The 69,102-nt window shown below is 35.9% G+C and overlaps 9 protein-coding genes and 1 long non-coding RNA gene across 13 annotated transcripts; 7 read left to right on the plus strand and 3 right to left on the minus strand.

The window, feature by feature from the left end:
• Positions 1-18,055: 18,055 nt before the first annotated feature.
• LOC105961502 (ABC transporter G family member 24-like) lies at positions 18,056-24,459 on the plus strand. Its single transcript, XM_088820095.1, has 14 exons — positions 18,056-18,552; positions 18,638-18,714; positions 19,195-19,455; positions 19,562-19,625; positions 19,704-19,850; positions 19,940-19,974; positions 20,056-20,129; positions 20,213-21,087; positions 21,206-21,502; positions 22,078-22,578; positions 22,833-22,981; positions 23,072-23,361; positions 23,793-23,926; positions 24,002-24,459. Exons 1-14 carry the CDS (start codon positions 18,299-18,301, stop codon positions 24,156-24,158), a joined length of 3,315 nt encoding a protein of 1,104 aa, XP_088676221.1. The 5' UTR covers positions 18,056-18,298; the 3' UTR covers positions 24,159-24,459.
• Positions 24,460-27,373: 2,914 nt separating this feature from the next.
• Positions 27,374-35,407, plus strand: LOC105955326 (ABC transporter G family member 24-like). Its single transcript, XM_088820096.1, has 15 exons — positions 27,374-27,774; positions 27,967-28,043; positions 29,517-29,783; positions 30,465-30,528; positions 30,620-30,766; positions 30,907-30,941; positions 31,072-31,145; positions 31,530-31,748; positions 31,823-32,385; positions 32,910-33,206; positions 33,572-34,060; positions 34,176-34,324; positions 34,441-34,730; positions 34,809-34,942; positions 35,049-35,407. Exons 1-15 carry the CDS (start codon positions 27,518-27,520, stop codon positions 35,206-35,208), a joined length of 3,222 nt encoding a protein of 1,073 aa, XP_088676222.1. The 5' UTR covers positions 27,374-27,517; the 3' UTR covers positions 35,209-35,407.
• An 8-nt stretch (positions 35,408-35,415) lies between these two features.
• LOC105973441 (P-loop containing nucleoside triphosphate hydrolases superfamily protein) lies at positions 35,416-39,412 on the minus strand. The gene is made up of 12 exons (XM_012998456.2): positions 39,060-39,412; positions 38,190-38,401; positions 38,049-38,111; positions 37,849-37,959; positions 37,510-37,584; positions 37,353-37,421; positions 37,204-37,269; positions 37,039-37,113; positions 36,843-36,941; positions 36,577-36,711; positions 36,202-36,366; positions 35,416-35,692 (listed from the first exon to the last, which is right to left on the minus strand). Exons 1-11 carry the CDS (start codon positions 39,247-39,249, stop codon positions 36,229-36,231), a joined length of 1,233 nt encoding a protein of 410 aa, XP_012853910.2. The 5' UTR covers positions 39,250-39,412; the 3' UTR covers positions 35,416-35,692; positions 36,202-36,228.
• An 83-nt stretch (positions 39,413-39,495) lies between these two features.
• LOC148770326 (uncharacterized) lies at positions 39,496-40,718 on the plus strand. The gene is made up of 2 exons (XM_088820097.1): positions 39,496-39,611; positions 39,975-40,718. Exons 1-2 carry the CDS (start codon positions 39,585-39,587, stop codon positions 40,716-40,718), a joined length of 771 nt encoding a protein of 256 aa, XP_088676223.1. The 5' UTR covers positions 39,496-39,584.
• Positions 40,719-40,788: 70 nt separating this feature from the next.
• On the plus strand, positions 40,789-43,851 carry LOC148770327 (uncharacterized). The gene is made up of 3 exons (XM_088819115.1): positions 40,789-41,309; positions 41,419-42,547; positions 43,672-43,851. The coding sequence occupies exons 1-3, from the start codon at positions 40,810-40,812 to the stop codon at positions 43,849-43,851; spliced, it is 1,809 nt and encodes a 602-aa protein (XP_088675241.1). The 5' UTR covers positions 40,789-40,809.
• On the plus strand, positions 43,711-54,343 carry LOC105973327 (uncharacterized). Of its 4 annotated transcripts, none has more exons than XM_088820100.1 (14): positions 43,711-44,993; positions 45,071-45,800; positions 46,543-47,038; positions 47,433-47,587; positions 47,674-50,937; positions 51,085-51,294; positions 51,839-52,042; positions 52,145-52,348; positions 52,445-52,603; positions 52,750-53,100; positions 53,231-53,588; positions 53,679-53,769; positions 53,868-54,084; positions 54,175-54,343. In XM_088820100.1, exons 1-13 carry the CDS (start codon positions 43,951-43,953, stop codon positions 54,067-54,069), a joined length of 7,467 nt encoding a protein of 2,488 aa, XP_088676226.1. In that variant the 5' UTR covers positions 43,711-43,950; the 3' UTR covers positions 54,070-54,084; positions 54,175-54,343. The 4 variants fall into 4 exon arrangements, with proteins under 4 accessions (XP_088676226.1, XP_088676228.1, XP_088676225.1 ...); XM_088820102.1 differs by having other exon boundaries at positions 47,436-47,587; XM_088820099.1 differs by having other exon boundaries at positions 53,868-54,190.
• A 1,082-nt stretch (positions 54,344-55,425) lies between these two features.
• Positions 55,426-56,997, plus strand: LOC105955323 (uncharacterized). The gene is made up of 3 exons (XM_088819116.1): positions 55,426-55,899; positions 56,517-56,834; positions 56,954-56,997. The coding sequence occupies exons 1-3, from the start codon at positions 55,548-55,550 to the stop codon at positions 56,995-56,997; spliced, it is 714 nt and encodes a 237-aa protein (XP_088675242.1). The 5' UTR covers positions 55,426-55,547.
• Positions 56,998-58,022: 1,025 nt separating this feature from the next.
• LOC148770328 (uncharacterized) lies at positions 58,023-58,978 on the plus strand. Its single transcript, XR_016031914.1, has 2 exons — positions 58,023-58,135; positions 58,636-58,978. It is a non-coding gene; the product is annotated as an uncharacterized LOC148770328 (long non-coding RNA).
• A 1,902-nt stretch (positions 58,979-60,880) lies between these two features.
• LOC105955555 (GCN5-related N-acetyltransferase 8) lies at positions 60,881-61,803 on the minus strand. Its single transcript, XM_012979303.2, has one exon. It carries the CDS (start codon positions 61,721-61,723, stop codon positions 61,016-61,018), a length of 708 nt encoding a protein of 235 aa, XP_012834757.2. The 5' UTR covers positions 61,724-61,803; the 3' UTR covers positions 60,881-61,015.
• A 3,381-nt stretch (positions 61,804-65,184) lies between these two features.
• On the minus strand, positions 65,185-68,695 carry LOC105955554 (transketolase, chloroplastic). The gene is made up of 7 exons (XM_012979302.2): positions 68,148-68,695; positions 67,971-68,061; positions 67,345-67,450; positions 66,985-67,267; positions 66,747-66,895; positions 66,494-66,647; positions 65,185-66,384 (listed from the first exon to the last, which is right to left on the minus strand). Exons 1-7 carry the CDS (start codon positions 68,631-68,633, stop codon positions 65,410-65,412), a joined length of 2,244 nt encoding a protein of 747 aa, XP_012834756.2. The 5' UTR covers positions 68,634-68,695; the 3' UTR covers positions 65,185-65,409.
• Positions 68,696-69,102: the final 407 nt, after the last annotated feature.

A 69,102-nucleotide genomic window follows, 5' to 3' on the forward strand; every position in this document is an offset into this window, starting at 1 on the left:
GGAAGAGTCTTAGAGCCGCCTCGAGGAAGCGACGGAGTCTCAGAGCCGCCTCGAAGAGCGGAAGAGTCTTAGAGTCGCCTCGAGGAAGCGACGGAGTCTCAGAGCCGCCCCGAGGAGCGGTAGAGTCTTAGAGCCGCCTCGAAGCAAAAGAACTACGAGAGTGGCCAACACAGAGGTCAAGGCGATCTCAACCAGTTTCCTTGAGGAAGCGACGGAGTATCAGAGCCGCCTCGAGAAAGCGACGGAGTCTCAGAGCCACCTCAAGGTAGCGGAAGAGTCTTAGAGCCGCCTCGAAGAAGCGACGGAGTCTCAGAGCCGCCTCGAAGAGCGGTAGAGTCTTAGAGCCGCCTCGAACCAAAAGAACTACGAGAGAGGCCAACGAAGAGGATCAAGGCAAGCCGCCTCGAACCAAAAGAACTACGAGAGAGGCCAACGAAGAGGATCAAGGCGATCCCAACCACTCGCTTCAAGGTAGCGGTGGAGTCCCAGAGCTGCCTCAAATGAAGAGACGCCTCGAAGCAAAATAACCACGGGAGCGGCCAACGAAGAGGATCAAGGCGATCCCAACCACTCGCTTCAAAGTAGCGGTGGAGTCTCAGAGCTGCATCGAAGCAATAGAACTACGGGAGCGTCCAACGAAGGTGATTAAGGAAATCTCAAACAACCGCTTCAAGGTAGCGCAAGAGTCATAGAACCACCTCGAAGGAAGAGAACAATTGGAGCGGCCAACCTTGCAGGATCTTCAGTGTCGGTCATCTAGATGATTGCAGAGGAATTACAAGCCTTAATGGAGAAGACGGTGGCCAAAGTAGCAGCTTGGGCAGCAACGGACGTTGTAGCTCAGTATATCAATGCTCAAAGCACAACTGAATTTGAAGAAACTATTCATATGGGAAGCGATCCTACGGATTTCGTGCATGTCCGTACCACTCCGCCAATCTTGGAGCTCCATGTCTCAGAGTAAAGAGTATCGCTCAACGGCCAAAGTTATTCCTCCGAACAGGCTCCTCGAAGAAACGCTCACCACCACCCGCCTCAGCGTAGCACATCCTCAGACCGCGCTCCTTGAAGATACGCTCACCACGACTCGCCTCAGCGTAGCAACTCCTCAGACCGCGCGCCTTGAAGATACGTTCACCACCACTCGCCTCAGCATAGCACATCCTCAGAAGGCGCGTTCACCGCCATTCGCCTCAGCGTAGCACATCCTCACACCGCGTGCCTCGAAGGGAAACTCGTCGCTAATCACAGCGTCCACTAAGGCAAAGAGCCTGAGCCCCTTAAAGGGAAAGCGACGCAAAGCCGTCGGACGAGAAACGGTTATTCCCGGTCGTATGACTATCGTCAAAGGCCTCGAGGCGGGGGACACCGCGAACATGCGCAGCCCCACCAAAACTCCCCTCGAAACCAACTCGGAAGTAGAGCTTCCCGACATCAGGAGACAAGAAGGCATCGAGCAGGCTCCGACGACTGCAACTCAAGGAGTCCTCAACGAGAAGTCTCGAGGTCGACGGCCGCTCACTTTGGGGCATTGTCCATTCGAAATACCCATTTGTTCATGCTATTATGGAAGAAGTGTTGCTTCTCGGATTCATGATCCCAATATCTCCCAATTCGACAAAATTGGGGATCCCCGAGATCACTTGAATAATTTTTACGCCAAGATTGACCTCTACGGTCTTAGTAACGCAGCTCACTGCAAGATTTTTGGGACCACCAAACTAATCAGGTATAAATTTGGTTCAACGGCTTGCCCAGATCCTCCATAAACAATCTGGACCAACTAGCGACGATTTTCCGTCACCAATACTCTATAAGCAAGAAATACGCCAAAATTGGTCGTATCTCTTCAAGGTCATACAGCGGGACGAAGAGTCGCTCGTGAATTACCTGCAACGACTTGTCAAAGCATTACATGAAGTTCCGTTCCTTAACCACGAAATGTTAACCGGCATACTGCAATACAATTTGTAGCATGTTCGTTTTCAAGAGTACATCGCAGGCCGACCCCCTATGACCCTAGAGGAGCTCCTGAATCGCACTGAGAAGTACATTCACACTGAGGAGACTGCAGAAATGAGGGTACTCCTTAAGCAAAAGCGCAATGACGGAATCCACAACTATAATAGAAAAGAAGAAAGGCGTCCCGCAAAAAATCGCACCTTTGAGAAGTTCTCACCTCTCAAGGATAAGCTTGTTTTTTTTTTTTTTTGAAAAAAAAAAAAGAGGAGAATCCAGAACAACAAAATTTGGATGATTACTGTGAGTACCACAGAGATCGGAGTCACACTACTGAGGAGTGTTTTCAGCTTATGCGAGCGCTCAGAAGACTTGTCCACTACGGGCACTTGAGAGAATTCCTAGAACAATCGCAATCCTGAAGAAATACTTTACTTAGTATTTACTATTGCCCCACGCGGGCCCCATGTAATTTATTTTCAGCAATAAGTCGGCGGCATACCGCCCCGCACAATATTTTCAAGGCATACCACCAGCATGATTCTTAATAAACTATTTTAGTCGGTGGGATACCGCCACCGTAATTTCTACATCAACCATTTATCTTCTCTACTCATTCTCGTTCGAGGCATCTACAATCGATTTAAAAAAAAAATCAATTGACTCAAAATATAGCTAAAGGGGAAGATATCAAGAATCACAAAGGGTCTGGCCAACCCGAACCTTGGTTTCTCGCTCCCCAAAACTCCAAAAAATAGAGCAACTAAAGCTCAGGAAGTCTTACCCACCTCAAAAAACTTAGGTAAACGGGCAGACTTCCTGCATAAAAAACTTGAGGGTCTGATCAACCACCAAGTGCAAAAATACGGACTTCCCACTAGGCGATATAGCCAAGGGATACCGTCTCATAAAAAAAGATGAAACATAATTCATTTTTTACAAAAATACGGACTTCCCACTAGGCGTTAAAGCCAAGGGATACCGTCTTACATAAAAAGTTAAAATAAAAACTTATTCCTTACGAGAGCCGAGCTTCCCACTAGGCGATATAGCCAAGGGATACCGTCTTACCGAAAAAAGATGAAGCATAACTCATTCTTTACGAAATGCGTGCTTCCCACTAGGCAATAAAGCCAAGGGATTTCGCCCCGCTAAAAAGATAAAGTAAAGCTCATTCTTTACGAGAGACGGACCCCCCATTAGGCTATATAGCCAAGGGATACCGTCTCGCATGATAAGTTGAAACATAACTCATTCTTTAGGAAATGCGCGATTCTCACTAGGCTACAAAGCCAAGGGATATCACAACTTCCTCCAATAATTTTGGCGACTGATCGCCGCCGTACAACAAATGGGCCTCCCTTCAAAAATTATCATCACCTAACTGCAGCGCCCGCCTCTGTAAGATCCCTGTAGCCGACTTCAAAATTTCCTACGATCTTGAAACTCAAGGAAAACAAGAAAATTATTTCGTCTTCGAGCGACTATTCCTAATTACTCCCAGCCAGACCCACGGGCCCGTGGCTCAACCTGGGAGTGGGGGGCTTAATGATGTGTCTAATTGGGTTTTAACCCAAAAAGCCCATGAGGCTCATTCAAAGGAAAATCCCAACACAAATGCACTTAATTAAGAACCTCATAAGAAGCTATGGGAAGAAATCTAAGGTTTTTGTCCCACATTGGTTTTCTACAAGAAAACCATACCAAACTCCACCTATAAATATGTGTTATCAATCACATAACAAGGTAAGCACTATTTAGGCAATTAATTAATATTATTTGCTTATATTGTAATAGTTTTCTGACTTGAGCGTCGGAGGACAATCGTCGGGCCACCCCCGGCGTGTCACCTAGTGTTTTCAACTGTTTTGTAGGTTAACGAGTGGAGCGATCCCTTCGACTACCTCGGAGACGTGGCAAGGACTCTCGGCATTCCCGATATTGGGCTTGAAGATTCCCGGACTTAGAAGACCTGTGGGCTTCAAGACCATTGGGCTGACCCATCATTTTTGGAGTAGCATCAACCTGTATATATTGATTAACTTTGGGTTTACATTATGTTATATACTCATGTAATAAACTTTACCCCATGTGTAATTATTTTACACACTATTTACATTTACATGTATGTACGACTGTGATGATTATGTACAAATTTACGTTACGTTATCCTTTGTATTTACTATTTACTCTACGTATAAATTGTACAATTAGTTTCAAATATTAAGTGTCGAATTCAAGAATCTAGAATCGGAAAAGGTATATATATACATATATGTTTATTTATTTATTGTATTTTTGTATAATTGGTAAAAGCAACACTAGAAAACGAACTTCACTATGTGAAACAGTCACTTGAAAAATAGGAAAGGCGAATAAAGGAATTCGAAACGGAGCTGCTTAACGTGATGAAGGGTGTTCCCGAAAGCGAAGAAGACTTTGAGGTGAAACGATATTTCGAAAATTTAATTTATAATTTTTATTTGAATCATTCTTGAAAAAAAAAAAAACGAGATTTCGAAAATTTAAACTTTCCTAAAGGAAAAGGTATCTTATATGCATGAGCATTTAACCAAAAGGTTTTCGTCTTGTTTATCCGACGTACACCGTCTTTAACCCGGTGACGGAAAGATCAGTCTCGACCCCGCAGCCGCCTTACAAGGATTGGTACTCCCACATCACGCTAGGTTTCATGTGCGAGGACAATACGAGTCAACTCAAAGCAAATTACATACTCGTTCGACTATCCACTATCCACTGGTCAAGGTATACATATACATACACATATGTATGTATTGTTTTTTCGGATAATTACTGGTTCCCCATTATTGGGATGATGGTGCAGGTATAGATAGGTTGATGGGCACTTGCTCTTCTAAGACGAGGCAATGGGTGGAGTCGACGGTGGTGAGCACGGGCAGCATATTGAGATTTCTCCGTGACCGTGCAGTGGTGGCAAACGGTGTTTTTCATTGATTTGCACGTACGCATGGTTTATGAAGATCGGCCTACTGTTGTGCGGCCTAGTGGTTTACGACCCGTACGACGGTCAAAACCATTTGCAGTTGATCATTCTTCCGAAGCTGATTAGAGATTCATGGTGCAGTGTTGTCTCAAGGTCATCCCCAAACGATGGTGATATCTTATGGTATGGCAAATGTAACTTGAACAAACACATGAAATTCTGGATGCTCCCAGAACAATGTGAAAACCGGGGTGGTGGTGGTTACAAGAGGGGACCACCATACCCGCCGAGGAATAGGCCTTGATGTACAAAATCAGTCTTGAACCTTAGATGGATTTGGACGCCATTCGCGATATGCGCACACGCATTCCCTTTGTTGTTTTTCCGATGGGTTTGGACGCCTTTGTTTCGCAGGATCCTCTTGTTGTCCTCGTCAGGAATCATGACAACTGGTCTCTTTACAACCTCAATACCTGATCGTAGGATTTGGTTGGCCATTATAGTGAAAAATTATTTCCCGGAGGAAATCAATATCTTTGGCATCAACCTTCTTTTAGTCCCTTCCTCGAAACCCCTTTTCTATCTTCTTATGCTCGTCTTTGAATCATAATTATTTAGTTGTTCATCAAAACATAATATCTTTTCAACTTGTTCATTGATCTTTTGTAACAATGATTGATTGATTTTAAAATGTTTTTTTTCATCGACGACGACGCCAGTAACAATTTATTATTATTATTATTATTTAATAAATATTTATACTAGGAGGGTTGGTTTTTTTTGTAATTTTCAAACTTAGATCAAACGGTGTTACGGTCAAAGGTCTGAAAATTAACGGCGAGGGCCATATTGAGACAATTTTTAAAATACAGGGGGACAAATCGATGCAATCGAGAGTAGAAGTTGATAAAGTGATATCGAGTCAAAGTACGTGGGGTAGGGAGTGGAATTTACCCTAATAATATAATTCAGTTATTAGAGTCACTGCACAAAGCATTTGAGAAAGTCTGATTCCCAATCGCAAACCCCAATTCCCAATTACCTCGCGATTGAAAACCCTGACCCGAGCCATGGATATTCCATGCCAAGTTTGTAATTCAACATTGGATGTCTACCGAAGTTTGTGCGGGCACGTCATGCTGTGCATTAACTTCGCCAGCATTACGGGAGCAATGACCTGTCATTGCGAATTGCAGGTTACCGAGCTCTTTAAGGTACAGATCCGATCACTTGTTGTTTTGTTGTTTTCCCTTTGTAAGATTAATAATTTCTATGTTTTAGCATTTCGACTTTAATGTTACTTCTTATAGTTATATCATTATTCTTCGTATATTCTTTATATATAGAAATGCAATATCCGTGAAGAAACAGATACAAATCTTATTGTAGGCACATTTTCAAACGAATTACCCAATTTCATTCAACAACATATACATACACATATGTATGTATTGCTTTTTCGGATAATTACTGGTTCCCCACTATTAGGATGATGGTGCATGTATAGATAGGTTGATGTAGACACGACCATGGGCCAGCTTTCGGCCCGGACCGGCCCGTTGACAAACCGCACCGGCCCATTTACCGTTGAACCGGTCCCGGAACCGTGAACCGACCCGTGTACCTCGGGTCGAGTCCTGCTCTAGAAATAGGTGAACCGTGAACCGTCGGGCCAGCCCAGCGGTTCACCCGAATTTAAAAAAAAAATTAAAAAAGCTTAACTGGCCCAATGAATCGGCCCGGTGAACCGGCCGTTATTTGTTAGTTTTTAAATTCCCCCCCCCCCCCCCCCACCCCCCATTTTTTCCTATTAATACCTTAATACCCCATTTTTTCTTATAAAATTAAGTTCAAGTCCTTTTTATTTATTTTCTTTTGTTTTTTTTTCCTATTAAAAAATAATTATTTTAATTTATTTATCCATCAAGTATTTTCAAAACACACACACACACACACACACACACACACACATATATATATATATATATATATATATATATATATATATATATATATATATATATATATATATATATTTTGTAAATACTTGATAGATAAATAAATTAAAATAATTACTTTTAAATAGAAAAAGAAACAAAAGGAAATAAATAAAAGGACTTGAACTTAATTTTATAAGGAAAAAATGGGGTGTGAAGGTATTTATAGGAAAAAATGGGGGGGGGGGGGGGGGGGGGGGGGGGGGGGGGGGAATTTTAAAACTAACAAATAACGGCCGGTTCACCGGGCCGATTCACTGGGCCGGTTAAGCTTTTTAAATTTTTTACGGCTTTTTTTTTTAATTTTTTTTTTAAATTCGGGTGAACCGCTGGGCCGGCCCGACGGTTCACGGTTCACCTAGGGGGGAATTTTAAAACTAACAAATAACGGCCGGTTCACCGGGCCGATTCACTGGGCCGGTTAAGCTTTTTAAATTTGTTTACGGCTTTTTTTTTTAATTTTTTTTTAAAATTCGGGTGAACCGCTGGGCCGGCCCGACGGTTCACGGTTCACCTATTTCTAGAACAGGACTCGACCCGAGGTACACGGGTCGGTTCACGGTTCCGGGACCGGTTCAACGATAAATGGGCCGGTCCGGGCCGAAAGCCAGCCCATGGTCGTGTCTACATCAACCTATCTATACCTGCACCATCATCCTAATAGTGGGGAACCAGTAATTATCCGGAAAAACAATACATACATATGTGTATGTATATGCTGCTGAATGAAATTGGGTAATTCGTTTGAAAATGTGCCTACAATAAGATTTGTATTTGTTTCTTCACGGATATTGCATTCGTATATATAAAGAATATACGAAGAATAATGATATAATTATAAGAAGTAATACCAAAGTCGAAATGCTAAAACATAGAAATTATTAATCTTACAAAGGGAAAACAACAACACAACAAGTGATCGGATCGGTACCTTAAAGAGCTCGGTAACCTGCAATTCGCAATGACAGTTCATTGCTCCCATAATGCTGGCGCAGTTAACGCACAGCATGACGTGCCCGCACAAACTTCGGTAGACATCCAATCTTGAAGTACAGACTTGACATGGATTATCTCCCAACCATAGTTGTGCTTCATCAAGATCTCCATGTTTAGATTAAAATCCTTGTAGCCCATCTCCTCCAGTTGGCTATTGAGTTCCTCCAATTTCTGGAAATCAGATCTTGATTCCATTTTATGAAAGGGTCGATGAAAGCGGAGAAGAGAAGGGCGAGTCGAGAAGTCTGAAATGGGGCGTCGGTTGGGTCCAGTGAAATTTAATGGGCTGAAGAATATTTTGAAGGGTTAAATACATTTTGCACCCCTAAAGTAAATTTTTGTAACACTTACCTCCCTGAAGTAATTTTTGTAACACTTTTCCCCTTTAACAAGTGATGAGAATAAATTTAACATTAAATTAAACCAAAAACCAAGATGAGTAGATATAACTAGGCTCGATTTTCCTTATTTTTATTCTAGATCTTTTGGAGAAAGAAGATTTTCAACATTTCTATTTATAATCTATGGCTTCAGAAGAGTTTAATTCAGGGGCGTACCCATGATAATTTATTTTGGGGGGCGAGATAAATTTTCGGGGTACGGGGCAGCGTCCCGAATTTTTTATTTTTTGTTAACAAACATAACAAAAATGAGTTTATATTGCTAAATTTCTAGTTAAAATAGTATATATTATAGTCGTATCATATTTCAAGCAAGATTTTTTTTTTAATTAATCCAGATTATTCTAATAATATGTTGCACTTAATATTTTGGGAGTTCGGGGCATCGTCCGTAACTTTTGTTAGAGTTATTCATAAAGAAAAATAAAAAAGAAGTATATGTATAAATATGGTGATTTAAAATAGTCGCCTTAAATAATCACCCATTAAACAACACATATACATACACATGGATTTGCATATTTTTTAAATGTAGATTTACGGTTTAATATCACCCGGTGTATTTCACCGGGTGTAGCATAAAATAAACCGTACTTTGAGTATTTTGGTACAAATCAAGAAAACCAAATGGATATTAATTAGAAGAGTTGATCTGGACTTTAAAACTAATTAACCAAAATCATTTGTTGCTTAATAATTATGAGCAAATTAAACCCATCCTGCTTTTTTGGTATTATATTAAGTACATGTATAGATAGGTTGATGTAGACACGGCCATGGGCCGGCTTTCGGTTCGGACCGGCCCGTTTACCGGTGAACCGGTCCCGGAACCGTGAACCGGTCTCGGAACCGTGAACCGACCCGTGTACCTCAGGTCGAGTCATGTTCTAGAAATAGGTGAATCGTGAACCGTCATGCCGGGTCAGCGGTTCACCCGAATTTAAAAAAAAAATTTAAAAAAGAAGCCGGAAAAAACTTTAAAAAGCTTAACCGGCCCAGCGAATCGGCCCGGTGAACCGCCCTTTATTTGTTATTTTTTAAACCCCCCCCCCCCCCCCCATTTTTTCCTATAAATACCTTCACACCCATTTTTTCTTATAAAATTAAGTTCAAGTCCTTTTATTTATTTCCTTTTGTTTTTTTTTCTTCCTATTTAAAAGTAATTATTTTAATTTATTTATCCATCAAGTATTTTCAAAAAAAAAAAACATATATATATATATATATATATATATATATATATATATATATATATATATATATATTTCCGGGCCGGCACTGCACATAGCATTTGAGAAAGTCCGATTCCCAAATTGCAAACACCAATTCCCAATTACCTCGCGATTGAAAACCTTAACCCGAGCCATGGATAATCCATGCCAAGTCTTTAATTCGACATTGGATGTCTACCGAAGTTTGTGCGGGCATGTCATGTTGTGCGTTAACTGCGCCAGCATTATGGGAGCAATGACCTGTCATTGCGAATTGCAGGTTATCGAGCTCTTGAAGGTACCGATCCGATCACTTGTTGTGTTTTTGTTTTCCCTTTGTAAGATTAATAATTTATATGTTTTAGCATTTCGACTTTGGTGTTACTTCTTATAATTATATCATTATTCTTCGTATATTCTTTATATATAGAAATGCAATATCCGTGAAGAAACAGATACAAATCTTATTTTAGGCACATTTTCAAACGAATTACCAAATTTTATTCAACAGCATATACATACACACATGTTTGTATTATTTTTCCGGATAATTACTGGTTCCGCACTATTGGGATGATGGTGCAGGTATAGATAGGTTGATGTAGAGACACGGTCATGGGCCGGCTTTCGGCCCGGACCGGCCCGTTTACCGGTGAACCGGTCCCGGAACCGTGAACCGGTCTCGGAACCGTGAACCGACCCGTGTACCTCGGGTCGAGTCCGATTCTAGAAATAGGTGAATCGTGAATCGTCGGGCCGGCCCAGCGATTCACCCGAATTTAAAAAAAAATAAAAAAAAAAAGCCGGAAAAAACTTTAAAAAGCTTAACCGGCCCAGTGAATCGGGCCGGTGAACCGGCCTTTATTTGTTATTTTTTAAATTCCCCCCCCCCCCCCCCATTTTTTCCTATTAATACCTCCATACCCCATTTTTTCTTATAAAATTAAGTTCAAGTCCTTTTATTTATTTTCTTTTGTTTTTTTTCCTATTTAAAAGTAATTATTTTAATTTATTTATCCATCGAGTATTTTCAAAAAAAACAATATATATATATATATATATATATATATATATATATATATATATATATATATATATATATATATATATATATATATATATATATATATATATATATATATATATATATATATAAATATAAATTTTCGGGCCGGCCCTAATATAATTCAGTTATTAGGGTCACTGTACAGAGCATTTGAGAATGTCCGATTCCCATTTTTTCCTATAAAATTAAGTTCAAATCTTTTTATTTATTTTCTATTGTTTTTTTTCCTATTTAAAAGTAATTATTTTAATTTATTTATATATATAAATATAAATTTTCAGGCCGGCCCGGAACCGGCCTGGGATAGGCCCGGATCCGGAGTGAACCGGCCCGACCCGCCGAATCGTGTGTAGTACGGGCCGGTTTCGGTTCCAGAAAAAGTGAACTGCGAACCGGAGTGAACCAGCCCATAGCCGTGTCTAGGTTGATGGGCTCTTACTCTTGTAAGACGGGGCAATGGGTGGAGTCGACGGTGGTGAGCACGGGCAGGATATTGAGATTTCTCCGTGACCCTGCAGTTGTGGCAAATGGTGTTTTTCATTGGTTTGCACGTATGCATGGGTTTATGAAGACCGACCTACTGTTGTGTAGCCTAGTGGTTTACGTCCCGTACGACGGTCAAAACCATTTAAAGTTGATCATTATTCCGAAGCTAATTAGAGATTCATGGTGCGGTGTTGTCTCAAGGTCGTCCCCAAACGATGGTGATATCTTATGGTACGGCAAATGTAACTTGGACAAACAAATGAAATTTTGGATGCTCCTCAAACAATATGAAAACGGGGGTGGTGGTGGTTATAAGAGAGGGACCACCATACCCGTCGAGGAATGGGCCTTGATGTACTAAATCAGTCTTGAACCTACGATGGATTTGGACGCCATTCGCGGTATGCGCACCCGCTTTCCCTTTATTGTTTTTCTGGTGGGTTTGGACGATTTTGTTTCGCAGGATCCTCTCGTTGTCCTTGTCAGGTATCACGACAAATGGTCTCTTTACAACCTCAAGACCGGATCATGGGAGTTGGTTGGCCATTATAGCGAAAAATTATTTCCTGGAGGAATCAATATCTTTGGCATCAACCTTCTTTTAGTCCCTTCCTCGAAATCCCTTTTCTATCTTCTTATGCTCGTCTTTAAATCATACTTAATTAGTTGTTCATTGAAACACAATATCTTTTCAACTTGTTCATCGATCTTTTGTAACAATGATTGATTGATTTTACAAATTTTTTTTTCGACGACGACGACGCCAGTCACAATTTATTATTAATAATTTTCTTTTAATAAATATTTAAATTGAAAGAGATGGTTTTTTTTGTAATTTTCAAACTTAGATCAAACGGTGTTAAGTTCAAAGGTCTGTAAACTAACGGTGAGGGCCATATTAATACAATTTTTAAAGTATAGGGGGACAAATCGATATAATCGAGAGTAGAAGTTGGTAAAGTGATATCGAGCCAAAATACGGGGGAGTGGAATTTACCATAATAATATAATTCAGTTATTAGGGTCACTGCATAGAGCATTTGAGAAAGTCCAATTCCCAAATCGCAAACCCCAATTCCCAATTACCTCGCGATAGAAAAACTTAACCCGAGCCATGGATAATCCATGCCAAGTATGTAATTCGACATTGGATGTCTACCGAAGTTTGTGCGGGCACATCATGCTGTGCGTTAACTGCGTCAGCATTACGGTGACATGTTATTGTGAATTGCAGGTTACCAAACTCTTTAAGGTACCGATCCGATCACTTGTTATGTTGTTGTTTTTCCTTGGTACGATTAATAATTTCTATGTTTTAGCATTTCGAATTTGGTGCTACTTCTTATAATTATATCATTATTCTTCCTACATTCTTTATATATAGGAATGCAATATCCGTGAGGGAAGAGATACAAATCTTATTGTAGGCACATTTTCAAACGAATTACCCGATTTCATTCAGCAGGATGTGCAGAGCTATTATTCTCGATCGGTATTCATTTGACCTAATAATATTATGTACTAGTTTTGTACCAAATGTTGGAATTCGTACATTTAAATAAACACATAGATAGAAAATAAAATATAATTAAATTATTCCGTCAAAAATTAGTTGTTACATCTGCCTTAGGGGTGGAAATCGGACGGAAATACCTTCTTCGGAAATTTTCCATTTTTTTCGAAAGTTAAAAATAGGTTCCAATTTCCGTTTCAAAAAAATCGGAATTTCAAAATCCCTTCTAATTTCGGAATAGCTCGGAATCGGCGGAATTTCAGAATTTTCGGAAATTGCATTAATTCGTATTTTTTTGTTCCAAAATCGGAAATAATGGTAATTTTAAGATTTTTTTCCCTAATATTTTCGTAATTTTCTGGCAAAATGCAAGAATCCAAAACAAAGGTCAATAAGATAAAATGTAAACACTTGTAAAAACTACATAATCAATTTATCAAAGCCAACATAGTTCTTGCAAAACATGAATAGAAAAATAATTCAAAAATACAATATATATATATATATATATATATATATATATATATATATATATATATATAAGCATACACATATAATATATAAGCATATATCATAACATTTATATTTTTTATATAATATATATTATACATTATATATTTCGGAAATAAAATCGGATCGAAAATCGGAATTTTCAATAATTTTATATGTAATTCCAATGCCGTTTAAAAAATAATCGAAAAAATCGAAAATCCGAATGAAAAAACGAGTTCCAAATTCAGATATTTTCGAATCGAAATTGGCGGAACTTGGAAATTCCGTTCCAATTTTCACCCTTAATCTGCATGTATATATTGCTTAACATTGGTTTGTATTATGTTGTATACTCCGGTAAATTTTACCGCATGTGTAATTATTTTACACGTTTTATTTACATTCACATGTGTGTACGACTGTGATGATTATGTATAAATTTACGATATGCCCCTCTTTGTATTTACTTCATCTGATGTAACATCTATAACAATATTTAAATTGCATAATTAGTCTCAAATCTATATAGAGAACACTAGTTAATGAGCTCGTGTAGTCTCTTTCAATGTAGCTAAGTCACCATTAGATTTGAATTGTACACTCCACAGTTGAACTAGTAATCTTCTAAAAATTGATATATCGATCGTTAATTTAATGTTGTGATTGTGATTGTGATATTATTGGTAATTATTTCTAGAAGACCGAGACAAATGTCAAAACAAACGACCATTTTTTATAACCGTTGCTTAGAAATTTCGCAATTTAAGGAAATAGGGAATTTACGCGGCTCTACTACAATTCGCCACGTCTAACGATTTTTGTAACACGTTTCGTAACTCAACAATATATTTCTCATTTAGTCCTTCAATTTAAAAAAAATATATAGATTACATATATATATTAGGGGAAAGTACAACCACCCCTAAAGTATGGTCAATTTACAAAAAAATCCCTCTTGTTTGGATAATTACATATACCCCCTCAACTATGATTTTTTTCTTACACCGCCACCCTTATGGTGTCAAATTATACATAATCATCTAAATTCCGTGGAGTGTGCTCTAGTCTATACTCGTTTTGTGTAAAAGTACAGTTTCTGATACACCACAATCTGATATATACAAGCCAAAAAACACATATTATGATCATCTTGCTTCAAAACGTGGATTTAAAATGGGATAAAACGGGTACAAAAGTGATAATATTCCATATAATCTCGAAGGTTCCACTAAATTTGAAACCGCAATATATGCATAGGCCCGATTCCGCTACACCACATCAGAATCAAATAATATGGTAAATTACAATTGCCTCCTCAAGCAATGTCTATTTATTAAAAAAAAAACCCTATTTTTTAATAATTACATCCAACTCCCAAATTTGTAGATTTTTTACTCTTTTATAGAGGGTGGATGTGAGAAACTTTCAAACTATAGGGTGTTAGATGTAATTATGAAAAGAGAGGGTTTTTTGTAACTACACTTTACTCTTTAGCTCAAGGATCGTTGTAATTTACCCTAAATAGCGTTCATCAGTGTTCGTTCTGATATCAAGTTTTGGAAAGTTCAAATTGATCGCACAATAACTTATGTGTTGTGTTTACAAATTTGTAAGTTAATTATAAAAACAACATATATAATTGCCATCGCAATTAAAAAAGTATCAAAAATTTTAGAAATCGAAATGAAAAATCTATTCCAATATATTTTTCAGATCAGAACCGGTGAAAATAGAAATTTTTGATCCAATTTCCACCCGAGTTAGGATGAAACTTATCTAAAACGATAAATAGTTTGACTTGATCAACTTTTATTTAGGACAAGAAACACCTTTAACTAAAAACAAAAGACATTCCTCTTTCTTAGTTTTCATGTCCAAAATGTGGAAAATTCAAATGTACTTTTTATTTATTGATTATTATTATTATTATTTTTTTGATAAGAATATTCAAATATAATTTAGTTAGTTAATGAATGAGAAGACAAATTGGCACAATATCCGGTCCCCATATGCTGTATGCACATGCAATTCAACTAACTACTTTGGTTATGCATATTATCTTTTCCTCTAATAGTAACAAAATTGTTTTTTTAATAAATAAAACAAAAGTATGATATTTCGGATTTTTTAATATTAAATTAATATTAGGGTAAAAAATATATGACGTGTGAGTATTTTATCCAAAAAGCTAAGTCGTCGCTAATTACTAATTAGTATGTGGTCTCCACGACTTTTTTCTCTATCTTGCATTTTTCTAAATTTCTTAATTTTAATTCTATGATATTTATTATATCATAATAACTTAAAATATATACGAAAATAAATAATAATAATAATAATAATAATAATAATAATAATAATAATAATAATAATAATAATAATAATAATAATAATAATAATAATAATAAATAAATAAATAAATAAATACATGAAATGATGATTTGATATTGAGCTGCCACTACTTTGTAAATGTAAGTATATGCTATTTTTCTCAATCATATGAATAAATGATGATCCATCACACAACTATAAATATTAATACATGCACCTAACTATTTTCAATAAATACATATATATCCCCACTCCATTAAATGATTTTATGATTAGTTTGCTTGGTCAAATACGCGACACTAGATAAAATTATGGACCGAGTTTTTTTTATATTTTATAAGATATTTGATAAATACATGACACTTTTTAGTAACGTAGGATATTTTATTTAATAAATTAAAACTTAGTATCAACTCTATCTTTTTATTTGATACATTTATTTTACCAGAATATTACATAATTAATCATCAAAGCACGAATTTATCAAATTTTGAGCATAACCGAAACTAGTGCCTAGTGCAGACACTCGGGTTTTTTTTTTTTTTTTGAATTTGTGAATCTTTCCTAGGTTAAAATTTCCAAATTTTTTGTATTATTAATCCAAAAAAATCAGCCATAAACTCTTCGATCGGAGTGGAAACCTCTATTTTTTCCAATTTCGATACAAAATCGACGGAGAAGTTTTGAGTTTAGATGGTTTCCCAAATTTCATTCTAAAAGTTAAAAAACCTAATTTATATTTAGAAACTCAACATCACTAAATGTAATTAAATTTAAATATAATAAGAGTCAAAATGTAGGAATTTTACTTACAACCATAAAATTAAAGAGATAATGATAAATGCGTGGAATGAAATTAAAAAAAAAATGACCTGCATTTAAAGTCGTCATATATTCATCGTTTCAGAATACTTATTGGATTGAAGTACTTATTCGAGTTAATAGAATAAATTCACTCATATGTATTCTATATTAATCGTAGATAATGTAATGGGGATCACTATTTCAAATCTCAACTTTTGCTTACTTGAATACCAAAAAAATAAAAAATAAATAATTAATTGTAAATTACTTTAATACCCTTAATGAAAATTAAAACCAAAAAAAATATTACAAATACTATTTTTCTTTCTTAAATATCAAATAATCAAAAACCCTAAAAAAACCATTTCCCTCCTCACTCACAAACCCCTCACCTCCTCCACCTCCTTCTTCTCACTCCCCCAAAAACCCTCCTAAAAACCTCAAAACTAAAGAAATCAAAACCTTACACAACTTGCAAAATGACGTCAAATGACAATAGAATGGTAGTTTACGAGCAAGGAGAACCCATTAAGGTATGTATTCATGTATTATTTGAGCTAAAACATCGATTTTGATTTTTATTTTTTTTAAATTCGCCATCAATTTTCGACACATACAGGTCGAAAATATGCTTATTTTTCGACATGTATGTGTCGAAAAACATAACAATTGATATTTTATTCATTTTCGACACTTAAGTGTCGAATTTTGCTACAATTTTCGACACCTAAGTGTCGAAAATGACCCATATTTTCGACACTTAAAGTGTCGAAAATATGGGTCATTTTCGACACTTAATATACATAATATAAACACAAGCAAATAAAAATAAGAAAGAAAACAAATTAATAAATTAAAAAAAAAAAATTACACAGACATAATTCGACAGCACACTGTCGAAAATTGGTTGAACATTCGACAGCTAGCTGTCGAATTTTCAACCAATTTTCGACAGTGTGCTGTCGAATTTTCAAAAATTCAATTCAAAGATTTCAAAACATTCGACAACTATATGTCGATTTTGGATGAATTTTCGACATCAATCTGTCGAAAATTTTGAAAAAATCGATATATACAGGTCGAATATTGAGAACGAAGAACCGACCCACGAATCTCAAATCAATGCTCAAATCGACTGAAATCAGATGCACCCATTACTAATTAACGATCATTCTTACCTAAAACAACCAAATCCTAATTACCCATATCAAACAATCAAATCCTAAATAAATATTAAAGAAAAAAAAATCGAAAACAAATATTACTTGTATTCGAAGACGGCGGCGGCTTGATAACAATGGATTCAGCGGCGGCGGCGTCCGGCGGCGGCGAGGGTTGGAGCGGCGGCAGCGTCCGGCGGCGAGGGAGGGTTGGACGGTGGAATGAAATGTTTTTTTTTTTCTTTTTTTTCTTTATTTGGTTTTCAAATAGGTAATTTCAAAGAAAAATTGATATAATTGATATTTTGTATGAAATGGTGTTTTTGTACGTTTCTTTTTATTTTGGTATTAAAGTAAGAAAAAAACTTATAAATATATACTCAATTGTGGTTTTCAACTTGGTAGTATTCAAGTAAGCAAAAGTTGGGATTTGAAATAGTTGCCCGCTAATGTAAATGAATCAAGGTCGATTTTAGCGCACGATTGTTCAAGTTGATTTGATTATGTATTGAATTTTTAAAATATTAATTTGAGTTTAGCTAAATATGAATCGAACTCCAAGTAACCTAATTTTATTTCGTAAATATTATATCATTTTTTTAATCGAAACAAGCCAAACTTAATAATATATATTAATAATATTATTAACAAATAACATTCAAGTAAACTTTCTTGATCGAATCCATTCTCATCTCAGCAAAGTCAATTCACAGAGGAAAAGACCAAAATGCAGGCCATTTTTTTATTCACGAACTCCCCATCTCTCTCTCTCTCTCTCTCTCTTCTTTCTCTCTCTAGATGTTGTTTCTTTCTCACTCTAAAAAAAAGAAAAAGAAAAGAGACAGTTGAATAATCTTCCAATCAACTCTTCTCTGTCTCATCATCGGACAAAGATCCACTTTGGTTTTCAGTAAGAGATGAGCAGAGGGAGGAATAATACCAAGTTCACATTTATCATTATTTTTATTATTAATATTATTATTATTACACCGTGGAGTTTCCTCCGGTTCGTACAGTGCCAGCTGCCCGGCGAGCTAAGTCCGCCGCAGCTGCCGAGCCCCGCCTCCCTCGATCTCCTCACTGAAATTGCTTACACCCGCCTCGAAAATCTCACCTACAATCTCCTCTCCACTAAATTCGTCCAAGATTACAGCTTTTGCATTCAGGACCCGTAATTATTACTATTTATTATTAATCCCTCTTCTTTTTTTTTTTTTTTTTTTTTTATATTTATTATTTTTTTCTTGATTTTGTAGGCAAGCTGAATGGAATGCAGCTTTCAATTACTCTTCAGATGTGAGTTTCTTGACTGCTTGCATGGTCAAAACCGGAGGTAATTAATTTTACGCGTTTTTGGTCGTTTTCGTCAATTTACCCGTTAGTTCGTCGATTAATACAATGATGGACACATGCTTGATTCCGTAAGATTCTGATATGTATTAACTGAAAATTGACGAAAATGACCAAAAAATGTTGAATTTGTAAAACACTAGGGACTAAATCTGTTCATTTTTTGAAACAATGGGACTAAATGTGTAATTAAGGTAAACTTGAGGGACTAAAGTGTAATTTTCCAATTTATACAGTTACTAAATTTGATTCATCAAAGGTTATGAATTCCATCAAGACAAGAATACATGAGGGCCCTTTTGTTTCTATGTTGTTATAATATATGCCACACAATGTTTCTTGATTGTTACATTACAACGAGTAGTTTTCGTAAATTTTCGGGATTCAAACCGATTATTACAATTCTTAAATGAAGCGAATTTAATCAACCATATGTATTTATTTAGCTTTATCCAATGGGCAGATGTTACTCAAAGATTGTGTACAGCAGCAGAAGTTGCTATATATCTCGATAACTTGCAAAGAGGGGGTGGTTACCTAAAACCCAATCGGAACTGTAATTCGTCGGGTTGGGTTTCGGGTTGTGAGCCCGGTTGGGCATGTAGAACCGATACCGAAGAACCCGTCGACCTAAAAAACTCACACTATATACCTCCGAGAGGATCTAATTGTGCCTCGTGTTGCGAAGGGTTCTTTTGTCCGTACGGTATTACTTGCATGATACGTAAGTCTTAGAATAATCTTTCGCATTTTCGAATATTAGCGTATATATTTCGAAAATCAAGAAATCGAATAATTGTTATAAAAAATAAATTCGAATTCGTTTGTAGCATGCCCGTTGGGTTCGTACTGCCCACTCGCTTCACTCAACAACAATACAGGACGATGCGAACCGTAAGCATTATATATAATGGTTTTATTTTTTTCGTTTTTTTTGGATAAAATAACATATTAATTGATAGAAATCATCAGATATGCTTACCAACTGCCAGCTGGGCTGCCAGATCATACATGTGGCGGTGCAAATATTTGGGCAGATGCTCGAACGAACACTGATGTTTTTTGCTCTGCCGGTTCGTATTGTCCGACGAGTACCGAGAGACAACCTTGTAGTAGTGGGTAGTGATTTTGTTTACCCTCTAAAATTTATTTTCAACACTCTTTTTTCGTACTTCGTATTAATGTTTTTTTCGGTCGTAAAATATCAGGAATTACTGTCCGATGGGCTCTACAGATGAAAAGCGTAAGTTTGTCGATAAAATTAATGTTTTTATTATAGATAATAATTAGCTGTTTGGTATCTTATTTACCACTGTAATTATAGGATGCTTCAAGTTGACTACATGCGATCCTAAAACGGAAAGTCAAAACATTCATGCGTATGGAGTTATGCTCATCGTAAGTTATATTCGTTACCGCTCGTTTACTTCAAGAATTGAAATTAAAGATTCGATTTTTTTTTAACCAATTGTTTTTTGCAGGCTGCATTAAGTACCCTTTTGGTAATTATATACAACTGTTCCGACCAAATCATTACAACCCGCGAAAGAAGGTACGCCAAATCAAGAGAAGCAGCTGTAAGAACCGTGCGTGAAAAAACGCAAGCACGCGCCAGGTGGCGCTCCGCCAAGGAAGCCGCCAAGAAACAAGCCATGCAATTATCCTCCCAATTTTCCGGCAGATTTTCCAAGCGGTCCCCATCGGATTTAGACATGGCCAAAATTTTGAACCGAACGGAAATCGAGGAAACACCAACACACGATTCGAAAAGAACAGAGCTCGGTCATCATTTGGACATCGCATACACAAAAGACGACGATCAAATCAGTGTCGCCTCGTCCGATTATTCCGAACCTGCGAAGAGAAACACCAAAAAGAATAAAAACACGAAAGAAAAAGATATCAACACGCACAGTCAGATATTCAAGTACGCGTACTCGCAGCTCGAGAAAGAGAAAGCGCAACAGCAGCAAAACAAGAACCTAACTTTTTCCGGCGTAATTTCAATGGCTACCGATAAAGACACTAAGAAAAGGCCTCTGATCGAAATCGATTTCCGGGACTTAACCGTCACTTTAAAAGGCAAGCGTAGGAACATTTTGAGGTCCGTTAATGGGAAAATAAAACCGGGCCGAATCACGGCTATTATGGGCCCGTCTGGTGCTGGAAAAACGACTTTTCTTTCTGCTATAGCTGGAAAAGCCGTCGGATGCACAGTGAACGGCACTATTTTAATTAACGGGAAATCGGTTTCGATTCACTCGTACAGAAAAATCATCGGTTTTGTTCCGCAAGACGATATCGTGCATGGGAACTTAACCGTGGAGGAGAATTTATGGTTTAGTGCTAGGTGCAGGTATGCGATTCTTAATATAAATTGAAGTCCGATTTTTGAACTTTTTCGCATTTTCGCAATTAAAAAAAAATCATTTAAATTCCATTTCAAAAATGCATTTACGTTTAAAATTTTGAAGACTATCTGCAGATTTACCGAAACCGGACAAGGTTCTTGTAGTCGAAAGGGTGATCGACTCATTAGGGTTACAGACGATACGAGGTTCGGTAGTTGGAACAGTTGAGAAGAGAGGCATTTCTGGCGGACAAAGGAAACGAGTGAATGTTGGAATCGAGTTAGTTATGGAACCTTCATTGTTGTTCTTAGACGAACCTACGTCGGGTTTGGACAGCTCGTCTTCGCAGCTACTTCTTAGATCGCTTAGAAGAGAAGCTCTCGAAGGTGTAAATATATGCATGGTTGTCCATCAACCGAGGTAATATAAATTCGATAATTTTTTTTTATTTTTTTTTTATGTAAGAAAAAAGAAATGCGATATGAGCAAAATCTATTGACTGGAAATTGGAATGGACGGAATTTCCGAATTCTGCTGATTCTGATCCGAAAATTTTCGATTTGGGAACAATATATTTTATCCCGAATTCCAAAAGGTCCGATTTCTGATTTTTGCAACTTTTTTAAGTGGAATTGGAATACATTTTAGATTTCGATTTCCAAAATTTCAATTATTTTCTGAAAATTACACTTAAAATATCAATATTATGTATTCTATATTATAGCTGACTAAAAAAACTGAATATCCGGATTCCGCCGATTCAGATTCGAAAATTTCCGATTTTGGAACAATATATTTTATTCCAAATTCCAAAAATTCCGATTTCTGATTTTTCGATTTTTTGGAAATGGAGATGGAGATGAAATGGAAATGGAGATGGAGATTCTGATTCCTGATTCGATTTTGAGAAGTGCCATTTTGTCCGATTTGCACCCCTATCGATGTACATTAAATTAATTGCTATATCAAATCACGATTTGCTTTCTTTTTGGCAGCTATGCATTGTTCCAAATGTTTGACGATTTGATACTTCTAGCAAAAGGAGGCTTAACAGTCTACCACGGGCCCGCAAAAAAAGTCGAAGAGTACTTCACAAGTCTCGGCATAAACGTCCCTGACCGAGTCAACCCTCCCGATTATTTTATCGATATTTTGGAGGGAATGATTAAGACAAGCTCGAGCTCAGGTGTGAGCTATACAGAACTTCCGGTTAGGTGGATGATGCATAACGGCTATCCTATTCCACACGATATGAGAATTAACACCGAAGAATCTCTTACGCCTACAGTTAATATCGATAATGAAAATGCCGACGATCGTGTTTTTTCTGATTCTGCGGCCGAGGAAAAATCGTTTGCTGGAGAAGTTTGGCAAGATGTTAAAGCGAACGTGGAGAAGAAACGCGATCGGATACGGCATAATTTTCTCAGGCCGACTGATTTGTCTTATCGAAGAACTCCCAACGTTTTCTTGCAGTACAAATATTTTCTTGGAAGGTACTTTCTTTGTCTTGTAATATGTGCCGTTTAAGGTTTTTATCCACGTACTTAGACAGTTGTTATATATATATATATATATATATATATATATATATATATATATATATATATATATATAGTTCCTCATAAAAATCAAATCGTTAAAAACATCGATGCATCCTACTACATAAAAATCAGATCTTTATATAATGTTGTTTTATTTCAAGAATTTAAATTGCTGTCCGAATTTTTTCTATCTAAAATAATTTCAGGGTTGGTAAGCAACGAATGCGAGAAGCGAAAACACAAGCAATGGATTATCTCATTCTTTTAATCGCTGGCGCCTGTTTGGGATCACTCACCAAAGCGAGCGATCAAAACTTCGGTTACGGTGCTTATACGTATACGATAATCGCCGTCTGTAAGTTTCGTAAAATATTTCAACTTTTTTTTTTTACTAATAATAAACTGGAAGATGAATAATTAATTTCGGTACGGATTTCGTTGACAGCTCTGCTGTGCAAGATTGCGGCTTTGAGGTCGTTTTCTCTGGACAAGTTACAGTACTGGAGAGAGAGTGCTTCGGGAATTAGCAGCCTGGCCCACTTTGTGTCGAAAGACACGGTTGACTTATTCAACATCATTATAAAGCCGGTTGTGTATCTATCCATGTTTTATTTCTTCAGCAATCCGAAATCTTCGTTCGCGTATAACTATGCTGTCTTGTTGTGCCTCGTTTACTGTGTTACCGGTATTGCTTATGCACTCGCCATCTTCCTCGATCCTGGTCCTTCTCAGCTGGTAATTACGTAATTTTGAGTGTCTATATATATATATATATATGATGATTGTGTATATGCATGTATGTATATATAGATGTAAGGGCAAATTACGGCCACCCCTTGAGGTATGGCCAAATTACGAAAAAATCCCTCTTGTTTGGGTAATTACGGTCACCCCCCTCCTTTTAAATATTTACCGAACCAAATCATATATTTAGTTCGGTAAACGGTATGAAATGTTGGCGTACCGAAATCTCGGTTCGGTTTACCGAATTAACATTCCTAAATTTACCTCTGGAGGGGTCTTTTCGTAAGATAATACATAGTTGAGGGTGGTGGATGATTACCCAAATAGGAGGGGGGTTTTCGTAATTTGACCATAACTCAGGGGTGGCCGTAATTTGCCCATAGATGTAATAACGTTTTTTTATAACTATTGCTTGCATGCAGTTCTCGGTTCTACTTCCCGTGGTGCTCACACTCGTTTCGACTCAGAATCACACGAGCAGCTTTGTGAAAGATTTGTCGAACTTTTGTTACCCAAAGTGGGCTTTAGAAGCGTTTGTTATTGGAAACTCCGAAAGGTATATTCTTTTTTTTTCACGAGCAATATTTAAAATTTTATTTAACGATCGATTAACAAAACGTCTCGATTAAAGGTACTATGGAGTGTGGCTCCTAACAAGATGCGGAGCACTATTGAGATTCGGTTACAACGTTCATAATTGGGCTCTTCGATTATCGTTTCTTCTTCTCACCGGCTTAGCTTTCCGCGCTGTAGCTTTTATTGGCATGGTCACTCTCCAAAAGAAGTGATTATTGTTATATCTCTCTGGAAAAACGAGCCCTCGATTTTCTTTTTTACTCGTCGCCTTTGACGAGAAGCAAAAGTCAAGTATATATATATTCGATTAATCTGCATTCGATTGAAGGTTTCGTATAAGGATACGTATTATGCATGGCTTTATGATTTTTGATACATTTGTACTAAAAAGATTTTTTATTTTATTTTTTAAATTGTAATTCTTTGGAATAACAATTTAGATATTGTGTAGAGTGTGTATTATTGTATGATTAAATATTATAATTAATTTTTTTGAGAGTAGATTAAACTTAACTCGGTGTATCTTGTATTTTTTGACTCTTGAATTAATGTGTTTTGATTTTGTGTTTAATATTTTTTTGTGATTTTAATAATTGATGGTCTTTCAAAGTTTAGAGAAATATTTAATTGAAAAATATAAAAGTGTATTTAACCAAAACCCCCCCCCCCCCCCCCCCCCCCCCCCACACCCAAAAAAATTGTGGAGTGCAAGTTGTTTATGTAGTGACAACCAATTTTTGCACACAATATTAATATTAATATTAATATTAATATTAATATTAATATTAGTATTAAAAATTGCATACACAATTATACATCATAATGTCGAGAATTAAGAGTAGTTGTGGCATAAATATATTCATTAACTCGGAATCGGACGATATGACTAATTTACTAGCAATGTTGCATACAAAGAAAGCTATCACCAATATAAACTTAGATCACAAAAAATGTATATTGTGATTCTGTAACATATCAAATCAATATCAACATCATTATCGTGTCATTGTCATTTTATCGTTATCAATATCCATATCAAGTGTCAATATTAGGATTCATATAAGTACTAATATCGATAATTAGTATTAATGCGGGTAAAATATTGTTTTCTAACCACCTCAAGAAATTCAAATTATGCTACAATTTGTTTATCTAAAGAGTGTAAATGAAGCAAACCCACACGAAAACCTTTCCAATTAACAACTATAAATCCCTATTTAATTAAGGAATCCCAATTTATAAGTTGTTTATTTTTATGTATATTCTTTCTTAATATGATATCAAGTCTTTGTCCTACTAATTAGTTTCGTATCTAATCAGTGATAAATTAATTATTTCACTTTGTTCTCAACATCAGTGATGTGAGGGGCCAGCACCCCCTTCCCAATTAAAAAAAAATCCATTTTTTTAATTATCATTTATATTTTAAGAATATGTAATTTCTTGTGTTAATTTAGATATTTTCTTTCAAATTTTAATAAAATATAAAACAATATTATTGAAATTTAGCATTTTTTTTTTGTGAGTAAATCTAAAAAAAATCGGCTGGCTACGAAAATTTTAACCTAATTTCGATGTATTATTTTTAAAAACCAAATTCAATGTATACATATTTGAAGTCTAAAAATTCACAATAATACACACACACACACACACAAGAAATGCAATTAAAATAAATTAAAATTAGGTAGATGAAGTAACTAGGAAATCAAAGTCTTTATTAAATTTGACATTATATTTTAGTTTTGGGGAATGGAACAAGTCATATTTATAACCAAAAAAAAATTAATTAAAAAATTAAATCTCGACATGCTGCCACCTGGATAAATATAAAAAATAATTGCAGATTCTTTGACTATATGAAAATATCAAACTAGAACCTTAAATCCAATTTAAATATATACATATTTGAAGATTTCTCTTAGTAATCATGTTCTTGATTATGTAGTCTTGGTTTACCAAACTAATTAATTAATCAAAAAGAAAAGTCAATAAACTTAACACGTAACTTCATTAATTAATAATCTAGGATACATTCACAAAACAATATTTTATCTAGTCATGAAATAAAAATCAACTTGTAATTAATTTATAAATATATTTTGATATTTATTTTGATTTTACTATTGTTTGCACTTATTTGATCTAACCAACTATGTGGTATGTCATAAGATGAATAAGTCAAAATAATAATAATAATAATACTAATACTAATAATAATAATTTACATATATATTACACTTGGCTGGAATTATGGGGTTCATGTACAAAATTAATTAGCTCCAATTAATTAAAGTTCGATCAATCTATCTCAATGTAAAATTTTATTACAAGTGAAATTACATTTACTGTGTAATAAAACAACAGTCTAAATCGAAGACATTTAATTATTATTAATTCCCACGTGATTAATCGAGTCCAACCACCTCAAAATTCAATAAGTATTATATATACGTATATGTATATGTAATATGTAATTTTATTCCAACTAGCTAATGTTTACATTGATTGCCCTTTTCTTACATTAAAAAGTGATTTTTTTTTTATAAAAAAAAAAAATAGAAAATAAAAAAGGAGTTTAAAACTAGAGTAATATTTATTCGTACCGATTCTTACTTGAACTAGTCAACATCTTCACAAAACTCTCTCTTAATCTAAATATATATATAGAAAAAAATATTGTTTTTCATCCCTAAAGTTTGTTTTGATTCCACATTTGGTTCCTCATATTTCAGAAATTCAACATTTTTAGTTATTTCCATCAATTTTCCATTAGGGTAAATTACAAACACCCCCCTGAGGTATGTTCAAATTACAAAAACACCCCTCTTGTTTGGATAATTACAACCACCCCCTCAACTCCTCAAATTTAGTGGAATCTTCGAGATTATATGGAATATTATCACTTTTGTACCCGTTTTATCCCATTCAAACTCTACATTATGAAACAAGATGATCATAATATGTGATTTTTAGCTTGTATATATCAGTTTGTGATGCATCAGAAACTGTATTTTTACACAAAACGAGTACAAACTAGAGCACATTTCACGGAATCTAGATGATTATGTTGAATTTGGCACCATAAGGGTGGAGGTGTAAGAAAAAATCATAGTTGAGGAGGGTAGATGTAATTATCCAAACAAGAGGGGTTTTTTTGTAATTTGACCATACCTCAGGGGGGTGTTTGTAATTTACCCTTTTCCATTAATACTAACAAAATCAAGTGTGTGTTCATTACTGTCTTAACTGACGGACTAACGATAAATTAGTAAAAATGACCGAAAATGTTAAATTATTGAGATATATAGGACCAACTGTATATTTTGTGAACATGAGGGACCAAATGTGGAATTAATGCAAACTTGAGGACAAAGTCAACTAGCATTTGCTTGTATATATATTCCCTGAATAGTCTACCATTCTTCTGCCACCTTCTGCTTCTTCTCCCACAGATATTTATTAAAAATATTATAGAGAGAGAGAGAGAGAGAGAGAGAGAGAGAGAGAGAGCACGAAAAAACACAGAAAGAAACCGGAGAGGAGGGAGATGAGCTGCAATTAATTAGTAATGAAAAAGGGTACGATGATGGGTTTGATTAGAAGGGTGATGATTATCATGCAAGTGGTGCAATTCGTGGGATGCCAGCATCAATTTTCCAACAACGACAAAGATTTCTTTAACGCCACCATCAACTCAACTCAGCTCAACGATCCCGCCGCTCTGAACGAGTTCACCGAGTTAGTTTACGGCCGACTCTCCACCGTCACCTCCGATCTTATTCACAGCGATATTGCTCAGGATGCCACTTTCTGCGTTACAGACCCGTAATAACTCTCTCTCTCTCTCTCTCTCTCTCTCTCTCTCTCTCTCTCTCTCTCTCTCTCTCTCTCTCTCTCTCTCTCTCTCTCTCACACACACACACGCACATATATATATATATATATATATATATATATTGTAATAATAATTTGATGATGGGATGCATTATTATTTTGTTATGGGTTTTAATTTGACAGGGAAGATGATTGGAACAGATCTTTTAATTATTCTTCAGATTTGGGTTTCTTGTCTAAATGCATTCAAACTACTCAAGGTACGTATTATGACCTAATTAATTTCCTATTTACTTTTAATTAATTAATTAATTAATTAATTAATTAATTAATTAATTAATTAATTGTGTTTTTGGATTAATTATTTTTTTCTAATAGTTATTTTTCTAAAGCAATATGCTAAAAAATATTTCGTTAAATTAATAGATTTTTGCTGGTCTGTATTAATTTATAGAGGTTTTAAGTTTTAAGTGTATTTGCTTATTTTGGTTAGAAATTTTATTTTCTTACCAAATTTGATTTGAATTTACGAGACGTGCCATGGAAGCACGAAAACAATTAATTAATAATGAATTAATCATTAAAAAATAAAATTTATAGGATTAGTTCTTATATAGGGATGTTTATTTTCCAATGTTGTAATAAGTCGTGCGTTGCACTATTCTTCCTTTAAAAGAAAAAAAAAAAAAAGAAGCCAATATCCAATATTTTGTCAAAAAGAAAATAAATCTAATTATTTAAATTTGTATAATTCATAATATATACTCTTTAATTTGGGTTCGCTGGGATTTGAAAGTTATTTTGCGTGCAATTTTTTGCATAATGACACGTGTCTATAAGATTCAGTATGAATTCAGGTAGGGTTTAAGATAAGCTTATATAGTCAGTCATTAAGGCTTGGTTTGTTTTTTAATTCATGCTTAATTGTATTTAATATGATCAAATGAAAGTGGTTAAGTTTATTAATTACTTATTATCATGCTTAATAATATGTAAACTAAAAGTATATGCAATTGTTCTATATGAAAAAAGATAATTTTTTCATGTAATTTGACCAAGTGCATGAAATTATTTCTGCATTCTGTTTAAATATGAAGGTAAAATTACATCAAGATTATATATTAATTAATGATTATAATAATATTATTGAAATTATTTAATATAATTGACTTCGCACCCACAAATGTGCATTGAATTAGTTTGGATTATTTTGAAGGGTAATTTACCAACACCCCTCAGATCAGAACAAATTACGAAGAACTCTCTCTTATCAGTGTAATTATAACTATTCCCCCTCCCCAATTATGTATTATTTTACACATTTGCCTTTATAGTTCAAATTTACCTACTGAAAAATGAGTAATGAGTTTTTTCATAAAATAATATTTAGTTAAGGGGAATGATTGTAATTATATAAATCCGGGTGACAGTAATTTGCCCATAGTTTGACTTATTTCAAACTAAAGCACCAAGTTCATTGATTCTACCTTCTCTTAGGATAATAATAATAATAATAATAATAATAATTAATTTGAATGACAATAAATAGGGTAGTAATTTGCTAAAAAAATAAACCACAGGGGGGTTTTTGCCTAAAATAACATGGGGTGGGTTCAAATTGCAATAAACACATCTTTTACAGGTACCGCCGTAGCGGCGGCCATTTCTGCAAAATTTTCTTCAAGCAATTATTGAAATTTCTCTGCAATTTTTCTCTGTAAAAAAAAATGAAGGAGACTTGGCGCAGAGACTGTGTACAGCAGCAGAGCTCAAATTCTACTTCACAAATTTCATCGCAAACACAAAAACATCATTCCTTAAACCCAACAGGAACTGCAATTTGACGGCATGGGTTTCGGGCTGCGAGCCCGGATGGGCTTGTAGTGCGGGCTTGGGTCAACCCGTCGATTTCAAAACTCACCAAGTACCGGCCCGATCTTTCAATTGCCAGCCTTGCTGCGAGGGTTTCTTTTGCCCGCAGGGTCTCACATGCATGATACGTAAGCAATTCTCCTTCCCCAATCTTAGCGTTTTCTTGTACAATGTAAATTGTATTGATTGTTTGATTTCATCTGTTGATTGAATATGAAAAAAATTACTTTTTTTTCTTGAACCATTTACAGGAGAACCTGATAAATTGATAACTTCGTTTAAATAATAATTTATTATGGACGTACTAATTTATTAGTTCGATAATTTGATATTTTGCTATATTAATAAAATTTTGCTAGTCCCGAATGCATTAATTTATGGATATTAATTTATAGATATTTAACTGTATTTGATTTGTTTTTCGTTTTTCATCCTGTGATGTAAACTATTTAGTTTTCTTCATCCTGCATTTGGGACATTGATTCATGTGTAGATATGTGTGTAAAACCGATACCAAAACCGAAAACCGAAACCGAAAAATGAAACCCGAAAACCCGAAAACCCGAAAACCGAAACCGAAAACCTCTGAAAAGTGAGTTTACAGGGTGGTAGTTTGCTAAAAGAAATTGAATCATGGGGGGATTTTTGCTAATAAAATATCATGGGGAGTTTTTTAATAATTGGAGGAGATGCAGGGGTGGCCGAATGCAATAAACCCAAAAATCGAAGCCTAAAATTAGTACTATTTGACAAGAAATTATTGACTGTGATGATAACTAAAATATTGATTTATTTTAACATTTGTGAAGCTTGTCCGTTGGGTTCGTACTGCCCGATGGCTACATTCAATGTCAGCACAGGATTATGCGACCCGTAAGTTGATATTCCTCGTTGCGTCGTTGATATTCAGTTATTACATAGATTGTGCATTGTAATAATAATTAATAACTTCTCGGCTTTGTAGGTATCTTTACCAATTACCCCCTGGAAAGGCAGATCATACTTGTGGAGGAGCTAACATTTGGGCAGATGTAAGCAGAGGTGGTTCGATGTTCTGTTCGGCTGGTTCGTTTTGTCCGACAAACACCAAACAAATTCCTTGTACTACCGGGTACTAAAACAATATGCATGTCTTAGTGCTTTCGCCTTTTTGTTACGAGAGAATTTACGAACCCTTTTTACTTTCTTGATTTGTACTTGTATTTAAAGTTATTGGTGTTGTCTTAACGCTTATCTTTGAACTTAATTCAGGCATTTCTGCCGCAAGGGGTCTACTGCCGAGACACGTAAGTCTCTAATTAATTAGAAGTTTGTTTTTTTTTTCTCAATTGCATGACAAGCCAAAAAAACAAAAAACAAAAACGAGGTCTCTTGTCTGAAGAAAAAAACATCTAATCCATGATGATGAACTTGCAGGATGTTTTAGATTGACTACATGTGATTCCAACACAACGAGGCAGAATATAACTAAATACGGCTTAATGCTGATTGTGAGTTTCTCTTCGTACTTTTGTTCTTTAAGGTCTCTTCGTAGATGGTTAAAAGTACAAACATGGTAATTATTTTCTTGATTTTACTGTCTGTCGAAAAAAAAATAGAAAAAAATTTGAAATAGTAGCTACGTTTGCTGCATTCAATCTTTCGAAAAGAGCTCTAAAAGTTACCCTTCTTCGATAAGATCAATAGAAATTTGTAGCTGTATAGGGTGGTTGCATTGTGTGTGTGTGTGTCTGTGTGTGTTACAAGTGATTATTTTTTAGTTTTCCAAATTTGTGCATGGATCGTAAGATAATATTCATTATCAAACAAAGTGCTCGATTATGTTTCGGGCCAATTAAAAATGATGGGTTGATTGAGCATTCTTTCTATTGCAGGTTGGTATTAGTGTTCTTTTATTCGTCTTCTACAATTGCTACGAGAAAGTAATCAACATGAGAGAAAGAAGATACGCTAAGTCAAGAGAAGTCGCTGTCAAAAGTATACAACAACACGTCCAAGCACAAGCAAGATGGCTTTCGGCAACAGACGCAATAAAAAAGGCGACCCGTTCATTTTCATTTTCACGTAGAACCATCGTCCTTCCAAACGAACAGGTTACAATATATAATTTAAAAAAAATAAAGAAAAAAAAATAATTCCGTTTTTGACAAATGCTAGTGCTCTGCAGAGTGAGGCTACATCCGAGCGAAAGGAAGTCGAAGCTATACAGAAAACGGAAAAGCACAGCGAAGCTGCCGAAAATAAAGATAATAATAAAAAAATAAAGGCGAGGCATCTTCGCGGAGACACGCAAATATTCAAGTACGCGTATTCACAGCTCGAAAAGGAGAAAGCTCAACAGCAGCATAATGCAGAGCTGACGTTTTCGGAGGTGATTACTATGATGATTGATGACGAGGGGAGGAAAAGGCCACCGATCGAGATTTCGTTTAAATATTTAACGGTAACTTTGAAGCAGAAAAAGAAGTGTCTTTTAAGATCTGTTACGGGGGAAATTAGACCGGGGAGAATAACGGCTTTGATGGGCCCCTCTGGCGCTGGAAAAACGACTCTTCTTTCGGCATTGGCTGGCAAAACGGTCGGGTGTTTGATAAGTGGATTGATTCTTATAAACGGGAAAGTGGAGTCCGTTAGATCGTATAAGAAGATCGTTGGATTTGTACCGCAGGATGATGTCGTGCATGGAAATCTAACTGTCGAAGAGAATATTTGGTTCAGTGCCAATTGCAGGTACGAACAATATATATACACGCCTTGGATTTTTTGTACAATCTACTTAGGTCTTGTTTGGTTGGCAAGATAACTCATGATTAATTTAAACAATTGAGCTTTATTTGAAGTATTTAGTTACTCCACTGATTTTTCGGGCCGGGCCAAAATTTGGGAAGAATTTTCGGGCCGGGCCACTGATTCTTGGTTTATTGAGAATGTGTGTTTGACCCTTTTCTTGGATATCTACTAAAGTTTTTTAGGCCTCGTTTGGTTGTGTAAGATTAGCAACGATTAATTAAATAATTGGTTAGGAATAACTTTTCGGGCTGTGGAAAAAATGGCTTTAATCTTCATCGCTAGTTCGGTTCCATGGTTCAATATAATTGGGTTTTCATCAGACTATTTAATCTTTATCTTCTTTAATCTTAGGAACCAAACAAGGCCAAACTATACTATCGAGACAAGATTGCAATAATCTTTATCTTGGCTAATTCTTCAATGTTATTGTACTAATAAATTAGTTTTATTATTTTTCTTGATAGATTGTCGGCAGATTTACCAAAAGCAGACAAGGTACTTGTAGTGGAACGAGTCATCGAATCTTTAGGATTGCAGCCAGTGAGAGACTCCTTAGTCGGAACAATCGAAAAACGAGGAATCTCAGGTGGACAAAGAAAACGTGTAAATGTAGGACTCGAGCTTGTAATGGAACCTTCTCTTCTATTCTTAGACGAACCCACCTCTGGTTTGGACAGCTCATCTTCTCAGCTCCTTCTTCGAGCGCTCAAACGTGAAGCTGTTGAGGGTGTCAATATTTGCATGGTTGTCCACCAACCAAGGTAATAAATATCTTTTAGCAACCATCTTGAAATAATTTAAAAAAAAAAAAAACCTTTTTTTCTGAGTTTATTGCATTTAACACCCATGTGTTATATCGAATTGCTAAAAAAGTCCCTGTATATATTGGCAACAACCCTTGTATAATACTTTATTTTAGCACACAACCCCCTAAAAAGTGAGTTTTTTGGGTTAGTTTGCTAAAAAAATTGAATCATCGGGGTTTTTTTTGTAATAAAATAAGACGGGGTGTTTTTAATAATTAGAACAAACACAGGGGTGCTGAATGCATTAAACCCTTTTTCTCCAACTACAGTTCAAGAACCCTATGCATGCATTTATAAACCCTTTTTTTGTTTTTTTTCAGCTATGCACTCTTTCAAACGTTCGATGATTTAATACTTCTAGCAAAGGGAGGTCTCACAGCCTACCATGGTGAAGTGAGAGATGTCGAAGATTACTTTGCGCATCTCGGTATTAATGTTCCGGAACGTATTAATCCGCCCGATTATTTCATTGATGTTTTGGAAGGAATGGTCAAACCGAGCACTAGCTCAGGTTTGACTTACGAGGAGCTTCCATTGAGATGGATGCTCCATAAGGGCTACCCTGTACCTGCGGATATGCAGAAGAGTGTTTCTGGTGTAGGTGAGCCCGCTTACTCTGGAAATCAAGAAAACTATGCTGGCTCCGGTACTGAACAACAGCTCTCGTTTTTTGGGGAATTTTGGCAAAATTTGAAATATAAAGTGGAAGCTCAATGTGACGTGTTGAAGAATAATTTCTTGAAGTCGAAGGATTTGTCGAGGAGGAGAACTCCTTGGATTTTATTACAGTACAGGCACTTCTTAGGAAGGTAAACACGAAAGAAAACATTTTTATTCTCGCCCGAATTAAAAAAAAGAAAAAAAAAACAGAGAAATAAAAATGACGATTTTGCCCTTTCGAACTTTTCTTGTTTCGTTTTGTAGGATGGCTAAACAGAGGCTTAGAGAAGCTAGAATCCAAGCAATAGACTATCTGATATTGCTTCTTGCTGGTGCTTGTTTGGGTCTTATTACAAAAGCGAGCGACGAAAGTTTTGGTGGACCCGGTTATACTTACACCATTATAGCTACTTGTGAGTCGAAATTTTGAAAGAAAAATTAAAAAAAAAAAAAAAATCTCGATTTTTCAGTTACCATTTATATTTATTTTCTTAAAATTTTCTATTTCTTTTTTTTTCATTTCGATCAGCTTTGCTATGCAAAATTTCGGCTTTGAGGACGTTTTCATTGGACAAGTTACAGTACCAGAGAGAACGCGCTTCGGGAATAAGCAGCCTCGCTCATTTTATTGCGAAAGACACAATCGACCATTTTAGTACACTTATTAAGCCTTTAGTGTATCTATCGATGTTTTATTTCTTTAGCAATCCAAGATCTCTCTTTCTGGACAACTACATCGTACTTCTATGTCTCGTATATTGCGTCACCGGTATCGCTTACGCATTGGCAATATTCCTCGAACCCGGTCCATCTCAGCTGGTAAATAAAGCAAAAAAAAAAATTTATTTTTTTATTCGGGTTCGTAAGACGTCAATTTCGTTCCATGTTTGCATGCAGTGTTCGGTACTTCTACCGGTGGTTTTGACTCTTCTTTCGACACAGCCCACAAACAGTCAAGTTATGAAGACTCTGACGCGTCTGTGTTATCCGCGTTGGGCTTTGGAAGCGTTTATCGTTTCGAATGCGAAAAGGTTTGTTTTTTATTGAATTTCCGAAATATTCTTTTTAGATATGAAACGATTGATTAAATAAAATATACCTCGTTTGGTGTTTTCGGTTATTATTCGCTACTTGCAGATATTATGGTGTATGGCTAATACAACGGTGTGGTGCACTTATGAGAACGGGGTACAATCTGCATGAATGGTATCGATGTATATACCTTCTCGTGGGAGCCGGTGCAGCTTGTCGAATCTTAGCTTTCATCGGTATGCTAACTTTAGGAAAGAAATATTAGGTATATAAACTTGTGAAAAATATATATATAGTTAAAATTTGTGATTTTTGTACGAGGTCGATCGAGTCACGGCTAACAAATTGTAATGAAATTAGATTAGACGACAAACGCTAATAGGGGCCTCGAGGGGCATGTTTATATGATTTGTATATATACATACATACAATTTTATTTGAATGAATTGATCTCGAAAGTAAAACTTGATCCTTGAATCCCAGAAGAAAGATGAATACAAAAAGTTCGATACATGGAAATACGAACGAGGTGTAAATGTAAAATTGGGTTAATTTACAGACGAATATTTCGAAAGAAGATGTTGGTTCAATGATCACTCTTATCTCCCTTAGTTTTGTTATCTAACTCCCTTGTGTGAAAAAAAAAAAAGGGTATATATATTCATCTTTCTTGTAATAATTTAGGCTTAAGCAAACTTCCACCTGGCAATGCTTGCTTGTATATCTGTTTCATATTTGTAGTAAGAGAGCTGCATATGAGGGAGAGAGAGAGATTAGGTCAAACAAGAATCCACTTGTAGTGGTGTAACATGATATATCTAAAGGGTAAATTACGGTCACCCCTAACGTCAATTACGAAAACCCCCCTCATGTTTTGGTAATTACAACCACCTCTCAACTATGAATCTTCTTACACATCCCACCCTTATGGTGTCAAATTCAACAGAATCTTCTAGATTCCGTGAAATGTTCTCTAGTTTGTACTCGTTTTGTGCAAAAAAATGCACCACAATCTGATATTTACAAGCCAAGAGACACGTCTTATGGTCATCTTGTTTCAAAATGTAGAGCTCGAATGGGGTAAAACGGGTACAAACTGGAGAATTTTCCATATAATCTAGAAGATTCCACTAAATTTGACACCTCAAGTGTGAACGGGGGTATAAGAAGATAGACATATCATTCGAGACTTCTTTAAGGCAGTTCTAATTCTCAAATAAACGCATGAATGTAAAAAAACCCGAGAAATGAAACTTACACCGATAGCCGATAAAACGAAAGGGCTTCATTTCCAAACAATGTCCCCTAAAAACTGAAGAGCAGGTACTCCCCTTATTTCTACATCAACAAGAGGTGCTTGTATCATTGTCAATTCGGAAAGTTCCGGATCGTTCTCGATTGTGCTCAGAGCTCGTGTTTGATCCTGACATTAAAAAAAAAACATTATAGATTAAAAAATTCGAAAAATTCGATTTTATATCTTTGTTTCATTTGCTCTTTGTTACGTGACCACTACTAAACAAAAACAGGACTTTTTTTTTCTTCGGAAAATTATAATTTATTCGATTTTTTTGTACGTAATTGTAAAAAATGATTAAATTACTTTAATTAATTAGTACTCGTACGGTCGTACCTTTCTTTTCATTGCACAAAACTTGCAGTCGGAGGCAGATTGAGGAAGGATTTGGTTAACAACTAGCCTCTTGACAGGAACACTTTCTTTTTTCAACGAAGCACATAATCTTGACGATTCACTGATTGCCATCACCTGAAAATAATTTTTTTTTAAATTATTTTTTTTTAAATCGAAGAATAATTCCTCCATAAAAAAATCAAACAAACAATAAAATGCAAAATCACTTGATTCAAATTAAACGATAGTTTAAACAATGGCATTACCGTGGGGATTGTCACAATTACAAACTCGGTAGAGCTTGTATCACGAAAAAGCTCTCTCACTTTTATCATTCTTTCTCTTAATTTCTCTAATTTGTCGGTCTATAATAAATAAATAAAAATTAATGATGTCAGCGATTCAGTCGGATCGAAAAACATGTTATTAATTACTAGGATAAGATAAAAATTTAAGGCTTACAGCGTCTGGTTTATTTTCTCCCTGGCCAAAGACGGACTTTATAGCTGAAGTAGCCGAAGATATCTTCTGCTTTAACTGCAACATGCATTGCCAAGAAAACGTGAGGACAAAAAGGTAAATGAACCCTAAAAAAAAAGTCGGAATATTCCCTCTTAAATGTTTTACCTTCAATATCTTCCCAATCGATGCATCCAAGAAATCTGGCAGAGACAAAAGTCGTAATGTATGACCCTGAAGAAAAGCCCGTCGTAAAAAAAGGATCTTTTTTTATAACTTATATATTTATCAAAAGAAAATTAAAATTTGTTCCTCACCGTCGGGGCGGTATCAAACACTATCCGAGTGAACATGTTGTATTCTTGTGATTCAAGGAATTGAATAACCTGACAAAAGATTCTTCAACTCAGCAACGGAAAGCTTTTTACGAGAAAATGTCGGCTAAACGATCTAATTCAAAACGTTAAAACTCGCCTTTGAAATTGCAATAGCTTCGTCTAAACCAGGAGGAGGTGTATCCAGCAACTCTCCAAGCTTTAATTCCCCGAGCTAAGCCCAAACAAAATCCGAATATTAATTAGGTCGTTTTTCGATGGCAAATGAAGAAATAAATTTCAATTTTCAAGTGCTCCTCCGTATGCGAAATTTCAAGAAAGACGAGAAATTCGAATTCTCTTTTTTTTTTTTTTTTTTTCCATTCATGATTAAACGCGGGTGGTTAAAAATTCAACACCACTTTGTGCAAATTCTAATCGATCAAGAATATTCAAATTAAAAAAATGATAATTTCACCACGGGTCGGAAAAGTTTTACCTGATCGGCAATCAAACCTAGACCCATGCCATCCATGAAATCTTTGACTCCAGTCCCACCGTTACTTTGGCTAACATTTCGAAATTCCTCCCTTGCTTTTTCAGGGTTTATCTGTCCCACCAAAAAAAGATTCAATTTCGCCAAACGAGGCACAAGAAAAAGACGGTTCTTTTATTCTCGAGAAACACTTGCCCACTCACCTCAAGTGCAAAAAGTGGCGAAACGGGACCTTCAACAGCTACTAGCGTTCCACCGGTTAAATCCTACGTTTAAAAAACAACCGAACAAAATTGACACTTCTTGAAAATTTTGACGAAAAATCCGAAAAAAAAAATATAAACCTGGGCGAAAGAATCGCTCAAAGAATGTGCGGGATCGGTCGAAACAACTAGTGTAGGGTGCCCGTTATTTGCAAACTTAACAGCAAGTGATGCAGCACAGCTAGTTTTTCCAACTCCGCCCTTTCCACCAAGCATGTAATATTTACGCTGAGTACCAGTTACCATTTCCTCGAAGCCTGATATTGATTCCGTCGGAGCAGCAATCGATTTCACTGGAACAAAAACGATAATAAGAGTGTATATCATACTTAAACATGATTTATAAGAATATGCGCAGATTCTAATTCGTAATCAAACGAGGCCCAAGTGTATTTTTCCGACCTCTCTGTAGGGAAACTACAGATTCTTGCTTAAGACTACATAAACTATAAACATAAGGGCATCATCATTTTTAGGGTAAATTACGGCCAACCCCCTAAGGTAAGGTCAAAGTACGAAAAAAACCTCATGTTTGGGTAATTACAACCATCCCGCAACTATGAATTTTCTTACACGTATCTTCTAGATTATGTGGAATATTCTCTAACTTGTACCCGTTTTACTTCATTCGAGCTTCACATTTTAAATCAAGATGATCATAAGATGCTATCTATTGGCTTGTAAATATCAGAAACAACATTTTCGCACAAGACGAATACAAACTAGAGAACATTCCACGGAATTCTAGAAGATTGTTGCATTCGACACATAAGAGTGGACATGTAAGAAGATTCATAGTTGGTGGTGGTTCTAATTACCAAAACATGATGGGGTTTTTTCGTAATTTCAACTTCAATCAGGGGTTCTCAGCAAACATGAAAAACTTGTCGAAATATCCATTTCTAAAATAAATATTCGAAAGTAACGGAAACCTAGAATTCAAGAACTCACCTTGAAATTTCCTTCTGGGCAATTTAGTGGTGACGGAGAGAGACAAAAAATTGGAGCTGAAACTCGGCTTGAATTTCAAGAAATGGTTTGTATTAGGTCTGAGTGAGTGAGAATAGCAATAGTTATTATTCGAAATCGCCATGGTTTCGAAAGATTTAAAACTGGCAGCTGAAGCAGAAGTAGAAGCCATGGCTGTTAATTATGTAGTGAAGGGCAATTCGCAGAAGAGAGAGAGAGAGGAATCAAAGTGATTGGCTTAAGAAATATTTGCAGTGCAGTGCATAAATTGAAAAGGGCGGCCCGTTTTCAGGGGATCCGGCCCGTTTAACCCATTATTCTTTTCCCCTTTTTTTTTTAGGGGCTTGCTATTATCAGTGCGGTTTTTTCCAGCTACAGTGCAAAATAATTCATTTGTCAAAAAACACTTTAACCTTTTACAAAATCCTCTCAACCTCCAAATATTTCGACTTTCGTAGATCGTGATTTGTTTTCGTAGAAATGAGTTAAAACCCAACGATTATCAAGATGGCCAACATCGATCCCGTAAATGAGGTAAAAAAATACGTTTTAGTGTGATTTTTTTCGATTTTCAGTCGTTTCGTGTAGAATATCACGAAATTATTCAAGTCATTTCGTGGTGTTTTGCACGAAATGAACACTTTATTCGTGTTTTCCAGTCATTTCGTGTACAATACTACGAAATGATACCTATTATTTCGTGTAAAGTCACACGAAATATCAGTAAAACTGTTTTGTTATTTATTTCGTGCAGTACTATACGAAATGTATGCATACATTTCGTGTAAAATTACACGAAATGTATGCATATACTTCGTGTAATAATACACGAAATACCTAGTATTGTTATTAATTTTTTTTGTGCAAGTATCTAACCTTTTTTTTGTATTTACGCAGCCATATGACGACAATTTGTATTTTGATCCCTCGGTTTTGGATAAAAAGGAATATGAAGATTTCTCTCACTTCTTCCAAGTTGATATTGTGTTCGGCAGTAGGGAAGAATTAATCAACTGGGCGAAAGAAACTGCAGTTAGTCATTGTCACCGTTTGATTTGTCAGTCTAGAAGGGAGAATGCACAGTACATGACGTGTGACAAATACGGACATGGCCGACAAACGAATATCGATGTGGAAGATCCTAGAAACTCAGGAACAAAAAAATGTGGTTGTCCGTTCAAATTGATTGGCAAAAGGTCAAGGTTTGATGAATTATGGCGGTTGACTGTCAGCGATGGCAGGCATAGTCATCGTCCGACTTTGTTTCCTCACGGACAAGGTACGACTAGTCGTATAACTCCACAACAGAAAGCAAGAATTAAAGAATTGCGAAATTCTCACGTGAAGCCAATGCTGATCATGGATAGACTGAGAAAAGATGATCCGACGATACAAACCTCTATGAAGCATGTTTACAATGAGTTGGCCAAGATTAAATCTGAGGAAATGGAGGGCATGACTGTTATTCAGTTTATGATGCATAACTTTCAAAAAGGCGAGTATCGATATTGGCATCGCGTCGATAGTGAAACGAGCAACACGATTACAGATATTATGTTTGCATGTCCCGAATCTATTAAGTTATTACGGTTGTTCCCGTATGTTATATTGATGGACTGCACATACAAAACCAATAAGTAAGTAAAAATTACGATTGTTCAAATTATGATTATTGTGTTTTAATGTCTTGTATTGTTTAAATATGTAAAAACAACATTGTTGTAGGTATGGAATGCCTCTTTTGGAAATAATTGGGATAACTCCAGTTGGGAGGAATTATACAATTGCTGTTGCATTTATGTCGCATGAAGATGCAGACACCTACGAGTGGACTTTGAATTGTTTGAAAGAGTTGCTAGATGGTGTCGAACCTGATGCGATCTTGACAGACAGAGAGTTGGGTCTTTTGAAAGCACTGCCAAATGTCTTCCCATTTTCGTATCATATGTTGTGTATATTCCATATAAACAGAAATGTTGAGGCAAATGCGACGAAATTTATGGGAGGCAACAAGGACCAAGGTCTAATATTCCGACGTGTGCTGTGGGCTAAGCTGGTGAAATCAGAAACCGAAGAAGAGTATCATTACAATTACAATGAAATTGTTGGACGGTATGCAGGGTATCCTAGGCTGATACAGTATTTGAATGATACGTGGTTGATATACAAGGAGAAGTTTGTTCGTGCCTATACTCGCAATGTGTATCATTTTGGCAACACGAGCACCAACAGGTATTACATGTTTTAGTTATTTAAATGATAAAAGATATTATATAAAAATAATATTTATTTTGTAATTTGATTGTCGTTGTATGCTCTGATTGTTGTTGTAATTGGATAGGGTGGAGAGCGCTCATTCTTCAGCGAAGGGTTGGTTAAATGCTTCGACCGGAGGTCTGGATAACGTGCAAGGCAAACTTCGGGACCAAGTTTATATCCAAATTAGTGAGCTGAAGTGCGATTTTTCATTATCATCCAAGATAAGGAAGCATACTGCAGCATGGCCGTGTTTTCAGGGTTTGATTTGTTATGTTACGCATCTGGCATTAGAGAAATTGGATGAAGAGATGGAGTCCCCGGCGATGCAAGATCCGAGTATTTGCACACACTATCTTTGGAATACTCATGGGCTCCCATGCGCGTGCAAAATTGTGCAGAAAATGGAAGATAATGACACGTTCGTCATTTCAGACTTGCATCCATTCTGGAGTACCATGGCAGTTGAGCCTTCGGAGCTACCTGAGTATCAAGTAAACCGCGAGGAGATTGTGGATAGACAGATTGATGACCTGAATTGCAATTTGAAGAAGATGAATTACACGAGTAAGATAAATGCCGTGGCCTCATTGCGTGGCATCGTTTATCCGTCTACGTCGCATCTGTCCGAGCCATCATTTGTTAAGACCAAAGGACGACCAAAGAATAACTCGACAAAGAGAGACCCTTCTGGATGGCAGTATCATATTGATGAGGAGACAATTAAGTCGTCTTGTGGTTCCAAGGGTCGCCAAACCTCATCTGGTGCAAAGATTCCTAAAACAAAGGTTGAGAGAAGCACTGATGGAACGCCTCAATCGAAGATGAAAGGTCGTGGTTCTCGTATTGCCACACAAGAATCTGCTGCCCCTACAATACCTGCACATGAAGGAATCGACTTTTATTCTTTCGTGCCCAGATTTATGGTCCGTCTTATTCAAGATTATGTTAACGTGATGGCGGATGGCAACTGTGGGTACCGGTGTGTTGCTCAAGCCGTGTACGGGGATCAAGAAAGATGGCCGCAAGTGAGAGGGGAGTTGTTTATTGAGTTATACGAGCATGCTAGTGTCTACACGGCGATGTTTGGCAGTACCGGATACGTTGAGGCCATACGCAAGTGTGACTGGACCTCAGGGCCTTGTCCACAAGCTTATTGGATGGACATGAATGAAATGGGATTGGCCATTGCTACCAGATACAGTGCATTAGTGGTACTTTTGACTCAAGTAGGGAGTATGACTTACCTTCCTATGTTTGGCAGTGGTCACTTATCATGTATGATTGTTGTGACATTGCACAACAATCATTTCATGTTTGTTAATTTGGTCGCAAATAGTCCACTACCACCAATCCATCCGGCATGGGTACACCATAGAGCTAAAAACTTGAGGCACTTACTCAAAACGTACAAACCCCGACTACTCTTGTACGAACAATTAAAGTCTGGTCGGTAGTTCAATTTGTAGTTGTATCTGAAATCTAGTTCAATTTTATTCGTATTTGAAATTTAGATCAATTTGTAGTTGTATTTGAATTTTAGTTCAATTTGTAGTTGTATTTGAATTCTAGTTCAATTTGTAGTTGCATTTGAATTCTAGTTCAATTTGTATTTGTATTTGAATTTTTAGGTCAATTTTGTATTTGAAATTTAGATCAATTTGTAGTTGTATTTGAATTCTAGTTCAATTTGTAGTTGTATTTGAATTTTTGTGTCAATTTTGTATTTGAAATTTAGATCAATTTGTAGTTGTATTTGAATTCTAGTTCAATTTGTATTTGTATTTGAATTTTTATGTCAATTTGAGTGTCTGAAATAAATTGGTTAGTTAAAAAATAAATCAATTAGTTATTTCGTACTGAATTTTCCGAAATGTCACTTCATATTTCGTGGAAAACTCTACGAAATATGGTCTTCCATTTCGTAGAAAACTCCACGAAATATGGTCTTCCATTTCGTAGAAAACGCCACGAAATATGGTCTTCCATTTCGTGTACGTTTACACGAAATACACGATTTTTTTTAATCTAACAGTTTCGTCCTTCGTGTTCTATAACAATAAACACCGCTATTTCGTGTGAAAAGACACGAAATTATTGAGTGTATTTCGTGTAATAATACACGAAATAGCGGGCGAATTTGGTTTTTTTTTAGGAAAGTTACAAATGAAATAAATCGCACTGCAAGCCGGTAAAAACCGCACTATGAATAGCATTTCAGTTTTTTTTATTTTGTTTTAAAAATTTTGGTTTTATTTTTTAATTTTGGGAACAAACCAAACAAGACCTAAGTATTGACTTTTTTGATTAAGGTTTGACTCGTTTTGAGTATAAATAGTTGATACCCCTGCCCGCTATTCCGATTTCTCAAACTCCGCTCTCGTCTCGCCGCCACAATTTATCAAACACTTGGCGTGCAGTTTCGCTGCCGCAACTATCGGCCACCGGCGACGCGATATTATCCATCTTCACGCCGTATGACAGAGTAAAAGCACTGCTGCCTCTTCCTGGAAATTAATTGAGCGTGATAAAAAGGACTTACTCTATTTATTGACAGAATACTTGCAAAATCGCGCGAAGAACTGTCGGAGGTAATCTCTAAATTAATTTTGTCAGAATGAACTACGAAGCCAAGCTTAGAGAGCTCCTTCGGAACTTGGCATCCGCCGAGCAATCGTTGTTTATCGATGCCTCCAAAGGATTTATCAAGATTCTCAAATCCGATTCAGCCCCTGAAGTTATGCGTATATATGTCACAACGTCGTCGGATTTGATTGAAATTTACCAGGCTTGGGAATCCCACAAAGACAAACCTGGGTTTCCGCATGTTCTGAATTTAGTTGCCGCGATTATGAAGCAGCGCGGCGGTGCTGATATTTCTTCGACGTTGAATAAGTTTGCAACAATGCTTATTAAGGAGAAGATGTCGGATTTGTATAAGGAGTTGAACAGTAGAGAGGGCAAGCGGCAGAACGCCGCCCTCTTGTTGCTGGCCTCTATTGTGAGACGTAGTTTGCATTTTGCTGGTGAAGTGGAGAAGGTTTTCGATTACAAGCTTGCGGGTTTTACTAATCTGGCCAAAGTTAGATTGAGGGTGAAGAAAGAAGTTGAGGAGAGAAGGAAAAGTCATTCCACAAGAAAAGCATTTGTGGGTTTTGCAATGTCGTTTTTGGAAGTTGGCAATCCACGTTTGTTGAAGGTGATGTTGAGTATGAAGCACAAGGAGATGTTTTCAGGGGTTATGAGGGGGCTGGGGAATGACGATGAAGAGACGGTGGTTCATATTCTGTCAACTTTACGTGATAGGGTTCTTGTTCAAGAGTCACTCGTGCCACCGAGCCGTAGGAGTGTGTTATTCGGTAGCCTTACTTTGGAGCATTTGGTTAATATTTCAGGGAGGTTTGATTTTGGTGATGCACCGGAGTTGGCATACAATGTGTTGGTTATGGTTTGCACTAACCCTGAAAACGGGTTGATGCCAGATTCGAATAGGCCTGGGAATTTGAAGCGTCTTGTGGATTTAATGAAAAAATTGAAGGCGACAGAAATTGAGTACCATAAGAGCCTGCTTCTGGCCATTGCAAAAGGACGCCCTTCATTTGGTTCTGCTTATTTGGATGAGTTTCCTTACAGCCTTGAAGATCTTGCATCGGATAATTGGTTAGATGTTTTACCCTCTGTTTTAATTGTATCTATATAATGCTAATAATATAGTTAATAAAGTCGGCTACTTGCAGGTTTGCTGCTATTTCGTTGGCTGCAGATGTGGTTTCGTCAGTTAGTGACGGACTTTCGTTTGGCTTTGTTGATAAAGATAAACCACCTGCATTCGACAGTCAGAATGTGCAGAGTGTTTTAAAATGCATAAGACCACAACCCTTCACCAGATTAGTTATCAATAAAGGGCTACTTCACATTGATTCTCTTGTGAAACATGGAGCATTGAAGTTTGTAGTGGAGGCATTGAAATTATTGGACTCTTTGATTAAAGCCTTGGAAGATTGTTCTCGTTCGAACAACCAGACAAAGGATAGCTGGCAAGCGTTGAAGGCGGAAATTCAAAACGGAGCTCGTATGTCACTTCCTGACCCCCAAGTTCTGTTGTCTTTACTTTCTCCACTACATAGCCACTTCAAGAGCTTCGAGTCTACTACGAAAAGGAAGGCTGAAACAGAAATTGAATCAGAACACTCTGTGAATGTTAGTAAGAGGTTGAAAAGTTCTGCAGCAAGTGAAGATGTGGATATTCTTATAAGTGGGGTTAATTCCTCTGAGATAGATCTATCTGGGGATGGTGTGGTTACAGAATCAGATGGTGAGCAACAATCGGAGGAGAATGGATCTGATATTGTGAGTTGTATCAGAGATCTGTGGGGTTTGCGTAAATGCTCTACGACACCTAAAGATCTAAAAGATGGCGATACATATTTTTTCTCCAAGATACTTGAATCACTTGCAATCTATTATGTAAGTTATTTACTTCAATTTTATTTGGAATACTATAGTTGTCGAGTATCTAGGAAGTACTCCGATATATTTGACTCAGTATCTTAGTTGTGACATTTAATTTTCTTCCTGAATTGGATCTAAAAGATAGGGACATATTTTCTTTACTTGAAGGTACTCGATTCGCTTATTAGTTATATGGCGTTTAAGGGTTTATTATAGACTGCATCTGTGAAGACGTACAGGACAATAACTGGATTTCTAATTTCTCAACTTTTGAACTTTGGTCACGATGAGTCTTGATGGATATCGGCTCGAGTAATAAGAATTTGGAAGGTTATTTTGATTTCATGTATTAGTATTGATTATCGACTGATTTCAGTGCTTAACAGTTGCTTCTCTTTGATGGATATGGCCTTAAAAGTTGCTTCTCTTTGAGCATGTTGATATATTTTCTTCTCCATGTTAACCTAAAAAATAACTCAAAATTTCTTGAAATTAGTCAAGTGCTACATATTGCTTGGAACATGTTAAAATGGCATTTACAATGATGCAAATATTGGTATTTAAACTTCGTTTTCTCTTCTTATTTTTTGTGCTAGTCTGCATATATAATTTTGATATATGGATAGGAAATTTTGTATTCTTATTTATTCGATGTCCTTCCACTCTCAAAACGTAATTCTCCTTGAAGTTCGATTTTTCGTAGTCAAATTGTTGGCCATGCTTTTTACTTACCGGAGAGTTCTTTAATATTTTGCAGCGGACTATGCCTATGGACATGGAAGGATTATCTGATGTGTTCAAATTTCTACCAAATAATCCTCTATCAGCACCAACAATTCTGCAGCAGTCTCTATTAGAACTGCTTAACGAACACGTCAGTCAGTTTTCTAAAGATGCGACCACTATCAGAACCCCCCCACAAATGTACAAGCACCTTAATCCATTTATTGTCTGGTTATTGGGTTCGCCAGCTGGACAGACTAAGGAACAAGCTTATGCCTTAGCAAAGGCAGCCATGTTAAGCACTGGTGCATTCGATAATAACACGAGGGAAATTTGTGCATGGTTCTTTTTTATACCTGGCCATAGTGGAGATCATGTCTATGTTGAAGATACGGAAGCTGAAATCTTCCAGAAGTTGTCTTCGGTTATTGTTTCTTTTCTATGTGATGCTGTTTCCACGACTGGGAATAACTTATACAAGTATATGGAATTATTGAAGCGTTACATCTATGACTCAGAAGGAGGTAAAGGTAATTGATATTCACTCTCCAATCTTCCTTCAGTGTGATATTTGGGAGGGTTTTATGTTTCACTTACTGCAGTGAACTGGGGTTCTGTATTGGTGGTGATTTGTTTTTTTGACTAGTACTAGTATAGCCTCTTCATCATATCTACTACAAATTTTTGCATAATACTCTGAAGAAAAAATCACAGATAGATCAATTCCCTCATTCCATTGATGCTTAAACAGTGATATTATTTGAACCATTTTTTCTAATTCTAGAAGAAAAGTTAGCATGAAATCCTGAAGATAATCTGCATGGCTAGTGTTTTTCTGTTGCTTTATAACTTTACTTGCAATTACTGTCCCATGTGTTACACTGATATTTTCTTTGCATCTTAATTATCTCCTGATATTTCCAGCAGATCTATCTCCTGAAGTGAGCCCTTTTATAATATGTGTCTTGGAGAAGTGTCTACGATTGCTGAGTTCCGAGTCTGGATCATTCACGATACCGCAGAAGTCATTGGTATCATTGTATGTTTGCAACACAATCAAATATCTATTAGATACACAGGTAATAGTGATATGCTTGCTTAATTTTTCATGCTTTTTATTGTTTTTCTTGGTTATAATAAGAGACAATGCAATAAAATTTGCCAGGTGAATACTAGAACACTGTCGGTGCTAATTGACCGTGCACTATCGGAGATGCTCGATAATTTTAGCAGCAAAACTGATGTATTGGAACTCGTTGATTGTCCATGCGAGTGGAGGCCACTGAAGAGTCTATTGCGTTTTGCACGTGATATTTTGCATAACCGTTTCTACAGTATTTATTCCAATGTTGAGAATGTTACAAGATCGAGTGATTCTTTTATCGATGTTCTTTTGAATATCAAAGGAGTTTTAAGAAGTGAGTATCAGAGTGGACTTGTTGGATTGACAGTGGGGTTCTCCTTCTCATTGCTGTGCACAAGATACACCGAGATTTTGCAGAATTTCCCATTAGTCTTATCCATCTCAAGTGAACTACTCGAAGCTCCTTTCTCAGTTTTATCATCTATGTTTTTCCTTCAATCGAGTTTTCTCACTGATGTTTCCAAATTATGGCCTGAAATGCTCTTTGATGCTCTGGGTAGTGTTACTTGTTGTAAAGAGAAGGAAGATAATTCCTGTAAAGGTGACCTTGATTCGAAAAAAGCTGCTTCTGCTGCATTTGCTCGGTATTTACGAAGCGCTCCATTTTGTGTACTATTTTCAGCAATTGTACAAAGTAGCAGCTGCCATTTATTTGAGCAGTCGGTGCTCAAAAAGTTGCTTTTGGATAAAGTGACTGCGGTTCCATCTGATCATTTGGTTTCTTCATTATGCTATGTAATGTTCTGGATGAATCATGCCAGCTCATCCTACAGAATCGGATCTTTGGATGATCTCAAGATGTCTTTCGAAACATGTTTTATTCTCGCGGAGTATTTGGTGAAACAATTATTGGATAAAAATCTGAGCCATATACCAGTAAATTGTGCTGCAGAAGTGGTAGAATTCATCCTTAATCACCCTTCTGTGACATCATCACTGAGGTTTCCTCTGTCTGGTGATATAGAGTTTTCAGATTCAATCTTTGGGGAGTCTTTGGGAGAACTTCTTCAATCTGCTAAACAAGCAGTTAATAGAATGGACCACCATGTCTTGGATTTGATCAAAACAGTTGCTGAGTTTGTCTTTCCGATGTGCAATGATCAATTATCCAAGCAAGTTATAAATGGCAGAAAGCAAATATCAAGAGCGTTTGAAGCAATGGAGCAGAAGCTGTTTCTGATATTTAAGACTAAGTTCGATGCATGCATCAAATCCATGGATTTCAAGCCTTTCGTCCCAACATTTTACGCTTTGCACACATTGATCCGTTTTATATCTCCATTTAAGCTGCTTGAATTGGTAAACTGGTTGTTCTCTCGGATTGATTCCAAGAATGCAACTGTCCACCAATCATCAAAAAGAAATGATCTCTTTGTTGGTTTGCACTTAGCCAGTTGCACTTTCGATATTCTTTCAGCATATATGGGGCAGCCAAATCCAGAAAGTACACTATATAGTTATTTGGGTGGAACCGTGACTCAGTTTGATGTTTTGCTGTTTGAAAGGATTTTTTTTCAAGTATTCGAGATCTGCTGTCGTTTTAAACTAGACATTGCTGATAAATGTCTGCTTAAAGCTGTCAAGGTTGTGAAAATGCATAAATCAGTTCAAGATCTATATCTTCCTTCCATGATGGTGTTATCAAGAATTGTTGCAAGCACTCCTATAGATATAATTTCTCATTGCTTGCACAAAGTTGATAGAACAAAGGCTGACTTGTTGTATCTTATTACTGGAACGAGCCCCCTACATATGTCTGCCTTTGGATTTACGTTTTCTGAAATATTGAACACATTGCTTCCTAATGCCCCCAAGAATCAAGAAACTTCTAAATACTCGTTGTCCGATGAAGAATTAACGATGCTTTTGCCCACTGCCTTGTTGTACTTAAATTCAGTCACCATCAAATTTGAGGGACAGCCCTCCAAGCCATTTCAAGTTATACTTTCGGTGTACAGTCGTTTACTCTTTGGTGGTTTCTCTAAGTGGAAGATCTTTGTCTCTAGTAGTATTTTCGAGATTAGACTTGATAAACTCTTGGCTGCATCAAGAGAAGAATTTTCAAATCTTTTCTCAGACAGTCTTCTAGGAAAGGCAATCCTTATTGCACGAGATCATTTGGCATCGAACGAAGATATATCGAAGCTCGATTGGAGGTTGAGTCTATTTAATCAAGTGTGCCCCTCTAATGCAGATGATATTTTTGACTGCTGTTGTGGTGAGAATGGACTTCGTTCGCTTAAACAGCCTTTAGAGTTTGTGAACAAAGTTGTTGCGTATATCAACTTTTGTAGGATACTATTATTTTTCGACTGTAATGGAAGTGAGCCTCAGCCTTTAGAGAAGTCAAGAATCCAGTTTCTTAGAATGTTGATCAGTACCTGGATGTTGATTGTGAAGAAGTTTCCAGAAAATAATGCCTACTCGGGGAATATTGATGGGGAGAATCTTTCGTTGTTTAGGTTTTTGGAATTCTTTGTAATGCACAATGTGTCGGAATTGACTACACAGATTCAAAATTGTCTTATCAAATTGGATTCTCTTCCCTTCATAGAACAGCTCGTGAAATCGTTTCTTCTCTATAGGTTTGAAGATTCCGTGACTCTGAAGATGCTGCAAACTGTTCTTACTTCTTTATCTCGTGGGAAATTTTCATGCATTTCAGTAATCCAGCTTTTGCTCGCGCATTCGAAGTTTGCACAGTCCATTCATTCGGCCAACCAATCGCTCGATTCGGCTCAGTTTGGGCTTGTTTTCACACCTATGCGTAGCATTATGACATCTCTGGTTATTCCTCGTACTAATCTAGATTCCTTGTACTTCGAAAACAAGAAATCTACAAGTGAGCCAGACCTAAATTTGCTGGAACTTATTAAGCTTGTCAGATTACTTTTTCAGATCTACGTGCAGCAAAGAGAAGAAGCAAATGTTGGAGATGAGGATGGTATAAATTGTAGAGAATTGGTCTATCTGCTTTTGTCTTCATATGGGGCGACGTGTAGTGAAGTTGATAAGGAAATATATAATTTAATGTTGGAAATTGAGTCTAATGATAAGTCGAGTGCTGGGATTGTTGCTCAAACGGATTATATATGGGGCCCATCTTCTCTAAATATGAGAAAAGATTCCGTTGACTTGAAAAACACCGAATCTTTTGAAGAACTTCAGAAGGTTAAATTCAGAGAGAATATTCCGATCGACCCTAACCTGTGTGTTCAAACTGTGCTTCATTTTCCTTACAACGGATTTGTGAATGGAGGAACTAGTTCTACAGTTATGACTGAGGTATTTCTCTAGCAATCTCATTGTACTAGTAATTTGATATATATACATATATATATATATATATATATATATATATATATATATATGGTATTTCACCATTTCTGCATCTATTGTATATTCTTCTGATTGGAAAAATACTTTGTGCAGGCCTGTTCGACAACTGATAAACTACAGATATATGATCCTATTTTCATCCTCCGTTTTTCGATTCATTGTCTCTCGAGGAACTATATCGAACCAATTGAGTTTGCTAATTTAGGCTTGCTTGCAATTACGCTTGTCAGTATGTCTTCAAATGACGAGGTTACTAGGAAATTGGGGTACGAAGTGCTTTCAAAATTCAACAGTGCACTCGAGGTAGAATTCCGATTTCTATTATTTCCAATTTTGTTTTTTGGATTTCTGATTCTTTTTTAATTTCCAAAAAAATTCCGAAATTTCCAATTTTTTTTTCTCCAAAATTACACTTATAATATCAATATTATTATGCATTTTATATTTTAGGTGCCTAAAAAGTTGGAATTTTTGAATTTCGCGATTCCGACCAAAACAATTCCGATTTTGGAATAAATTTATTTCATTCCAAATTCCGAAATTCCGATTTCTGTTTTGTTTCGATCTTTTTGGAACAGAATTGAAATTGTTTTTCACTTTCGAAAAAAACCATAATTTTTCCGAACATGCTTATTCCGATCCGGGCCGTCCGATTTCCGTGAATACTTGTCTTTGGTGTCTAAGAAATTAACATGTTGATGTGCAAATGATTCTTTCCTTCGGGCCATGGACTTACTTCATACTTGTCTTTGTTGCCTAAGAAAATTATTTAACATTATGCACTATGAATGTATGCACTTCAATCTTTTATCAGTTTGAAATATTAAAAAAAAAACCTCTTTAACAGAAATGTCAAAAGAAGAAGGATGTGAAACGACTTGGTCTGTTGATGACATCTTTGCAAAATGGAATAGAAGGGCAATGGCGAAGAATTCCATCCATTATTGCCATATTCTGCGCAGAGGCTTCTTTGGTACTGTTGGACGAATCATACGCCAATCATTCTTCCATATACGAGTATTTCAACAACTCCCGTTGTGTTAACATGAAGGTATGTTTGCTCTAAAATATATTCTAAATTTTTCCGTGTTGATTTTTCCTTTTGTTTTTAGATAAATACACTTTAATGACACAACGTGTTAAATGATGACAGGATATTCCATTATTCTCGAATCTTTTCTGGAGTAGTTCCGATAAGTTTAAAATGGACCGGTTATGGATGCTTCGGTTGTTGTATGTTGGGCTGAATACTGAAGATGATGCTCAAATATATCTCGGCAATCACATTTTTAAGACACTAATGAGTTTTTATTGTTCACCTCTTTCGGATAATGATTCAAAGGAACTTATTATCCAGGTGTGCTTGGTTTACTTTTTTATTTTATTTTATTTTTTCTACCATTGGCTTATTGAGTGGAAGAGATAAATTGAAATGAATGATTGTGTGGTGCAGATAGTGGAGAAGGCTTGCCAATTTCATAGAGCAGTTCGGGTTTTAGTCGAACACGGTGGTTTGATTTTATGGTTGTCATCTATTGTTTCGTCTCTGTATTTAATTAAATGCCAAGAGCAGAAAAGGGCTGCCTTCATACAATTGCCAATGATATTTAAGGTACTGGTTCCCTTGTTTCATCATCTTGTTTGTTCAGATTATTATTATTATTTAGTGTTTGTCGGAGAAGCATGAATTCTGACAGCAAATGCATCATATCTAACCATTTTTCCCTTTGTTTTTTAACTTTTAATTTTTTAATTTAGGTTGTAAGTTATATAACATCACCAAGAAATAATATCGAGTGGCTGCCAAAACATGCTATGGAGCAGCTTTCAGAACTTTCATCGAATCTATTCAAACTCCTAGTCAGTAGTTTCGACCTAATCAAAGAAGAAAGCACCCTCTGCAACTCAATACTAGAAACATTGACTTTACTACTGAAGGTAACGCAAAAGAGGGAAATTAGTCAACCGCATTTTACATTATCAGAAGATAGTTTATTTCAGCTCTACAAAACCGTAGAATCATGCTCCAAAACAAAGTCCGATCCTAGTACGTGTTTGGCACTCAAAGCTGTTCTCACGACAACTCCTCCAGTCACTATTCGTCGAATGGTATTTTCGACTTATTACAACCTTTTCTTCTCCGATATATATATATATATATATATATATATATATATATATATATATATATATATATATATGTGTGAAACTAAATTCTTTCGTTTATATTATTACACAGGGGCAGGAAAATCTTTCGAAGTTTTTGAGATGGGCAGTCGCAACTGCTATCCAATCAAAACCTGAAGACGAGTCAATTGTATCGAAGCTTTTGCGTTGGCTGATTGCATCAGTTATACGTGGAAAAATTTCTCGTAAATTGATCGATAATGATAATAATAGTTTCTCCAAAAGAGAGAGCCTCCACAGTTTGCAGTCTTGGTTAAGTTCGAAAAACGAGAAAGTGTTTGGAGAAAATGGCTGTGATGATGTATTGGCTGCCACTATATTTTACCTGTTACAGATTCTGGGCTTTAACCATAGTTTGCTTCCTTCGGCTGTTTCTGTACTTTGTCTTCTACTCGTTCCCAATTCTTCAGGTACACTTTTACGTCTTAATTACTTTTAATTATTTAATTGATTAATTAGTTATGTCTGTGCCTTAAACTCCGTTCTTTTTATTACACCAGAGTTGGAGTCTTTGAGCGGTAACGGAATTTCTTTGCCATCACTATGTACAAAGATTCACTGCCCCACCGAAGCAAATCCTGCCTGGAGATGGTAAGATTCTTATCTCTTTCTTTTTTTTTTCAGAAAAAAAATAAAAATTAAAAAATCAAGATTAAATTGGTAAAATCTGCATTTTTTTTTCCGGACAGGTTATATGATGAGAATTGGGGAGAGGTATCGAAGGAAATTAGTGCGGCTGAGAAACTGGATGAAATTCATGCATGTGAAAGACTTGTGATGGTGGCTTCTAATATTCTAACGAAGAAATCGGGATTTTCGAACTTTGCCGAGCTTAAAGATGTCGAAAACTTGAATGTCTATGACTGGGAAAGAAGTCTCATTCAAATCTGAATAAAAAACTTTTAGGTAATGTTATTTAAATGCATTAAATTTTCAATCTAATTGGTGTTGTAATTTTTTTTAATATATATATTTTTAATTAATTTATGCTAGCAGGTTTTCGAGTTCGAAATGTTTTTTTTTTAATAAAATTACAGCTGCAAAAAAATCAGTTGCCAAGAAAATGAATTAATGCTCCTTCATTCTCAAAGTTTAAAATGCAGCACTAATAAGTACTCTTGTTACTAATTAATTACCTTGGTAATTAATCATTTTGCAAAATCAATATATAATAAATGTGCAGCCTAGCATCTCCATTTGTACTAAATTACTATCTCCATTAATCAATTAATTTGTTTGGGAGAATCAATGTTTTGAGGTAATCTATGATTAACAAGGGAAATATTGGAAAAATAGTTATTAATGAACTATTGAAATTCTAAAACAACGAATAATATAATTTTATTTATTTATTTAAGAAACGACAGTTAATTTAAAATGGAATAACTCAACCGATATTCATATAACTAGCAAATAAAAGAAATAAACACACATGTATCAACATAATTCTTTTTTTTTTATTTTTAAAAAACAAATAAATAAATAACTACAGTAAATAAAGATAAAAATGTCAACTAGTGATATATATATATATATATATATATGGAAGCAAAAGCAAGTCTCAAATCTCGAAGCAATAGAGATATAATTTTTGTCCTCTTTTATTCTGTTTTTTCTCGTCACCATCTTCAAAGAGTCGTCGTCGCCTCCTCTGAATCAAACCCAAAATCCATCATCCTCTCTCTCTCTTGTTTCTCTCTCTTGATATGGTTTCTCTCTCTCTCTCTCTCTTGATTTCTTGGTGTGGTGGCAGAGTAGTCTAGCTACTACATAGAGAGTTTTGCTGCAATTTCCAAAGCCTAGGCCCTATACTCTAATTACAAACCAACGGCCTGTAGTGTAGTATGTCCTTTTTCCATCACCTGCCCCTATATGTATATGTATCACTCTCTCCATCTCCTATATACAACCATCTTCTTTCATTCCCAATGCAACTCCCTCCTAGGGGCATTTACGTCTTTTCCCTGCATCCCAGGCCTAATCCATGTTTTCAGAGTTGTTTCTGCACCAAAAACTATACGCATGCATTTTGCTATATATCCCTCTCTCTCTCTCTCTCTCTCTCCTCATTGTGTTGTGTATATTTCTTGTTTGACTCTTTGTTTATCTCTTTCTCTCCACACACACACACACACATATACGTATCTCTCGCACGAATATTCATGCAAGCATATGATTGGTTGATTGCTAGGGCAACAAACTCCTCTCTCTCTCTCTCTCTCTCTCTCTCTCAATCTCTCTCTCTACAAATCCCTATAAAACCGGTACACAGAAGAAAAGAAACGCCACCATTTTCATTCCAACAAAAATCTCTTATTGTTCTTTTAGTTTCAAAATAAACTATATAATCCCAGAAAATAATTTAAAAAATGGAGGGCGGCGGCGGCGGCGGCGATCATGTTCAGAGTAGCGGCGGAAATGGAAATGGAAATGGAAACGGAAACGGAAACGGAGGGTCTCGATGGAACCCAACGAAGGAGCAGATAAACATGCTGGAGGGTTTATACAAACAGGGTTTAAGAACACCAACCGCCGAACAGATACAGCAGATTACAGTTAGGTTACGCGATTTCGGACACATCGAAGGTAAAAACGTGTTTTACTGGTTCCAAAACCACAAAGCTAGACAAAGGCAGAAGCAGAAGCAGGACACGTATGCATATTTCAACCGCTTTCTCCACCACCACCCCTCCCCTCTTTTCCCACTACCTTATCAAAATGGTATGTCTGTTTTTTTTCTGCCTTCTTGTGTGTGTGTATTATATATATGTGTGTTTTTGTATTCTATTACAATGGTTCTTGATGTATATATTGCATGCTTTAGGTTGCAAAAAGGAAAAAAAAGAAAAAAAAAAATTGTATACATATATATATATATAATTACAGTTTTCATCCTTTAAATTTGCACCGATTACATATTTGGTCCTTTGTATTCACAAGAAAACACATTCGATCCCTCGTATTTCAAAAATTCAACATTTGTACTGCTTTCTTTTAATTTTCCTTTAAAACTAATGGAATCAAGTGTGTCCCTATCACCTACTTAACTGACGGACTTAATGGTAAATTGACGAAATTGACTAAAAATGTTAGATTATTGAAACATAAATGACCAAATGTGTGTTTCCAAATGTGAAATTGGTGCAAACTTGAGGAACGAAAACTGTAATTATCCCTATATCTATATATATATACCATTTTTTCTCTACATTTTCTTGGTTCTATTTTTTTTTTAAATAATGTATTAGTGAAAATTTTCAAATCATTGCATAATAATTTGGCGATCATGACTTAATTTGGGGATCATGAATTAAATTTTATTTAATTATTGTTTGCAGTTGGTTGCAGCCCATGTTATATGGCAGCACCAAAGAATGAAGGACAGTTGTACCACCACTATCCAAAGGTACTACCAATTCCTGCAGGTAATTATAGTAAGAGGCCAACACTAATCCCAGGAAGCACAAGTCAAAGTCAAAGGTACAACAAGCCAATGCACAAGAATGAAGAGGTGCATCATCATCAAGAAACACTGGATTTATTCCCAATCCATCCCACTGGGATTCTACAATCAAGAAGAAGTGGGATTGAGAGTGATAGTAATCCTTGTCCAAGTAGCTCATCTGATCAAAATGATGGATTAAATAATGATACTAGTATCCAATATCCCTTTTTTGATTTTTTCTGTGGGAAAGGAAATTAATTTAATTTAAAAAAAGAAAAAGAAAAAAAAATATTGTCATTATGAAAAAAAAAAAGAGTCACTGAATTCTAGGGTTTTCAGAGGGTGTTCTGACAAGATCTGTGATTGTGGGTTGAGATTCAATTTGACTGAAGATTTTTTAGTTTACTTTTTATTTCTTATTTTTATTTTTATTTTTATTTTGTTTTATTTTTAATTTTATTTTTAATTATGCTGTTTTTGGGGGGTTTGAGAGAACTGACACAAGAATTGCTTTTCTCTTTTGGGCATTGACAAATCTATGATATGTATATGTAGAGATAAAAGACTGACTGTTGACTATTGGTTTTCTATATTTATTATATATATTCAGTGTTTTATGTCAAAGATTCACTTTGATTTTTTCTTGGAAATTAATGTATTGCTTTATATTTACAATTATATATGATTTATATTTCACACACTAATATAAATGAATATATGTTAAAAGGTTTACTCGATATACTTCACTTGTACGTAAACTCAAACTCGATTCACAGTTAATTTGATTCAACTCAATTTAAATTAAAAAAATGTCCGCTTGGTCATTTATATTAATTTCTAAAAAGTTTCCCGTAAAACTTAAAAAATATTAAGGAAATAACATGTTTAAATTATAACGGGTTTCGATCCGTGAATGTTGGGTACCATTACTACTATAAATCCGCCACAGAGCCGTCTATCCCAAACCCGTTGAAAATCCACAAAATCTGGTTCATTAAAATCAAGAACAATTGTTCGATGGGGCGAAGGTAATTTTTTCTAGAACCCGCAGGTTTATAGTCCGCGCACGTATACACAGCAAGTAAGTCAACACAATCACAGGATTTCAAGAACCTAATAGTGTAAATAATATAGTATATAAACATGGTAAGTTAGTAAAATGAAGGAGCAATTAGTAGTAATACTATGTATAAATATATTAAATGAAGTTATACAAATATTAAAATTAGGATCACAAACTTTTCTACATTAATTGGAAAATCTTTTCTAGTATAGTAACAAAATAAAATATATTAAATATACAATCTTAAAAAAATAAAGTAGACCCAATCTTAGGATTCTCAATAATCATATATGTTAAAAAAATTAGTATATAAATGTGCTACAAGGAGTTGTTATTATCATAAGCACATTGCAAATTTGAAGAGAAAAAAAAAAAAAAACCTTCCAATCCAATGGCAAAGTTCTTGGCATGCTTTTGTATTTTAGTTCTCTCTTTTGCCCTTCTCTCAGGTATGAATTTTTATTTTAAAAAACATATCTTTATGTATAAAAATAAGAAACGTTAGGGCAATTCTATTAAAATTCTCACAAACCCTAATGGCATATTTGTAAATTTTTCAAAATTTAGTATTATTATTTTTCCGTCTCCTATTTTCCGAGCATTTTATCTAATGTCTTTCATAGCAAATCAGATTTGTAAATCTGGTATACGTGTGGATATGATTTATTTATTTTTTGCAATAATGCACGGGGAAAATTGATAGTCTTAATTAATTTGCTAATTTAAATGGATTTTTCTTGGAAAGAAACCTCTTACTTAATCAAAGCAATCTGTAAAATGTGGATTCATTTCGACGAACGATTCAATTAAGAAAGTCGATACTTGATCCCGATTCGTAGAATTACTATTCGAAAAATTTAAATAATTGCTCTTTTATTATATTTGATTTGATTTGATTTTAGTGTTTGTAATATAGAATTGGAATTAATAAAAATAAAATAAAATGCAGGGTGTAAAGCACAAGGGGTAAAACAGGAAAAGGTTTGCACAGATGTGATAAGTGGGCCATGTAAGGTACATGGAGGGGTTTCAATGGCGTGTACAAATAAATGCTTAGAATATTTGGGGGCCGGTCCAATGATTAGCAATCACTGTCAACCCGGTCCACCCCCAAACAAATGTGTTTGTGTTTACAGGTGTTAATTAGTAATATAAATCAACTCATATTTGTGAGATTGATGATATTTATTTATCTCTCAATTGTTGGATGTAATCTCGATAAATTAATAAATTCACTTGAATAAAAAAAAATTATTCTGATTCTGACTCAATGAAAACGTGTTAAATTGTTAGTTTCATAATTTAATTTTTCGCTGAATTAATAGAATTTTATTAGCCCTATACGTATTTAATTGTACTTTTCTATTAAACTTAAGACTTATAAAGGCAAACACATGTTAAAAGTCTTGTAGATGTTACGCCCTTTGAAATACACGAAAACATCGTGTAGCACAAAAACATTAATTACTTAACGTTTTCGCATTTCGGACACGTTTCGTGTCCGCTTTGCAATTACTAAAAAGTTAAAAAGAAGTTTGAATAACAAATTTTCAAATTCTTTCGTTGCTTCTCTAATTATTTACATGATTTAATGATCATTTGCTAATTGATAGTATGATAGTCAAAAATATGTTTGTATGAAAATATATAAAAATAATTTAAATATGAATAAAAACTTGTATAGGTTTCTATATAACATATTTATAAGGGTAAATTACAAACACCCCTGAGGTATGGTCAAATTACAAAAACACCCCTCTTGTTTGGATAATTACAACCACCCCCTCAACTCCTCAAATTTAGTGGATCTTCGAGATTATATCGAATATTATCACTTTTGTACCCGTTTTATCCCATTCAATCTCTACATTATGAAGCAAGATGATCATAATATGTGATTTTTAGCTTGTATATATCAGTTTGTGGTGCATCAGAAACTGTATTTTTACACAAAACGAGTACAAACTAGAGCACATTCCACGGAATCTAAATGATTATGTTGAATTTGGCACCATAAGGGTTGAGATGTAAGAAAAAATCATAGTTGAGGGGGGTAGATGTAATTATCCAAACAAGAGGGGGGTTTTTGTAATTTGACCATACCTCAGGGGGTGTTTGTAATTTACCCTATTTATAAATATACCCCTATACTTTTAATATTTAAACAAACATGAAAGACCAATGTAATATAATTTCCAAGACGGATTTGATTAATACATGCCAGCTGGTAAACAATTCAAAATTGTATGTCAATATTACACACAACCCATCAGAAAATTATGAATATATTTCCTTAATTTATTAATAAATGGCAATATTTTTTTTCATATTTTATATTCTCTCTCTTTTAGTAAGTACAGAAAATCAAATTTAAGAATGTTAAAAGCATTACAGCAAATTCATAAGATAGATAGATACACAAACATCAGAATCATATGGTAATTCATATACAACTATTAATTACACTTAGAAAGAATTCGACAAAGTCGTATTCTCAACATACAAAAGTAACCCAAATTTACGGGATTTGATGCAATGTATGTTTTACGATTGGTTGTTCATTCATCAACAACCACAAGACCTATTTCATTTGCAAGTTCTTAGAAATAACGAGAGCAAATGAAATTCCGTATCATCGTCTAGGAAATAAAAAGTTGAAGACAATTTACCTTAATAACATGCACCGAGTTGCTTTTTAGTTACATCAAAACGTAGAGTAGCCCTGCACCAACTTCTCGTTACGCGCGCGCACCTGCGCATGTAAAGAGACTACAAACCAAAATATATGCAGACGAATTTTCATACGTATTTTCACACGTGTAATATAACTATAAAGCCCGTACGAGACAGAGACAACTTAGGGGAATTCTTCTTCGTTTCTTAAACAAACCAAAAACATGTAACGATGGATACGAAACATCCGATTTTTCTTCGTACGGCTAAATACTTGATCAAATTGATCAAGAATACTATATCAACATATAGTACTTAAGTAATTACTAATTAGTACATACATATAAAATCAGAACTCGATCGAAACTAACATATGAAATCAGAACTCGATCGGAACTACTCATAATTCAATAAAAGGCAAACCGTTGTTAATACTACACGAAAATCAAGAACGTTATTGCAAGAGTCTAATTAATCCACAGCAATTAAAACACACACACGAAACATATCACAAAATCCCATTCGAAGTAAGTTTGCGCCATTCAATTACACAATTGTCCGGAAACAAACTAAAACCGACAAGCTCGTACCGAAATCGTAAGTTCGGCAAATATATTATTTCATCGAAATCGAGCATTTGAAAATTATGACTAGAGTCAAATGTTAAGGTTGGCGTAAGCCTGGAGAGATTCACCGGTGAGCCTACAAATCCTCCACTCCGGCAGAATCTCCGCCCCCATCTGCTCGTAAAACTTGATTGCGTTCGCGTTCCAGTCGAGCACCACCCATTCCACCCGGCCGTACCCCATTTTCGCCGCCTGCGCCGCCAGCGTGGACAGAAGCATCTGCCCTAGCCCCTTCCTCCGGTAACACTCCCTCACGAAAATATCCTCAATGTAGAAACCAGGTTTCGCCAGAAACGACGAATAGTTCGGGAAAAACAACACGAATCCGCCGACGGTGACGTCACCGGTGGCGTCGGCGGCGCTGCTTCTGAAGATTTCCTTCTCGGGGTCGGCGATTGGGAGGTCGAGGTGGTGGGGTTTGAGGACGGGGGTAAAATGGGGATTTTGCGATGGGAGGAAGGGCGAATTGGAGAGCTCGAGGAGGAAGACGGTGAAGGAGGTGAATGGTGGTGGGGCGTTTGGCGGGAAGAGGGTGGCGGCGAGGGAATCGGCGGTGGCCTGAAAGAGATGGGTGAGGCGCTCGAAGACGGCCATCTGGTGGATGAGCTTGTGGATATGGGGGACGTCATCGACGGTGGCGAGCCGGATGCGGCTGAAGAGTGTGTGGCCGGAGGGAGTGGATTCCGGGAGGGTGATTGCGGCGGCGGACGGCGGTGGTGGTGGTGCTGCAGCTGCCATTTTTCTGGGAGTTTCGTTTGGGGAGGTTTCTGGAAGTTTGGCGAAAAAACAAATGTGGGATTGGAAATTGGAAAAAAAATTGGGATTAAATTGATTGATGCCCTAATTACTTAATTACAATATTACCCTCACTTACTAGAGATGGTTAAGAAAAAACCCGATCTGTTACTTGTGGGTATCCGCCCCGTTTTAAAATCCGCTATTGCAAATATTAGGTTATATACTTTTTTAATTGCCAAAAACTCCTTCAGGTATTTATATTTTTCACGGCCGGTCAACGGGTAAAATAATTTGGGTGTAGAGCGTAATCAGAAACATTTGATTGGGGAGTTTCTACCAATATTTTATAACATGAGTGCTTTTTATTAGTTTGACATAGTATAAGGGTCTTTTTGCAATTTACTCAAATAATTAAGTAACAACTGTACTTATTTGGATGTAGAAATTCTCCGAAAATACGACAAAACAACAAATCGACTAAGGCTTACAAAAGTAATGTCAATAAGACAATATTTTCGGACTGTCTACGGTGCAACAGTTTTCTCCCGATAGTCTCCCAATATACAACAGTCGAATACTTCGATATTTGCACAAATTCAAAGCCCACCTGAAAAATTGAAACACAATTGAAAATTGAAACAAGAAATGCCACTTGTTGGGCCAATTATTTTATTTATTAATAGTGGGCCAAATTTTATTTATGTGGTTTGGGCCACATAATTATAACCCAATACAAAAAAATTACGAACGCGTACAAATCTACCAATTCCATCGACGTCATGCACGTGTTTCGATCCATAGAACAAACACAATAGACGAAATGACCAAATGTGTTAAGAATTGGTAACCTTAGAGTGTTATTTGTTAAACGTGCTAAATACGGGGCCAAAAGTGAAAATGATGTCTACATTAGGGACTAAGAATGTAATTATATCCGAATAACTAATTAATTATTGGTTACATTTATTTAATAATTAATAAATAATTAACAATAATTGGTTAGTAATAGTTTAGTAATATATACAAATTATTATTGGTTAATGAGTAACTAATAATTAAACGAATAATGAATTAATAATTGATTAATAGTTGTTTAGTAATAATTAATTGACTATTTATTCACAAAAGTGAAACGGTGTTCGTAAAAATGGAATACCAAGTAACATTTCATTCATCTTTATTGATACGATATTATGTGTTACACGTGCACATTGCCAGTTTTTTTTTTAATAAACGATTAAAGAGAAAGTACAGCATCATATCGTATACGCATCAGTCCCAACTATACACTTTCACTAAAGATTGCGTTGAATCGCTGGTGCCCAAATAAATACCATCGCTCTGTGCAGCCCACAGATAGAACTCGTGCCGTTTTCCTTGGCTAAGATCCTTATCGTAGACATCAAAAGCTTTCTGTCGTGCACCCCACCATAGATGACAAAAGAATAAAGTTTTGCTAAGGAAATGGTCGCAGAAGGTCCAATCGAACTCGTCACCAACTGCGAGCGTGCGATTTCCCAGATCATTATCCTTCGATGCACAGTGCGTTTGTAGCGATCCGGAACCCTGAGGGAGATTATTCAATACCTTGATTGTGATTTTCGGACTGAAGATACATTTCCGCTTTTCTTGTGCAAATGCTTGCGAAAAAAAGCTTGTTGCAATGAACACAAGCAAGAGTGTTTTCATCATGGTGAGAAAAAATGTGTGATGGTTTGAATTGTTAGTTCTCAATTTTGAGGTTAATTATATAGTCAAAATAGTTGACCAAATAAAGGATTGATATTAATGTATTTCGCAATATGGACAGAATTCAGAAAAAAATCGATCCGTCAAATTATTGGGGGTCAAATATTACTTTTATGGTTTATATAATTATTCAATAAATTTCCTTTTACAGTTACTTGAATATATTAAAATTTATGGCCAATATAGTAAATCCCACTTGTTCTTTTTTCTTCGATGATTTTATTTTGATTTCGCCCGTCAATTCAAAAATTATTTGGTAAATATAGTTTTTATTTATTTATTTATTTATCATAATTTGTGTCAAACAGGCAAATATTTCTCAAATCATCATTTCAAATTCTTTGGTCAATATATTTATTCAATTACTTTTTCACACATAAGTATTTATTTAATTATTTATTCAAAGGTTGACTAAACAAAACCATTTAATCTTTTGAATCCACAGAAGTTTTTATGCAACTATATATTTTATCAAATAAATTCAATAATTTAGTTTCCCTAATTGTTCTTTCAATAATTTTATTCGGATTTCGCTTGTCATTTCAAAATATAGAGGGTCAATATATATAGTTCTTCTATCGTAGTTTTTGTCATGCTCCGATCCCAAATGTTTACTAAATCACATTATAGTTTTGCAACACATAAATAAGTACATAGCCGAAAAAGCAAGGAACTACATAATAAAGAAAAAAACGAAAAAGAAAATATGAATATTCCAACGTCGAATAAAGTTAAATATAAATGTATATGAAAAAAAAAAAAATCACTATCTTATATATTTCCATACGTTTATTTTTTCTTTTTCTTAACTATGTTTATCTTTATTCATATAAATGATTGAAGAAAGTCAAAGATCACGCATTAAAGTCCCACTTAAATTTTTTCGTGAAAGGAGAATCGTTGTGGGAAAAGTAAATGCCATCGTCCTGTGCAGACCACTGAAAGTATTTATTTGGTGGTGTTCCTATGATAAACTCAGCTCTAAAGGAATCAAAAGCTTTCTCTCGTCTATCCACCCACAAATGACAAAAGAATAAACTGTTGCCCCAAATGTTGTTGCAAAAGTTCCAAGAAAAATCTTCCCCAACTCCGAGCGTGTGGTATCCCAAATCGTCGTCCTTCGACGCACAATGCACTGCTAGTGGTTGAGAATTCGGAGGGAGATTATTCACTACACGAACCGTGATCTTCGGAGTGAAGGCGCACCTGCGCTTTTCTTGCGCTAGTGCATGGGAAAAGCTTGTTGCCAAGAAAACAAACAATAATATTTTCATCATGGTAACAATATGTGATAGTTTAATTAATTCTCAATATTTTGGTTCCTTATATAGAATGAAAACAATTGAGCAATTACGAATTCATGTATTGGCAATTTTGAATAGTGTTATTGCAATTTTGAATAAGATTGATGAATGTATTTAATATATCTACACAATTAGATTTGTCTAATTATTGCTGGTCAAAGATTTTCAGGTTATGAAAGTTGAAATGAATTTTCAAATTATTTATGTCTTTTATATATAATTAATCCAGAATTAATTGTAATAGTATATAATCATGGTAACAAAATAATTATTTATTTTAAAAAATCAAAAAGATTAAATACAATAATAAATTAATTAATATAAAAAATGACTTTTTTTTTAAACATTCATCGCACCTATTAAATTTCAATTTTTCATATTATAACTGAATAAATGTATTAGAATAAATTAAGAAATAATATGAATATTAAATGAATAAATTAATTTTGCATAAAATCCCCCAGAATTGTAGAAAATATGTGCCAAATCCCCTTCTATTATGAACAAAAAATGCATAAATCACCTCTATAGTTAACGACATTAACCTTTTTCGGAAAAAGGAATCCCGTTCAAAGTAAATAAAACACGAGAGGGGTTTTTACGCAATAAAAAAAACAAGGAGGGACTTCGTGTTTATTTTGAGAGCAAATTCTTTGCTATTCTAGTTACATTCTCTTCAGTAAAACCAAACTTCTTAAAAGTATCCAAATATGCTCCACTTGCCCCAAACTCATCCACCCCAACAACCACCCCCTCTGGCCCCACGTACTCCCTCCACCCGATTGTGGACCTCGCTTCCACGCTCACTCGCCTCGTCACGCCAGGTGGCAGCACGCGCTCTTTATACTCAACCCCTTGCCTATCGAAAAGCCTCCAACAAACGAGGGAAACAACCCTAACTCTCCTCCCTTCTCTCCTCAAAACACGCGCGCTCCCCTCGCATAGACAAAGCTCCGACCCGGTGCCGATCAATATAATCTCGGGCAAATGATCATCCAGAGAATTATCACTCACGATATAACCGCCCCTTTCCACCCCATCGGCCGAAGTTCCCTCCAAATTCGCCGCCACTTTCTGCCTCGAGAGCGCGACGACACTTGGCGCGCCGCGATTAGCTACTGCCACTCTATACGCTCCGGCGGTCTCGTTTCCGTCAGCGGGCCGGAATACAAGGAGACGTGGGATGGCCCGGAGACCCACGAGATGCTCCACGGGCTGATGGGTCGGCCCATCTTCTCCTAACCCGATCGAGTCGTGGGTCATGATGTAGATGACTCCCGCGTGGCTTAGCGCGGAGAGTCGAATGGAGTTTTTCATGTAGTCGGAGAATGTGAGGAATGTTGCGGCGAACGGGATTAGTCCACCGCTGTGCAACGCTATGCCGTTTGAAATTCCGGCCATTGCGTGCTCTCGAACACCGTACCGGATATTCCGGCCCCACGGAGAAACGGGGTTTTGAAAATCTTGGTAGTCGTGTAGATGGACTTTATTCGACGAGGCGAGGTCCGCGCTACCACCGATGAGGCCCGGGAGCACTTTCGCGAGGTTGTTTAAGCACTTCTCGGAGTACCCTCTAGTGGCGTCCACGGCATCGGATGTGGACCATTTCTTGAAAAGAACGAAAAATGATTAACATGGGATTATTCCAAAATTCAATTTCATGCATGTGAAACAACAAATAAAATTGAAAATCGCGCGTTATTACAAAATTAATTACCGGTAATGAATTCTCCCATCCCGGAATCATTCCACCGTAGAGAAGACACTTGAATTCCGCGGCTTCTTGCGGGTATTTACTTTGATAGTAATTCAATTTCGAGTGCCACTCCTTCTCTAATTCTTCTCCTCGGCCCGCTTGAACTTGCATTTCCCTAACAAAATTATGAAATAATAATAGGATTTTCATGTATTTTGATAATAAAAGAGCTAAATTAAATCGTATGTGTGGTGGTTTTATTTTAATTAATTACCTATGTAACATAGGAATGACATAAAACGGTTGTCGATTACCCCATTTAACCTTTTCTTTCATTTGCTTCTCGTCTTCTTCATCGAAGATTCCGTGATGAGCTTTCGATGTCCCTTCCTTCTTCGACAATTTGCCTATACACGTCTTCACCTGAAAAATTCACGCAACATATTCTAAATTTTCGCATAATTATATTTCAATTAATTAGTAATGAGTATAAACAATTAATGTATATATACTCGGATAAGAGTCGGTCTTTGAGTCTCGTTAAAAGCATCCAAAAGTGCATTCTTGAATGAACTCATATTGCTATGAGTGGGGTCCACCGTAATTGTATTCCATCCCAATGCCTTGAACCTTAGTGTTACATCCTCGGTAAACGCGAGGTCCGTGGGCCCGTCGATAGTATTTTTATTGTCGTCGTAAATCGAAGTGAGCTTATTGAGCTTCCAATGTGCCGCTAATGATGCGGATTCGTTAGATATGCCTTCCATCGCACACCCGTCGCCCATAATGCAATACCTGTTAATTTCAAGACAATAAATAGTTGTATAATTAATTAAAGAGTGGTGGTTTAATTAATTTTATCGCTCACGTACGTTCGATGATCTACGATGGCAACATCGGGTTTATTGAACCTAGCAGCTAAGTGTGCTTCTGCTAGAGCAAATCCAACTGCATTTGCTACTCCTTGTCCAAGAGGGCCTTCAAATTCAAAACCCATGATTAAATTAAGGGTAAAATAATTTTAAGGTCCATATGGTATTGGTAATTACAATCACACCGCTGAACCAATCAGCTATGATCAAATTATCTTAATTAAAAATGGGTAAATTACACCTACATCCAAATAACTTTAAAGTCCCTGTAATATCGATAATTACAATCACCGCTGAAACATTGTTAGAAACCATAACGAAATAATATTTGGATAAGTTATTCAGTTAGGGTTGTAACGGACTATTAGTTTTAGGCACCACATGGTTCTCCTAACATTTCATAAATCCTTATTATTTCATATAAAATTTATAAATTTTCGACTATGGTAGCATTAACGACCTCGCGGGAAATAAATATAATGCATATCGGTCCCTGGGACACAAAATATTGGCTTCGGTAATTGTTATAGGGAGGTGGCTGTAATTACCAATACCAAAAAGACCTATAATTATTTTAGCATACCTCAGGGGTGTAAATGCAATTTACCATAATTATAAATTAGTACCTGTTGTAACTTCAATGCCAGCTGTCACCGTGTTCTCGGGGTGACCTGGAGTCCGACTGCCAAGTTGGCATAGTCGTTGGAGATCTTCGATCTGATTCCAGAATTAAACAAATTAATTCACAATAACAGAAAAAAAAAAAAAAAAAAAAAAAAAAAAAAAAAAGAGAAATTTAATACCTTAACAGAGTGGAAGCCAGCAAGATGAAGGCAAACGTACTGAAGCAAGCAGCCATGGCCGGCGCTCAGGACAAACCTATCCCTATTAAACCACGTGGGATTCATGGGATTGTGTCTGAACACGTGTCTGTACAGGAAGTATGCCACGTCAGCCATGCCCAGTGCCATCCCCGGGTGACCCGCTTTAGCCCTCTGCACCGAGTCAACAATCAGCATCCTCACATTGTCCACGCACCGCCGGTCCACCAGTTCTTGAAATTGCTCGTCGGAATATTCCCGACCGGCGGCGGCGGAGGGGTACGCTTTTTGGATCTCGTTTATCCAAGAAAGCTTGTAGTTTTGATCTTGGATTTTGGTGGGGTTGAGGAGGCTGCTTTTGCATGAGAAGGGGTTTCGGGAGGGTAGTTTGGTAATTTTGTAGATGGGCTGTTTCTGGTGGCCGGAGTTGGGGTGGAGGAGGAGGGATGACATAGCCATCGCCGCCATGGTGGTGTGATCTTTCTTTCTGTGTGTGTGTGACTGTGTGTGTGTGTCAGTGTGTGTGTTGTGATGGGGATCGAAATGTAGAGATTAATATATTAGCACGTGTAAACTCAGTAGCACGTGTTGAATTCTGGAAATTGTGAAAGGTGTACGTGGCTTGCATTGGGGAGAAATGATGACGTGGCAAATTGTTTTTTTTTCTTTCGATTTTCACCGATTTTAATTTTTTTTATTAGAAATATATTTAATTGGGTGGAATTGGAAATATGTAGTGTATTTCGATTTCTTATTCGAATTATTATTATTATTATTATTATTATTATTATTATTATTATTATTATTATTATTATGTATTAGTATTTTTTCTAGTGCGATGCACGGAATATTATTTTAAAAATGAAAAAAATAAGAAAATAACTAATATAGTAAAATTTAATAATGTAGTACTATTTTTCATTTTTTATATAACATT

Source organism: Erythranthe guttata, chromosome 6 (genome assembly GCF_056151865.1).
Source record: "Erythranthe guttata isolate IM_541 chromosome 6, IM_541, whole genome shotgun sequence".
In the NCBI taxonomy this organism is placed as follows: domain Eukaryota; kingdom Viridiplantae; phylum Streptophyta; class Magnoliopsida; order Lamiales; family Phrymaceae; genus Erythranthe; species Erythranthe guttata.

What these genes read in the sequence shown, in the direction of transcription:
- LOC105961502 (XM_088820095.1), top strand. Translation starts at nt 18,299, where the DNA reads ATGAGCAGAGGGAGGAATAATACCAAGTTCACATTTATCATTATTTTT. An exon ending in TTGCATGGTCAAAACCGGAG is followed by an intron (nt 18,715 to 19,194) that starts GTAATTAATTTT and finishes TCCAATGGGCAG; the next exon opens with ATGTTACTCAAAGATTGTGT. An exon ending in AGACAACCTTGTAGTAGTGG is followed by an intron (nt 19,851 to 19,939) that starts GTAGTGATTTTG and finishes GTAAAATATCAG; the next exon opens with GAATTACTGTCCGATGGGCT.
- LOC105955326 (XM_088820096.1), top strand. Translation starts at nt 27,518, where the DNA reads ATGAAAAAGGGTACGATGATGGGTTTGATTAGAAGGGTGATGATTATC. An exon ending in TACAGGCACTTCTTAGGAAG is followed by an intron (nt 34,061 to 34,175) that starts GTAAACACGAAA and finishes TTCGTTTTGTAG; the next exon opens with GATGGCTAAACAGAGGCTTA. An exon ending in AACCCGGTCCATCTCAGCTG is followed by an intron (nt 34,731 to 34,808) that starts GTAAATAAAGCA and finishes GTTTGCATGCAG; the next exon opens with TGTTCGGTACTTCTACCGGT.
- LOC105973441 (XM_012998456.2), bottom strand. Translation starts at nt 39,249, where the DNA reads ATGGCTTCTACTTCTGCTTCAGCTGCCAGTTTTAAATCTTTCGAAACC. An exon ending in CGCCACTTTTTGCACTTGAG is followed by an intron (nt 37,960 to 38,048) that starts GTGAGTGGGCAA and finishes TTGGTGGGACAG; the next exon opens with ATAAACCCTGAAAAAGCAAG. An exon ending in TAATTGTGACAATCCCCACG is followed by an intron (nt 36,712 to 36,842) that starts GTAATGCCATTG and finishes AATTATTTTCAG; the next exon opens with GTGATGGCAATCAGTGAATC.
- LOC148770326 (XM_088820097.1), top strand. Translation starts at nt 39,585, where the DNA reads ATGGCCAACATCGATCCCGTAAATGAG. An exon ending in ACATCGATCCCGTAAATGAG is followed by an intron (nt 39,612 to 39,974) that starts GTAAAAAAATAC and finishes GTATTTACGCAG; the next exon opens with CCATATGACGACAATTTGTA.
- LOC148770327 (XM_088819115.1), top strand. Translation starts at nt 40,810, where the DNA reads ATGCCTCTTTTGGAAATAATTGGGATAACTCCAGTTGGGAGGAATTAT. An exon ending in GGCAACACGAGCACCAACAG is followed by an intron (nt 41,310 to 41,418) that starts GTATTACATGTT and finishes GTAATTGGATAG; the next exon opens with GGTGGAGAGCGCTCATTCTT. An exon ending in CCAGATACAGTGCATTAGTG is followed by an intron (nt 42,548 to 43,671) that starts GTACTTTTGACT and finishes GAGTATAAATAG; the next exon opens with TTGATACCCCTGCCCGCTAT.
- LOC105973327 (XM_088820100.1), top strand. Translation starts at nt 43,951, where the DNA reads ATGAACTACGAAGCCAAGCTTAGAGAGCTCCTTCGGAACTTGGCATCC. An exon ending in AATATCTATTAGATACACAG is followed by an intron (nt 47,588 to 47,673) that starts GTAATAGTGATA and finishes AAAATTTGCCAG; the next exon opens with GTGAATACTAGAACACTGTC. An exon ending in AATTCAACAGTGCACTCGAG is followed by an intron (nt 51,295 to 51,838) that starts GTAGAATTCCGA and finishes CCTCTTTAACAG; the next exon opens with AAATGTCAAAAGAAGAAGGA.
- LOC105955323 (XM_088819116.1), top strand. Translation starts at nt 55,548, where the DNA reads ATGGAGGGCGGCGGCGGCGGCGGCGATCATGTTCAGAGTAGCGGCGGA. An exon ending in CCCACTACCTTATCAAAATG is followed by an intron (nt 55,900 to 56,516) that starts GTATGTCTGTTT and finishes TATTGTTTGCAG; the next exon opens with TTGGTTGCAGCCCATGTTAT. An exon ending in TGGATTAAATAATGATACTA is followed by an intron (nt 56,835 to 56,953) that starts GTATCCAATATC and finishes ACTGAATTCTAG; the next exon opens with GGTTTTCAGAGGGTGTTCTG.
- LOC105955555 (XM_012979303.2), bottom strand. Translation starts at nt 61,723, where the DNA reads ATGGCAGCTGCAGCACCACCACCACCGCCGTCCGCCGCCGCAATCACC.
- LOC105955554 (XM_012979302.2), bottom strand. Translation starts at nt 68,633, where the DNA reads ATGGCGGCGATGGCTATGTCATCCCTCCTCCTCCACCCCAACTCCGGC. An exon ending in GCCATCGTAGATCATCGAAC is followed by an intron (nt 67,268 to 67,344) that starts GTACGTGAGCGA and finishes TGAAATTAACAG; the next exon opens with GTATTGCATTATGGGCGACG. An exon ending in GTCATTCCTATGTTACATAG is followed by an intron (nt 66,648 to 66,746) that starts GTAATTAATTAA and finishes TAATTTTGTTAG; the next exon opens with GGAAATGCAAGTTCAAGCGG.